The sequence below is a fragment of the Phycodurus eques genome, chromosome 5 (assembly GCF_024500275.1).
Source record: "Phycodurus eques isolate BA_2022a chromosome 5, UOR_Pequ_1.1, whole genome shotgun sequence".
Lineage (NCBI taxonomy): Eukaryota > Metazoa > Chordata > Actinopteri > Syngnathiformes > Syngnathidae > Phycodurus > Phycodurus eques.
The window spans coordinates 2,062,451-2,117,622 of record NC_084529.1 but is presented as its reverse complement, the minus strand read 5'-3'; the positions used below and the strand labels follow the sequence as shown (position 1 = coordinate 2,117,622).

At 43.3% G+C, this 55,172-nt stretch overlaps 1 protein-coding gene across 2 annotated transcripts; it reads right to left on the bottom strand.

Annotated features, from left to right (window-relative positions):
- Positions 1-10,714: 10,714 nt before the first annotated feature.
- Positions 10,715-34,174, bottom strand: tshz3a (teashirt zinc finger homeobox 3a). Of its 2 annotated transcripts, none has more exons than XM_061677442.1 (2): positions 33,755-34,174; positions 10,715-14,882 (listed from the first exon to the last, which is right to left on the bottom strand). In XM_061677442.1, the coding sequence occupies exons 1-2, from the start codon at positions 33,792-33,794 to the stop codon at positions 11,578-11,580; spliced, it is 3,345 nt and encodes a 1,114-aa protein (XP_061533426.1). In that variant the 5' UTR covers positions 33,795-34,174; the 3' UTR covers positions 10,715-11,577. The 2 variants fall into 2 exon arrangements, with proteins under 2 accessions (XP_061533426.1, XP_061533427.1); XM_061677443.1 differs by lacking the exon at positions 33,755-34,174 and adding an exon at positions 16,221-16,378.
- Positions 34,175-55,172: the final 20,998 nt, after the last annotated feature.

Genomic DNA, 55,172 nt, shown 5'->3' with positions numbered 1-55,172 from the left:
GGAAACCGGACTGCCCGGAGAAAACCCACGCAGGCACGGGGAGAACCTCTCACAAACCATCCATGATTATAACCTGGGGGACAGAGATGTTACTGAGCAACAGGTGTTGAAAAAGCATCCAAAAGTGGTAAGGTGGTAACATCGATTGACCAGTAAATCGAAAACCTGTAGCTGCAGTCACCAGGAAATCAGTAATTCTTCTGTTAATCTCACGATCTAGCCTGCATTCAATTTGATTCAAAATTAATTTCATGATTAAAAATGTAGATTCATCAAATGAATGTATTTGTGGAGAATAATGATTTATTTATTTCAAATTTCTGGGCTTTACTTTGTATCTCAATAAGAGGGGCGGCCCATATGGTGCCTATGTACTGAACATATTTGTTTATATCGGATAGAAACTGTTAGTCTTCACTTTCCAAAATAGAATTTTGAATCTACAAAAACCAATTTTAATGAAGTTGGGATGTTGTGTAAAATCTAAATAAAAACCGAATACAATGATTTGCAACCTATATTCATTTGAATACACTACAAAGATGAGATATTTAATGTTCAAACTAATAAACTTTATTGTTTTGTGCAAATATTCACTCATTTTCAATTTGATGCCTGCAACACATTCCAAAAAAGCTGGGAAAGGAGCATGTTTACCACTGTGTAACATCACTTTTCCTTTTAACTACACTCAATTGGGAACTGAAGACACTAATTGTTGCAGCTTTGTTGGTGGAATTCTTTCTTATTCTTTCTTGATGTACAAATTCAGTTGCTCAACAGTCCGGGGTTTCCGTTGTCATAATTTGCACTTCATAATGCACCACACGTTGTCAATGTAAGACAGGTCTGGACTGCTGGGTGGCCAGTCTACTACTTGCACTCTTTTACTACGAAGCTACGCTGTTGTAACAAGTGCAAAATGTGGCATTGTCTTGCTGAAATAAGCAGGGACATCCCTAAAAAAAGAAGTTGCTTGGATGGCAGCACATGTAGCTCCAAAACCTTGTATGTACCTTACAGCATTAATGGTGCCTTCACAGATGTGGAAATTACCCACGCCATGGGCACAAACACACCCCCATACCATCACAGACGCTGGCTTTGGAACTTTGCGCTGATAACAGTGCTAATTGTCCTTTTCCTATTTGGCTCGGAGGACACGATCACCACGATTTCCAAAAACAATTTGAAATGTGGACCCGTCAGTCCACAGCACACGTTTCCATTTTGTGTCAGTCCATCTCAGATGAGCTCGGGCCCAGAGAAGCCGGCGGCGTCTCTGGGTGTTGTTGATATACAGTATGGCTTTTGCTTTGCATGGTCGAGTTTTAACTTGCATTTGTTGATGTAGTGACAAATTGTGTTAACTGACCATTGTTTTCTGAAGTGCTTCTGAGTCCAAGTCGCAATATCCTTCACGAAATGTTGCCGGTTTTTAATGCAGTGCTGCCTGAAGGGTCGAAGGTCATGGGCATTCAATGTTGGTTTTCAGCCTTGCATGCCGAGATTATGGATGTAAGTGAGGAAATCCGTCACTGATGGTGTAGTGGTACACTCGCCTGACTTTGGTGCAGGCAGCGTGGGTTCAGTTCCCACTCAGTGACGGTGTGAATGTGAGTGCGAATGGTTGTCCATGTCTATATGTGCCCTGCGACTGACTGGCGACCAGTTCAGGGTGTAGTCCGCCTTTTGCCCGAAGTCAGCTGGGATAGGCTCCAGCGTCCCGCGACCCTAACCAGGATAAGCGGTGTTGAAAATGGATGGATGGAAGGTGAGGAAATCCCTAAATTCCTTGCAATTGTACATTGAGAAACGTTGTTCTTAAACTGTTGGATTATTTGCTCAAGCAGTTATTTACAAAGTGGTAAAACTCGCCCCATGCTGTTAATGCATGCTTTTATACCCAAACATGACAGTCACCTGTTTCCAATTAACTTGTTCACCTGTGAAACCTTCCAAACAAGTGCTTTTTTTAAGCGTCCCTCAACTTTCCCAGTCTTTTGCTGTCCCTGCTGAGCTTTTTTGGAACGTGTTGCAGGCATCAAATTCAAAATGAGACAATAACAAAACAAAACCAAACAAAAACGTTCATTAGTTTGAATGTTAAATATCGTGTCTTTGTAGTGTATTCAATTGAATATAGGTTGAAAAGGATTTGCAAATCATTGTATTCTGTTTTTATTTACATTTTACACGTCCAAACGTAATTTGAATTAGGGTTTGGACATGCAATGAGTGTTATAAAATACCGCCACACAGTTGCCACAATTGCTTTTGAAGCAAAAATAATTTTGCGTTATCGTGACCGGTTTTATATCTTTCAGGCATATTGATGACCAGACCATAGCCACAGCTTGTTGGGTGAGGTAACGAAAATATTTGAAATGGCTACATTGTAAAGATGTGCCTAAAATTATGTTATTGTTGCTATATTAGTGTGGGCAGTCATTTGTTGCGTGGCTCTTTGCGATGATGTGGGTTGTCTTGATGGTCATGACGTTGTGCATCTATCATCCACGCGAATACAAAAAAAGTATCATAATAATAGTCAAGGGCTTGAATTTTGTATATTAAGTTCAATCCAACAGGTGCAATTTGTTTTAACAAAACTGAATGCCTCACATTACTTTCTGTCCTTTCTTGTCATCCTTCTATTAACATCTGACAAGCTAACTGATGACATCTTGAGTCATTTGGCTTCATCTTTCAGCAGATAGAGAACAGGCCAACAGCTGTCCATCCAGTTAATGTCGATATATGACATCAGTCCTGTCCTTGGTCTGGCGTGGTCCAGTCTCAGCCCAGCCAAGCCTTACTCACAATCGCTTTTTCCCTGTGAAGCCATCAGTCATCGCTCTCACTCTGAACTCTCGATGACCTTCCTCTATGCTCCACAATACTGCACGTTCTGTCAACAACATTTTAACCTTAAAGAGATAGGGACTGTATTTTCCTGAGTGCACCACACAATGGGGGAGCATCTTTTGGAACTAAAGAGTTGACCTGAAGCGAGTGAGTGTGAGATGGGACGGATGCGGCCTGCTTGGCGAGAGGAGGACGTGCTTGTGTCTGGTGAAGGGCCCTTTAATTTCCTCCCTTGACAGAACGCAATGGCAGCCCGGAGGAGGGTCAGGACACCAGTTGGCATGAATAGACACATTTTTGTGTCGTCTCCAACTTTCTCCGCTGTGCGCCTTCACAGGCTGTAACATCTCATTCCCCCCCCCCCAAGCTGTAAATCTGTACAGCTATTCTCTTGTTGTTGGAAGGCGGGTAGGCAGCTCCCTGTCTCTTCACTCACAGATGAATAGAAAACATTGTGCCAAAATGTGCTTTAGGAACACCAAGCAGTTTTCGATTGCATATAAAAGTCTGACTGTGTGAACATGACAGCCCGGATGGCTGCGGTCATTTGTGTGGGATTCATTTTTCCTCTGTTTCATCCGTAGGTGCATTCATCCATTCAAGATAGAGTGAAGCAGTAGCCTTTAATAAAGTCACCAGGCTTGAAAATAAATGAATAAAATGACATCCACTGCCTTGGATGGATCAAATTGACTTATCCTGTAATAGCCCAAGGATAATGTGTGCATGTGTGCAAGCAAAGACTGTGTTTCAGAGTGGAGGACAACAGAAAAAAATAATAAAATGAATATAGTGGAAAGACAAAGGTAGGAAAGAGAAGAAAATAAGAGAAATAAAACAAACTCTGCCCGAGGGGACAGAGCTCAATGAAAAGCTGGAGCTGGACTTTGAATCTCATTTGTATTGGTGAAAGCATTGATAGGGTTGCTGCAAGGGAGGAAAACAAAGCCAATAAACAGAAAAGATTACACAAAGAACGGTGACAAACCTGATCCTAACTAAGTTATAGAGCTACTTGATGTGAAATATCAAAATTACGAGTCCAATTGCGCCAATAGTACAGCAATTTGATCACTCTGAGCCGCAGAGGACAACCCAATCCAATCACGCGTCTGCAAAGCCATAAAGAGTTGAATAAAGGTAATAATAATATTTGGGATGCTTTCATATTTCTATCAATTAGAGGAAAACAAATAAAAGCACAATTTGATATTGTGTCTAATCAAAGTGCCCTTCTCTCAATTTTCCTTCCTTATTTGGCAATTGGGGCACTGAAGCACGATGACGGCGTAGTGGTGAACCACAATAATGACACTCACGCTGGATGGCTGTACAAGGAGACACATGTCTGTTCTCTGCTCTTCAAATGTCCAGCCTAAACTCCTGCTATGTGTGAATAAAGAGGACAGGAAGTGGCAGTTTGGCAGCTCCAACCAGGAGTGTCACTCTCAATTGCGTCCCCTGCCAGCTCCAGACACATTGCACGGCCGAAGAGGTCACGGGTTTGACTTTTTTTTTGTTTTGTTCCTCCCCTCTCGTTCCCCATTTCGCTCTCTTTTCATTTGTTTTTCACGAGATTCCATCTCGGTGCCACCTACGCCATGCATAGCAGTCAAGGAGAAGACAGAATGATGTACTGAAGACACGAGCCAGAGTGACTGCGGCACATTTTGCGAGCGCTGCCATAAGACTCAAGCTTGTCTCGTCACGTTACCCTGACACCCTGCGTCAAAATCCCTGCCATGTCTCGCTGAATCAGAAGAAAACACATCCTGTGTTTGCCTTCCTTCTTGGGACGGAGCATTCAAGATGTCCTCGTTAAGGACAACGATGACAGTGGAGAGGGAAATAATGAGTTGATTGAGATCTACAAGGTTTCTGACTCAGAAATGAAGTTCTTGTTAGACATACAGAGCTTTCTTGCGTACATTTTTGGGTGGAATCAACATCAACCATCTCCTGAGCCGCTTCTCCTCACTAGGGCCGCGGGCGTGCTGGAGCCTATCCCAGCTACCATCGGGCAGGAGGCGGGGTAGACCCTGAACCGGTTGCCAGCCAATCGCAGGGAACATATAAACAAACAACCATTCGTACTCACATTCACACCTACGGGTAATTCAGAGTTGTCCATTAAGCTACCACGCATGTTTTTAGGATGTGGGAGGAAACCGGAGTGCCCGGAGCAAACCCACGCAGGCATGGGGATAACATGCAAACTCCACACAGGCGTGGCCGGGGATTGAACCCGGGTCCTCAGAACTGTGAGGCTGACGCTCTAATATATATATATATATATATATATATATATATATATATATATATATATATATTAATATATATACACAAACTACGATCTGAAAACACTTGGAGGGAGGGAGGCTCCTAACATTTCAAAAGGTTGCAAATGTAACTTAGACAGTATTTTGCCATGAAAAATAAATGGACTGGGTGGGATCGAAAAATATTGCAAATAGGTGAATTTGCAAATGCTGAACCTCGAAAATGTGGGCTCTTGTACTACTTGTCACGTTTACTGCTGTTGATTTGGGAGTGTCTTCAAAATAAATTCCACTTCACAAGTACCATTGAGGCCATTGATAGTGTAGTGATTCACCCAGATCACTTCCGTACGTGGATTTCCCCCTCAATGCCCCACTCTGTCCGTTTACTGATGAGTGGTACATTTTGTTTGCTCCCTCTTTCCCCCAGTCAGCTGGGATAGACTGCAGCTTCCTTTTGAACCCGAACAGGATAAGGCTGACAGAATATGGATGGATGGACTGTGAGTGGAGCCCTGGAGCAAACCTCCCAATTATTCCCTATTTCTACTTTAAATGCTGGACGCACTCACAAATGTCATCTCCATGGCAAGATATGCTTTCCAAGCATTTGAGAAGTCAAATAGATTTTGATCTCTCTTAAAATCATTCACTAGCGTTGCTCTAATGTGACCCGATCAGAGCACTTTCCAACTTCAGCTCTGTGAAATGACAATTGAAATTCATTTTGTCAGCCTTGTAATCGCACCTTATTGATGTGATGGAAGAGCAGCTTCAGGCACGGACCAAGTGTGTTTCATATACTTGTTCCTGGATGAGCCTGAGATAACCTCCCGATAGTACACCTTCCTCCCATTGGACATGCACATACGTACCCTCCTCGTCCATGCGTTTTGATGCTGATTTATTGAAGGTTAATTTCATCACTCTTGTAATACCAGACCAGAGGGGGGTGAAAAGCCCGAGTCGTGGAGAAAACTGACAACAAATCAAAAAGTGATTTCAAGAAGGCGGCACCAGAGATCCATCAGAAAGCCGGCGGAGTGTGGACGTGTTGCCCCCGCGTGGTGCCAGGCGAGGTGCCAGGCAGTCCGGGCTCCATCCTCGATGCCAGCTCCCCGAGGCTGTATGTCCTCGTCACAAGGACAGAAAGGTCGTTAGGACCAAGTGCACTAAATCAAACACCTCCTCCTGTCCACCGTCATGGCCGACAAAGCAGGTTGATGTAGAGTTACGAAATGGCTCCGGGTCAGATATACACTGGTTTCCTCCTCATAATCACATCCTCTTATTGGAAATGATTGCAAGATATATGACGGTGTTGTGACACTTACCCTGTTTGGGAGAGCAGCCCAATGTCAGCAAGGCTTTACGCAGTGTGACGGATTCCTTCTAAATGCGTTGCAGGGTTTTGCACAAATACATTTTCAGAGCGAAGTAAACAATGCAGCCCATTATGTAGATGTATTGTTTATGCATTTTATGCTCTGTGGCTGGGATGAGCGAGTGAGTGTGAGAGCAGTACATGCAAAGACAAAAACAAAGAGAGACAGACAGCTCCACTTCTCCCAAAGACATCAGCGCCACTAATGGCACAGGCATGTTTTCCCATTCTGTCAGCATTTTTTTTAACGCACCAAACTGATAGCAAAAGGTACCACTTTATGTGACACGGGGCAGGATCTAATGGATTGATACACAGGTTTTGACATGCTATTTGAGCAAGGAGCTCCCTATAATTGGTCATGTCATTGTGCATTAAACTAACGATATATACAGAGGTGCCCTGAGAAGAGTGTCTGGAGCAAATCTGTCAGATATCACAGCAAAATGACTTTGGCAGCTATCTCGGGCCCACTGGTGAAGGCACTTTTGGAAATGGGCCCAACTCCGACGCTTTACCTCTTTTTCTCTGTCTTCATTCTTTCTTGTTTGCGCCTACTGCGCTTTTTAATAGTGAACACTCACATGAGCGTAGTCATATTGTTACTGCTTTTTTCCTCTCCCCTGATTAAAATAATTAATCTGCTCTTTTGAGGTGCAGAAGAATACTACGTATGCATTTCATTTCTATTTTTAGATTACGGTATCTTATTAATTAGTGTAAGAACCCTCACACATGCACTGATGATGAAGGATCACATGCTTAAATTGCAACATAAACATGAATTATTACAGTCTATTTCATCTTGCTGTTCTTGTGCCCTGTTTTACACCAGTTCAATTCAAAATAAGAGCTATTATCATTGATACTATGTTGACATTTCAGTTTCAAAAATCAAAGATGTCCATTTATTTTCATCTCAAATTTGCATGGAACATTTTCTTAATTTGTGTACTGTAATTACAAGTGAACCCGTATATTGTTAGATTTACTTTCAATTTTCACATAAATTTTTTTTTTTTTTTAAACTAATTTACCCCAACCTCCTATTTCCAACTTCTTCTGAATTAGAGCAAAATATTTTGCCGAATGTATTGTGTCATGCCGCGTACAAGTCAAATGCAGCCTACGAAGCCAACTCGACTCTCTGGCACAGACACAGGGCTGAGCTGCACAGGAACGCTAATGCTTGTCTAATATCCATTTAAGGGAAGGATAAAGTGGTGTAATTTTTGTGTGACGTGACACAAAATGTTGTTGGAACCTCGTGAAAAAAATTGCCCTGCTAATGTGGATTATTGATTATAATTCGACTCAAATATCTACTTTGTTCCTTCATGTGGCAATTTCAGTTCTATTCGAAAAAAGAGGGAAACCTTTTAATGTTTGTGTATTGAGTTCGTATTAAATTTGTGTTATTGTGCTTTTGTAATTACAGTGGAACTGCTAAGGTCGAACACAATCTTTGCCAGTCAACATCCCGTTTTTTTTTCCCTGATTTAGAAACTATTTTCCTGTAGAAAATCATAGAAATGGAAAAAGAAAAATCTGCTCCTATAGGTCTAAATGTCACCATCATAAAATCTTTATTGAGATGGCCTTGGATAATATGATGCGGTCTGACATGACAGAATGCATGACAAAGGATCAAACGCTGACATTTTGCGCATCTTCCGAGGTTCGTGTTTTCCCAAAATGTTGGTTCAATTCCGCTGCGAGCTGAGGGTTATTGGATTCTCGAGGTTCTGCTTTACATTTCTTTGAAACATTGTCTAATGTTGGCGATATTTCCTTTTTGGCTATAACGCGACGACGGAGCGCTGATCTTTATTTTGGCTGTCCTCCCATCCATTAGCAAGACAGGGGTGAAAGGTCCAAGGTGAAGCTTGTGAAGGCTCTGCTAGGACTCCTTTGAGGCTGCCACAAGGCATCATGTCACTTTTGCCACGGAGGCTGCATGACTGAGCAACATTTCTTACATTGTCTTACAAGGTTTTTTTTTGTCAAAGCACTTATTTGATTGATACCATGCAGTTTATTTAATACTTGACCCATTTATCCCCTTAACCTGTTGATATTTTAAGACTCGGATTAATTCAAAGCTTTAAAAGAAGACGAGTGGCTTCGATAAATCCTGGTGAAATATAACATTTCTTAGAGCATCCTCGTGTCTGATGAAGCAGCCCGTATCAAAAGCATAATAAGAAAGGAGCAATAAATTTCTCTGTGCCCTGCAGACATCCACGATTACGTCGGTAGCCATTTTGTTGTTCCTCAATACATAGCCTCTCTGTCTGTGGGTGCTGTCATCCACTGGGCTGTGATTGGTCTGATGGGCTTGATGCTCATCACTCTGTCAGGCTAGGCTCGCCTTTCATTAGGCCGGGCCCCTCCATCCACCACACTCGCACAAATCACATTGACATCCAAACTCCTCACAACCACGGAGCAATTTAACTGATATTCATTAGAGGGATGACAAGAGCTGATGGGAGATCCGTGGAGTGGGGGGACTCTCACTTCTCCTCCTATCCTATCCTATCCTCGTCCTGTCCGCCTCCTTTCTTCCCCCTCTGCCGCTGACTTTGTTTTAAGCGCATTGAGGCGCATCAGCGTCTGTAACAAGCCAGCCCTCATGGATAGCGACGACAAAAGAACAATGGATAACGTATCTAATCTTCTCTTTATTATCAAGAGAAAGATACAGCAGAGACGTTTTCCACGCAAAATAAGCCACAATGTCAAATCCACAGTTACAACACTGTCCTCTTGCAGCCACTATAATGCTCAGCCAAGCAGAAGTCCAGTCATTTAGTCGTCTCCCTCCAGCCCCTCATTAACCCCCAAAGTGTCAACTATCTCATTAACGCCCCCAACCATCTTCACCTCGTGCCCACACTTACCCCAAAGCCTTCATCAACACATACAGTGCTGCAGAAAAGTCTATTATGTCAAACATAATTGAACGCCTGCATGGACTCCGTAATCGCAGATAACGCAGAAGATATTCAATAAGGCAACTCGGGCTTTTACATTTGCATTATCAACGGCTACTGGTCTGAGTGCCATCTTTCAATTATCATTCTTTGTTAAGGGTTTTATTCTGCTTGTCAGACGTGAGTCATCGTCGGGTTCTCCCACAATGTTAGACCGATGTATCCTAAACGTTGGAGGGCCGGGAGCGAGTCTGAGGCAGTAATGAGTTTGTGTGAGAAGACGGGGTCAGGACACAGTGTGTGTGTGTGTTAATTAATCTGTTCCCGGGTGGGAGGAACTGAAGCGAGATGATGAGATTTAAGAGAGTAAATGGGTGTGCTGCACTCGAGCTGTCCTCTGTTGAGCGAGCCAGCGGGGTTAGAGGCTGGGCAAATGGCTGTCACCATAGTAACCAGATAACTTCCCAGGCCAGGCTCTGTCATGTCAGTCAGTCATGACAAGAAAAAGAACGCCATGTCCCCAGCCACCTTCAAAGTAGTGAAACATGCAAACTTTTGTTTATGGCACTGAGCCTGGATTTGGACTATTCTGATAGCGTCAGCACCTGCCAGTAATATTGTTAGATCCAAAAATGTGTTTTGAGGGAATAGCACCTGTCAGTGCATTCTGCACCACTGTCAGCCTGTCTCAATGCGCATATACACCATCCCCTTTATTTTTTCCAAGGGACAGTCTTGGAGTACAGGTGTGTGCCAGATCTGCTGTCTGTGCCCGGGGCTCCTGATGGCATCCAAGCCCCTGTGGTAATCAGCCCACTCCGCCTGCTGCTGCAGCCTGCCTGCCTCCTCCTCCTCCAGTGGCTTGTTTCAGAAACATCTGGTGGTTTACATGCAGCACACAACACCTGCCAGACGCCTTGCAGGCAGTGGCATCGCTCATACCTCCCGAGCCAGGCGCGACGTGGTGACAAAGGAATCACCCGGAATTTTAAAGACGAATGCAATGGAAAATGTGCGCAAAACTCGGCAAAGAGATGAAGAGATTTGACAATTTCAACAAATTTGGTTTGCATGTGACCTCGCCTCTCCCCCAAAGTCAGCCCGGATGGCTTCAGCTTACGTTAATGACGACAAACGGTACAGAAAATGGATGGCTAGAATTGCATCATTTCAAAACATTGGTAATAATGCAAAGGCAGCTGGTCAATATTAAAAGAAATGAAACAAAACACACCTATGTAGCATTATTTCAGTTTAATAATAGAAGCACAAGGCATTAACATAGTTGGTTTTTTTTCTTTATCAAATAAGATTTATAAAACTAGTGTGCAAAACATTGTCCTTTTATTCTTCTTCAAGGCTCTGCACCAGTGGATAGTCATAGTCCTTTTAAATTAAGAAATGCATAATTTAAACAGCAAGATGTAAGCATATACACTATATATACATTTTTACATGAACAGACTTGCATTTTGTCTCTCACTCAATTATAAAGTACAGTGAATCTTTTACAATCGGCAAGAAATTCCAAAGATAGACATAGAAATACATTTAAAAATAAAATTTAGCTGTTTGGCAGATTTATTTAAAAGAGCTTCTCAGGGCATTTGGTTGTTTTAAACTGTTATAAGAAGACCAATTATGTTATAAGAAGACCAATTAGAAGTGTCATTTTAAAACTTGGAGCAGAACAGGACAGGACTGTACAAATGTAAGATCTGAACATGCAGTTTACCAGCAAATCAAAACAAAAGTATAAAAATAAATATTGTTGATAAAGTTATTTTTTGACTTATATAGTTCTTACTTTTTGTCTTTTCCCACCAAAAGGTGCACATAAATTGAGACAGAGGGCACAATTACCAACAAATTTGGCTGAATATTTTGCACATTCAAAGTTGATCTGAAAATGTTTTGTCGTCTTTTTTCTAAATACAGAGAAACATGAAAATCTTATAGACCGAATAGACTCGAAATTCTTTGTGCTGACACTTTTTTTTTTTACCAGTAGTAGTTCTCGGCATCTTAGTGCATTATACCACAATTTGTATTTGTTGTTTTCAACAAATTCTATAGAACTTCATCCAGTTTTTCGACTGATGAGCGCACACTAGTGTTTTTCAAGTTCGCACACATACAGCAAGTGGTCTTCTGGAGACTTCCCGTGACTCTTGCTGAGGTGAAGTTTGATGGCATGCTTAGTGGCAAATTTACGGACACAGAGCTGGCAGCGGTACACAGAGCCATTTCCGCTGCAGTCTTCTTGTGGCGACACATATGACTCCAGGGGTGCTAGCTTCTCGGTGTGGGAGTCCCTGACAGTCTGTTTTGGCGAGAGCTTAGCCAAGTCCCTGATTCTAAAGCCGAGGTGAGCTTCTAGGTGACCAACATATGCTGCCGGGCTCCGGATCTGTGAGGCACAGTCGCTACAGAAGAATACAGGCTGACCGGAGTCCAGGTTCTTCAGGAACTTGGTTCTGCCTGTTCTTCTTAGCTGGTACTTGACATTAGCCAGCCAGTGGCTGATGGTGGTCATTGAGAGACCTGTGAAACGAGATATGTGCATTCTCTCCTGTGGGCTGAGATCATTGATGATGTATTTCCCCTCGGAGGTCTGTCTCAAGGTGGAGGCGAACTGTGCCTGCAAGAGGAGGAGATGCTGGGGGTTCCAGCTGGAGTGTCGACCTTTGCGTTTGTGACCATGCAGGGCTGCATCATCATCATCGCATATTGAAACTAGGCCCTCAACTTTATCAGTAACCCGTGACCGAGACGCTGGTTTCGGGGCGGGCTGGGATTGTGTCAGGTTTCTCAGCATGTCTGAGATATCAGACAAGGCGTTCTCATGCAAAGGGCTGTTGGATGTATAGGGAGAAACCACTGTTAGCTGTGCAGGGGTGACAAGGGAGGAAGGTGAGACAGAGGAGGCAGTGGATGAGGGCGTTAAGGGAGCTGACGCTGCAGATACCCTTTTCTCACCTTTCCCTTTTGTGAGGTCCATAGGCTGGTCATCACTGGACTGACAAAAACTATTATCAGCTACGGTTTCAGGCTTCTTGGTCTGTGAGGGAGGGGCGGCCACAGCGGCCCTCTCGGCCATGCTCTGGCTGAACCTAGAGAGCAGGCTCAGGGGATCTTGGTTTGGCAAGGAGGGCTTGGCTGCTTTCCCCAAATGAATGCTCATTACTGACTGAAGAGCACTTAGAGGATTGACAAAGGGCTGTTCAGGAGGAGTGTGGCCAGTGATGATGGCGGTGCTGCATGTTAAATCGGAGGCATGTGGGGATTTGACTGCTGTTTCTCTCTTGGTTTCTGTTGCCGGGGATATTCGGTCGCTTTGGATTCCCCTGTCACTATTGGCTGGGGTGACTGCGCTCAATTCCCTAGGTGAGTCAGCCTCTCTACCCTTATGCAATTCAGAAGCCTCACTTTTGCAGGGGGAGAGATGGTTTTCCCTTTTGGGAGACAACCGCTTCACCCTTTGCTCTACTTTTGCTACTTTCTCAGTCACTTTTTTCACTAAATCCTCCATTGCCTGGAAGTTGTTGCTGGGAAAGGGGGAAGACTGGGTAAGAGGTGGGCTAATTAGAGGCTGGTTGCAGGCGAGGGAGGACAACACTCCATCACCGCCGTTAAACAAGAACTTCATTGGGGAGCGCTTTTCAACGCTACCCTGTTGCAGCTTGATGGCACTGGAGAACTGATAAGCTGCGTGAATGCTAGGATAGCCCCCCCAGCTTGGATTCCCACTCTGGGCCTTATTGATAGCTGATGTCACAGTGTTTTCCAGTGATTTTAGAATATCCAAGCCTACTTTAGGACCCTCCTTCAGGTCGTCTTCAGTAAGGTAGTTATACTTTGAGATATCATATTTCTCCTCATTCTCTGGATCTTCCTCCTTCCTGACTGAAATTACAATTTGTTTTTCATTTCCAAGGTCCTCTCGCTTTGTACACTCCTCCTCAACCTCCTCCCTTTTGATCTGTTTGAGAGGAGGGGATCTGGCAGGGGGAGTTGAAGAGGTTTGAAGAGGCGGAGGAGAGAAAGTGGAGGGTGCCAGTGGGACGGACTGAACTCGTGGCTCTGTAGGTGTGGTTACTCTCCCAGGGTTAGGGGAGGTGGCCTCAGGAAGCGTTTTGGCTCTTTTTCCTACAGAGTTCGTCACGCTCAGAAAGTGCCCAGTCACCATCATGTGGGTCCTCAGCTCTTGCAATGTATTGTGTGAACTCCCACACTCCATACATTTGAGGATCTGCAATTTGTTGGATTCAAACTGGCAGGCGTAGCTACCACCATTCTGGTGAGCATATCGGTTACTAGAAGCTGTGTAGGGGCTGGAAGAACGTTTTTGTGAGGGTTCACTCAAGTCTGAATGCAAGTGCTTAGCTTTTGGGGTTCCTTCTCTCGAACGTGGCGAAGCGGTGAGGTCTTGCCCCAAAAGTCCCCTTTTTTTAGAAGACAACATTTTTGTGGCCACGGGGGGCATGGGCTCCTTCAGAGGCACTTTCTGGTAGTGTTTGGTCTTGATCATGTGGACACTAAGGTCCTGCAGAGATTCAAAGGAGTGGCCACAGTACATGCACTTCAAAACCTTCTGGGCATCCTCTTTGCCCTCCATTTCCAAAAGAGACCGTTTGCGAGGCTTGGACCAGCGCTTGGCACCATTTCCTGTCTTATCCTGGTTGTCATCACGGTAGTGGCCCGTATCGTTCATATGTACTGTGAGCTCTACCAGTGTGTCGTAAGCAGCACTGCAGCCTTTGCAGCGGAACTTGCTGGCGCCGGTAAAAATGGAGCCAAACAGCTTTGGATTTTGCCTGTGGAGCTGGACTGTGCTAAAGAGGCTAGGCTCAGAATGGGCAGTATGACGACTCTGGTGGGGATTTTGTTGAAGCGTCTTTGCCACCGCTGACTGATGCCAGTCATAGCTGCTGCTGCTACAGCTACTGTTACTACTGGTGCTGTTGCTGCGAGTTGGCTTCTCTGTCGAACCAGATGGTGGCACCTGTGTTGGTTTTGTATTAAAGTTCAGCGGTGCCCACAGAGGACTAGTCAGGAAGCTGGAGTAGATGGCCTTCATATGCTCCAAAGTGTCCATACCAGTGGGGGGTGTCTTTGTGCCACCATTTAGAGGCGCTGTGCCCAAGTTTGCTTCCGTTTTTCTAGAAGGGCTGTCAAAGTCTGAGAGGCAATCACTGATCTCGCTCACATGTGACTCGCTGTCCATCTCTTGCCCTGACAGCTCTGCAGCCTCTACTGATTCCATGTCACATGCTTGGTCCTTGGCAGGCCTGACTCTTTTCTCCACAATCTCATCTTTCATGAGAAGGTCACCCTGAGGGGCTGAGGGCAGGTCGCGTGCTTCCGCCTCCTCATCCTCTGCAGGGCGCTTTGTCAGCTCCTCCGGAGAATAGGCTACAGGGCAAATGGAGACAAAGAGAGAAAGAACAAGATGAGTAAAATTGCAAGCAGTCAACACGCTGTGTTAGAATAACTGAAAAAAGTTTCTCTGCAATGTGTGCCCGAGGACTCCCCGGGATAAATGAGCCATCTGTGTGGGAGCCTTTAAAGCTGAGCTGAGAAATTACAGTCATCCCATTTCACCTCATCAACCGTTGAGGTGTTATTTTCCTCTAGGCGAGCCTGTATTTATATACTACCCCAGCCACATGGAACTTATGCCTCCCCTCGTTTCACTCCCTGTATTGGAAGAAAACAAAAAAAAAATGAAATATCTTGGCAAAAACATAATGCACCATTTTATTTATCTCAGGGCGCAACAGCTTGAAATGAAAACTAAATCTGAAATTAATGAAGCCCAATCTTACTGTGGCATTCTCCTCTGGGGTAATAAATGAGTTTGATCAACCTCCATCTGTCAGTTAATATGTCTGACGCCTCTTCATCTGCCCTTTTCTCTGATCACACACACTTACAGATGCTCGTAACAGCAAACGATGACGAGTTCCAAAGGAGGAATGCTTGACTTTTGTTGATGCAAGTTGCACAAGTCAGATATGCATCCTACAGTGGGCTGAAGAGTTCAATAGCTCTGTAAAATCTGCAGTTGGTTTCATGCTACAAGTCTTTGTTTTGACTGCCATGGAATTGCAACACAGTATTTTACATGCGTAAAAGAAATCAAGGCATCAAGGAAGTTGAAGGCATTGAAATAGAAGAAGGACATCATAACAGCAGTCAAAATAAAGTGCAGTATGCAAGCAACTTGTGTTTGACTTTGATTGTGTATACTGGATTATAAACTGGGAAACTACGCTCCACTAAATGCAAGCTCATTCGTGACTAACTCAGTCTGCACATTTTTGTGTACCTAATTAAACTATTTAGGCCAAACATTTAAAGTTGAAAAGTTGTAAATGTCGACCAAGTCTTACGAAACTCATAGCCTAAAAAGAAGCTGGGACTTCAAGTTGGAATAACTTTGTTCAATCAGGAAGTCTCAATTCTGCATTTGAACACACAAACACCGTGACTAAATACTGCCCACGCACACACGCACACGCACAAACACATATCCACTCTAAACAAAAATGTCATAGCAGAAATAACTCTCATTTCCAGTGCTAACAGCCAATCTCCAGACATCCATGCGGCTGGCGCTGGTCTGATTTAGGCCCTGGGGGCAGAGTCAGTAGGCAGCTCCACAGTGCTGGCCAGCCTAATGGAGACCTGGCAGGTGCGGCCCACTCTCTGTCCTCCCAGAGATTTGGTTTGTCACCGGGTATCCATTACCTGCCATTCTAGGCTGATAGGCCTCGACAGCCCTGATCAAAAGATGTCATCGGGCCCCATTCCTTTGGCAGTCGGTGGCATGTCGTTTGTAAAAAGGGCCAAGCAGGGTGTAAATAAAATGACATGATCACTTCCCTGGCCCCTCATGTTCTGGACACAATTATGATAATGTGGAAGTGGAAGGGAGGGAGGGCTCTGGGAGGATGGAGAAAGGGGCGAGGAGTTAAATTGCTCACGCTCGGGCAAACACGCTAGGGAACATTGCTACCAGGCAAGCGACTGCCCACACCCTTTCTTTTTACTTTAGGTTCTCATCCGCTTCTCCTCTGGAAGGGATTGCTGTCAGATTCTCATTTGAAAGAGGAAATCCAGTCAGGATGAGGTAGTCACTGTAATGTGTTTGTATCCTCGCTAACTAGTCACAGATGTCAGCTTGTATCAGGCGAGGCTGCTACGCCACTTGACCAAGTTGTCAGGTCACTTGTCTCTTCCTCAATAAAAAATTATGCTACATATCTCTGTGCATTGTCTGACAGGTTCATGCATCTAATGCTATAACCTATTTAATGTACTGGTGCCACATTTGCAAGTGTTCCCAAGGGTCTCTATGTGCTCAAAGTTTGTAGAATAAATTCAATACTTCTAGGACTGCCGCCCTTTTAATGTTCATTTGTCATTAGGCCTAAATTGCAGAGTGGGGGAGTGAAGTCCAAAAGGACGAGCTATAAAAACCTACAGCGTGTAGCTGTGCTCCTAGGCAATTTAAAATGCAAAACAAAAACCATTATGCCTGAGCGCTATCTGTTAATTTAATCCCCAATGACTGATAATCCATCACGTAGGGCGACAACCACATCCAATTATTCTCCCTGACTTGACTGACAACAGAGGTGATTTATCAAGCTAATAAAAGGTGATGGGAGTATAGAGGCTCCCTTAGTATACAAAAAAAACAAGCAACAAAGATTATTAAAATAGCTCCTTGATATGTAAGCATATGGTCTAGAACCGATATGTGAGTTCCTAATATCGGGCTGCACAGGGGTCCCCAACCACCAAGCCGTGGACCGGTACCTGTCTGTGGGAGATTTGGTATCGGGCCACACAGCGTTACTGAACAAAAAATCATTTATTGATCATCAGAGTCTGAAAGAAGTTTTAGTTTATAAATCAGGTGCATTCGCCCGTACCTCATGTTAAACTGTTGGTTTTGGTCACGTGATACGGTACACAGTACACGGTAGTAAAAAAAAAAAAAAAAAAAAAAAAAGTAAGTCCACAAGAAAGCAAACGAGTAAAAAAAAAGAAAACATCTTTGGAGAGCTTCTTCGGAAAGTGGCAAAGGCCAAATGATGAGACAAAGGAAGAAGAGGCTATAACTTCCTAAAAAAAGAAGCTGCATTTCAGAGACAATATCAGCGGTTCCACTGAAATTTTTTTTTTTCCACTACACTTGATTCTCACGCATCAAGCTTGTGGCAATGGGCTTGCAAATAAGGAAAATGAAGCTGCAAGACTGCAAAAAAAAAAAAAAAAACACTGAACGCTTTACTTCTATTTGCAACATCCGATCCGTTTGAAGCCAAATTTTCTGCAACTGTGCCGACCAACACAAAATTACAGAGTAGACTGGAAATAAAGTACTCCTATTACCCCAAAATGTGACTGGCTCTTTGTAGACAAACAAGCGCAGTGCTCCCAACTAATTAGAAGCACAATGTTGAGTTGTATTCTTAGTCATTTGTTTATATTTGTTTCTATGCCGGTGGTCAACATATTGCGTAACTTGAAACTGGTCTGTGGCCCTAAAACATTTGAGGATCACTGGTGCAGCAGACATAGACAACAGGCACTGTCTGTTGTTGTTGTTAATGAATAACATCCATCCATCCATCCATTTTCCGTACCGCTCATCCTCACTAGAGTCGCAGGCGTGCTGGAGCCTATCCCAGCTATCTTCGGGTGAGAGGCAGGCTACACCCTGGACTGGTCGCCGCCCAGATATAAAAAACAAAAAGCATTCACACTCAAATTCAAATTCAAATTCACACCTACAGGCAATTTAGAGTCTTCAATCAACCTACCACGCATGTTTTGGGCATGTGGGAGCAAACCAGAGTACCCATACAGGCACCGCGAGAACATGCAAACTCGACACAGGCGAGGCCAGGATTTGAACCCGGGTCCTCAGAACTGTGAGGCAGATGTGCTAACCAGTCGGCCTACGTGCCTCCATGAATAGCATGTAACTTTTAAAAATCCATCTATCCATTTTCTACCGCTTATTCGAGGTTGTGTCGCGGGGGCAGGAGGTTTAGCAGGGACGCCCAGACTTCCCTCTCCCCAGCCACTTCATCCAGCTCACCAGGGAGGCCGAGCTTCTCACCTTATCTCTAAAAATAATCCACAGATATGACTTAAACTCATTTCGGCCGCTTGTATCCGGGATCTCGTTCTTTCGGTCACGACCCACAGCTCGTGACGCCTTCCACAAAACACATGTAGACTGGTTGGACGAACTCCCACGCACCCTCGTGGACCCTGCCGAGAGTGGTCCACTGTTCCACAGCCAGGACGAAAACCACACTGCTCCTCCTGAATCTGAGATTAGACTTCCCGACGGACCCTCTTCTCCAGCACCCCTGAACAGACCTTACCAGGGAGGCTGAGGAGTGTGATCCGCCTGTAGTTGGAACACACCCTCCGGTCCACCATCTTAAAAAGGGGGACCACCACCCCAGTCCGCCAATCCAGAGGCACTGTCCCCGATGTCCACGCGATGTTGCAGTGGCGTGTCAACCAGGACAGCCCCACAACATCCGGAGCCTTTAGGAACTCTGGGCGAATCTCATCAAAAAAGAAAAGTTTGTTTTTAAAGAAATGTTTTTCATCGACACAGCCAAGGGCATACAATCATATGAAATACTATTGACCTTCCTTTATTTTAATATAAGATTAAACCTACAGTCTCGTATCTACCTTGAAACAATACATACCAAAGGGCCACGACACTGGGTACACATCTTATGTGAGACACAAGAGCTGAGTTTAATTTTGTGTGTTAAAGCAGAGATGTAAAAATGCACAAATAATACTGAAAGCTTGTGTTCCTGTCAGGTAGCTAAGGTAACTAAAATACTAGAAACAGTATGAGTGCAGTTCTCCATCAAAGCAAACTATCACTACCATATTAACGTTTGTTAAAAAGAAACTCTCTCTGAAATAATCAATAAAAACAGGATGAATATTTGCAAGGGCGGAGTTTTTCATTCACTAGCTACATTTAGGAATGCAGCTCTACCTCATTGCTGTGTTGTGGCATCTAAGATGCACACAGAAAAGTAAATTTCACCTTCTCATACATGGCCTCAATTCCACCCCGTGTCTGTCAAAATAAAGTTAGTCAGTCAGTTAGGACAGCACCCTTCCTGCCCAAACACAATTGCACACGCACATGAATGCAAGCGATGAGGAAAGACAGTCTCATCTTGGCACGCAGGAAGCATTCCTGTGGAGTATCATTTACGTAAACATGAGGGCCGCTGACCAGGAGGGAGAGATGATCTGCTAGAAACACTGCAGTGTTGCTCTGACAATCAGGAACAACAGACATTGCAGGGATGGGGTGCTTCAGCAGGGAGGTGCTGATGCTCTCGATGTCTCTGATTCCATCCTATGGGTTAGTGGGTCCATCAAGCATTGCTGATAAGACAGCAGTCTTTTTAGTGAAATATTTTTCGTGTTGAGAGTTACAATGAAAATGCAAAATAAGGAATATATGTGCGTGTTATGATTGATTATACAGAGAACTCCCAAATAAGGATCGTCTTCTCTTAGAACTCATTACATTGCCGTCGTTAAATCCTCGTGCTTTTCTAAAATCAGTCCCTAGATGATCCAAGTGCTTGTTACTGCTGGGGCCTTCACAGCTGGGAAAACCATCTGGGGGCCAGATACCACCCAAGAGCAACGTAGTAAACAGGATGCATCATTAAAAATCCTACCTGGGTCTGGCTCAAAGTGCACAGTCTCTTGAAATCAAAACGGTAAGACCACATTGCAACATTAAATATAAATATAAATATTTAAGCAGCGGCTCTTGTACAGCAACATTTGATGCATGCAAGTTTGCTGATGTTATCTATTGTTTTATTAATTGCTTCAAATCATCCATCCATCCAGCCATCTTCTTTTCTTTTCTTTTCCGCTTCTCCCCACTAGGGTTGCAGGCTGCTGGAGCCCCTCGCAGCTATCTTCGGGCGGGAGGCGGGGTACACCCTAAACCGGTCGCCAGCCAATCGCGGGGCACATAGAAACGAACAACCATTCGCACTCACATTCACACCTAGGGGAAATTTAGAGTCCTCAATCAACCTACCGTGCATGTTTTGGGGATGTGGGAGGAAACCGGAGTGCCCGGAGAAAACCCACCCAGGCACGGGGAGAACATGCAAACTCCACACAGGCGGGGCCGGGATTTGGTCCCCGTTCCCCAGAACTGTGAGGCAGATCTGCTAACCAGTCGGCCACCCGCCTTTAAATCATTTGAAATAAAATTTACAAATGTTTAGTCTTGTTTCTGAGTTTAATTACAACAATCACACAGGGAACTGCACTTTGTAGAAATAGCAGCTGGCAGAGGGGAGAGGAAGCTATCTACATGGGTGGTCCCTACATACGGTAAAGATGACTGAAACTGCTTGAAAATGGTACAGAGTTTAAAGAATTGAACACCACAGGGGGTTGGGGGGGGGTAAAGCATTATTAGCGACTGTTCTGTTAGATTTAAGCACATTTTCATCTTTGGCAGTTTTTTTCTACAGTGATAAATGCATCATGAATAACGTTTGGAACTTCAAGTTTAAGTGGAAAGGAAGTTCCAGACCGTTGCCAAGATGATGTTTGATGATTTGAAGGCAGGGCTCTGACCGCAGAAAAGTTCAACTCTCGCACAACATGAAGTGTTTCCTAACATTAGTACAGTATTCTAATCCTGCACCCTGAAACCAACATCAACGAGGAGCTCAGAAAACAGCCCCTAAATGCAACAGAACAGGAAGTAACCTCCGTTACAATCAAACAAACCGCAAGCCACAAACTTCAACCTCTTATATCAAATTTCCCTGCAGCCTAAAACTTTTTTAAAGTGTTTTAATAATTACGATCCCGTCAAAATAGCACCAGCTCAATGACATAACTTGACTAGATTCGTATTGTACACACATTTCAAAATAATCCACAGATATGACTAAAAGAACCGTTCCAGGGAGAAAATGCTTTATATATTGATCAAATAATAACATATCCACTAAAGCAGATGAATTCATGCTTTAAAAAATAAAAATAAAAATCACAAAAGTGTAGTGAGTGGATTTCAAACAAATCCACACTTTAGCAGCAGACATGTCTCAGTAGTTCAAATACCCGGTTTTGAAGGTTGATTGAAGACTTTAAATTGCCCATAGGTGTGAATGTGACTGCGAATGGCTGTTTGTTAATATGTGCCCTGCGATTGGCTGGGGACCAGGGTGTACCCCTGAACTGATGGGCTCCAGCACGCCCGCGACCCTATTGAGGGTAAAGCGGTACAGAAAATGGATGGACGACAAAACAAAAACAGCTATCACAAACAAGAATAAAAAAAGAAAAAATCCTCTTAACTACAGCAGGAGCATGATCATAACTTGACTGTATACTATGTGGTACTTTCAAGTTGTTGGAATTCAACATTTATCGACCATTTTTGAAAGTTGATTTTGTAATTTGTCTTCCAAAACTGAAATATAGGTCAGAACCTTTAGCCTTACTGAGGTCACACATTTTTATGCTCCACATTGGAACTGACTTTCAAGACTTCACTCTTGCAAACACAAACGATCATGCAGTCTTTTGTCATTTGTTATTTGTGTGCATGTGTGTTCTCTACCCCCTGATGGCATTGTGAATGCATTGTGTCCGCTGATTGTAGTGCAGGATGTGTGACACGGGAGATGGGAAAAACAGAGAGATTATTCTGGCCTCAAGCAAAGTTTAGGGCTGAACCTTGTCAATGTACCACACATGGGGGTGGGGGGGAGATAGGTGGACTCTGTGTGTGTGCGTGAGAGAGAGAGATTGGATTGGGGTAAACTTCGGATGAGAATTTGGTTCTGGCTGGACCTAAGACGTCGAAGACAAAAAACGAAATGTTTCTCTGACAGGCTATGCCGCAAAACATATCTTGCTTCTGCTAACAAGGCATTTGAAATAACTGCTGAAAATGAACCGTCACGGCTGTTTGATTTGTCACTGATGGTGTCGTGGTATATCATGCCTGACTTTGGTAAAGGCAGCGCGGGTTCAGCTCCCACTCTGCGACGGTGGGAAAAGAGTGAATGGTTGTCTCTGTATCTGTCCTTTGACTCACTGGCCACCAGTCCAGGATGTATTCTGCCTTTTGCCCAAAGTCAGCTGGGATAGGCAGGAACAGGATAATATGTATACAAAATGGATGGCTGAATGTTTATACGTTATATAAATGTATTTACTGCCGTGAACAAACCTGAAACGGAAATGCAACGAAAGCGCTTTACAACCAAATGCAAAGTGCAACTGTAACAATTAGCCATCAGATTATTGTTGCATAATATGAACACGTCAGTCCCGCAGGTGACAAGAACTACTCCAAAAATGTACTAAAATTGTCAGGATACAGGCGCACTCCATTTACTGTCCACCACACGGACGAGCGCACCCACACATGCGTGCACACACATTGTTTAGTTTATAATACGCTTAACATAATGAGTGGAGAAATAGGATTACCTTATGCAAATATAATTAATATTCAAACATTTCAAATTCAAGCCCAACAAGAAAAAAGATGGGCACGTACTGTAAGAGTGCTTTCCCACCAGATAAGTCCTTTGGTCTGCTTGTTGGGTCCCTTTATTTTATTCCGTTTGGTGCGGTTCGTATTCACATTGTACATTTTGCAAGTGAATTCTCATTTGTTAACAAAGCTGCAAGTGAATTCTAATTTGTAACCAAAGGCATGCATGTAACGATCGTTGCTCCCATCGGGCAGAAATTACGACAAAACGCAAGACCCGGAAATGTGTGCTGCCTTTCTGTTCTACAAATTTGCGCTTTCATTAAAGTTGTAAAAATAAAAGACGGACGAACATGACATGCAGCATCTGTCGTTCCTCTGTCAAGACTCCAGTTAATATAATAGAGGCAGCCTAACTGATATAACAAAGAGCAGCTCATTCAGCGAAGATTTTGCGACTTTCTGCTACAACAGTTATGATTAATTAACAGTTAATATACTTTTAACATGGCTCAGAAGCAAACAACATAACCTTTTGGAGCCAGCCAGTGCTAGCACTACCGTTTGTACATAAACATGCAGGCGTGTTGTTTTTTTTTTTGTTATTTATTTTTTTTACTACTCATACTCTGAAGCTTCAGTAAACATTGGTTTGTGCGCGTGTATAAATGTCGACAACGGCGAGCAAGGGAAGCGAAGTGCTGCGCCGTTGCAAGATTCAATCCTATTGGCCGATGTCAAGGTGCGCTGCTGGAGGGTTGTCTTTCATATTGAAGATGGTGGATCAGGCGTGACGTACAACATTCACTATTATTATAAGCTATTGACTCGTTGGGTCGGCTCGAGGCCGGTTCGTATTCACACCACAATTACAAGACAAAACGTCCGTCTTGAAGCAGCAGGATTCGCTTGTGTGTATTCACACCTGTACGAAAGGTCCGGATCAAGGGGGAAAAGAACTCCAGTTTGTTTGAAGCGGACTAAGTGTGGCAAACTGTACCGTTACTAGCGATTAATCGAATGCAAACCGACATCGCGATGTAATAGAAAGCTATTTTCAAATTGCAACGGTTGCAATTGAAAACAAAAACAACAACAAAAACAAACAGCTGTAACCGTGCCAAAAGAACAAGTTTCTCGTGTCTCTCATCTCTCTTTCGTCTCTCTCTCCCACACACACACACACACACACACACACAAACACACACACTTGCCCCTGTCCGCTCATCCAATCACATCCCCCCCAACCACTCATCCAATCACAAAGCGCTTTCATATCGTCACACACTCTTCACGCCTCTGGGAAAAAAAAACACAAAAAAAAAACAGTACTCCAACAAAACAAAGGCAACAAAATTAAAGTTCACGCGACAATATGTTCACAGAGAGGACACAGAGGCGACTTTTTGATCAAAGAGGAGTAGTACGTTGGTTGTTTGGGCCTATTTTGGACTTAGGAAAGACGATGCGGCACAGAGCAAGTAACGTCTTACTACCAAAGCTACAAACACATAAGGGCCACACCACAAACTATAAAAGTATCACAATGCCATAGATGACAACCGCATGGCTGAAACAAAATGACCACCAGTGGGTCAAGTGGGCCAAATAACCACTCAAGAGGTATCACTGAGCGACATGTTTGAGTTAAAGCTCCATATGACTTAAGTGTGTGTGTGATATTACTGACTGTAGATTAGTAGGTTTTATGTATGTACGTATGTGTTTATTGTACTGTCTGGATAAGTTTAATGCTTAAGAAGTGCAGTCCACTAGGTATCATGAACAGTTGGAGTGATACAGCCAAAGATTTGTTTGCATTGTTGAAAATAAATAAATCAATCAATCAATAAATAATCGCCTTTTAAATTGCAATCGCAATATTGATGGCAAAACGTTCCGTCCTAAGAAGACGCAGTGCACGCAAAAAGTTGAGAGGAGAAATTTAAGAGTACAAGGATAGACACACATGCTCGTAAGTAAGCCTGTCACGATAACGATTTTTTTAAAGACGATATATTTTCCCCAAAACGATCATGATAAACGATACCCTTGTTTTTTTAATGCCTCTGAAATCATAAAAAATAAGGCCTGCTCTTATCATTTTTTATTATTTATTTTATTTGAGTGTTTGCTTTTAAATCAGTATTGTTGTTGTTGTTATTATTATTATTGTTATCATTACAATTTATTTTCTTGTTTCTCTATTAAATTGTTTTTCTTTACTCTGTGATATGGATCCCCCTGGGTCTGAAATAAAGAATAAAGAGCTGCAAGACTAGCCTGCTTTATATGGATGCGTTATCTTCTGATTATAATTGGTTCAGAGGCCCACACCGAATGAAAACTCGGTTCTAAACACATCAATCAAAATAGGCCAATTAAGCATTGAATTTCATTTGGTTTCACAGGGGTGCAATATTCCTTTTCTGATCAGAAGTACATTTTCGCCATAAGGAATAGAGCGGGGAAAAGCTCGGTCTGCGCACGCTTTGTCCCGACTTAAATGCGTGGTGATGTCATCGTTTACGCATGCAGTAAATATGGCAGCACCCGACGGAGCTCATATGCGACTTAATTCTCTAGCTCGCAGGCTAGCTCGTTAGTTCATTAGATCGTGGGCTAGCAAACACAACAAACAGTTAACTTTCTTTTAAGTCACTCTGTAGTGTGAATCTATGTGCCGCACATGGCGCAAGGCTGTGGAGTATTAGACAGAGGCAACACCGGCAAGAGTGTACCGGTCCGCCGGCCTTCCATGAGCCCACTCGCTGCTCATGACACGGCCGTCCAACTCTGTCAGCTCAATGTGTGATCAGCACGCCGGCTCACCACAACAACGACAATTTTTTAGAGTCTGGAAATAAAACAAGTATCTTGTCCATTTTATTTATCGGCAGTGGAGACTGCAATAAATATACATCTATATATATTATATATATATATATATATATACACACTTTGTTTAAATGGGCGGCACGGTGGCCGACTGGTTAGAGCGTCTACCTCACAGTTCTGAGGACCCGGGTTCAATCCCCTGCCCCGCCTGTGTGGAGTTTGCATGTTCTCCCCGTGCCTGCATGGCTTTTCTCCGGGCACTCCGGTTTCCTCCCACATCCCAAAAACATGCATTAATTGGAGACTCTAAATTGCCCGTAGGCATGACTGTGAGTGCGAATGGTTGTTTGTTTCTATGTGCCCTGTGATTGGGTGGCAACCAGTTGAGGGTGTACCCCGCCTCCTACCCGATGACAGCTGGGAGAGGCTCCGGCACGCCCGCGACCCTAGTGAGGAGAAGCGGCTCAGAAAATGGATGGATGGAACTTTGTTTAATTCCATAATTCCATTCAAAATGTTAAATTTTCTTAGATTATAGATTCAGGTCCCACAATCTAAACAATTTCAAGTATTTATTTGTTTATTTTGACATCATTTGGGCTTCCAGCTCATAAAAGCCACAAAAGAATGGATTCAAAAAAATTGCAATACTGTCAAGAAATCAGTCCAAAGTTTGGAGGCCATAAATGTTTTAAACTGAGTGTCAAAGACTAATCATCTACTAAACTCAAAGCAGCTGCGCGGGTGTCATTAAATTGCTTCGGTTTGGTTCAATATGGGGAAGAATGCAGACTTGACAACTGGCCAGAAGAACATCATTGATACCCTCCATAGGATGGGGAAGCCACAAAAGTTCATAGCTAACTAAGCAGGCTGGCTGTTCACAGAGTGCTGTGTCCAAGCATATCAATGGAAGGACAAAATGTGGCAGGAGAAGATGCACCAGCAAAAGAGACGACCGTGAACATCAGCGGATTATCAGAGAAGATTAAAAAATCTAGCAAAGAAAGAGTGGAATGAGGCGGGAGTCACAGCTTGAAAAACCACCACATTCAGACGCATCCGGGAGATGGGCCACAACTGTCGGGTTCCTCGGGTCGAGCCGCTTCTGAGCCTGAGCTTCTGAGCCAATGTAGGAAGCGTCTCAACTGGGCCAAGGAGAAGAAGGACTGGGCTGTCGCCCAGCGGTCCGAGGTCCTCTTTTCCGATGAAAGTAAAGTGTGCCTTTCATTCGGGACTCAAGGTCCGAGGGTTTGGAGGAAGACGGGTGGAGAACAGAACCCAAGCTACTTGAGGGCCAGTTTGAAATATTCAGTCATTATCCATGAATGAAAAAATGGGTCTAAAGATGAATGTCTGGAAAAGGAAGGGGTGTAGAGACAGGGACAACATAACCCTTTTCCCATCACACAGCTGCTGCCATGATTGCCTAGCAACGAGGAGGTGATGGATGCAGACTGAAGATGGATGGCCACCATAAATCTTGTGGCATAGGAGAAGGTGAAAGACACAAAACAGGCTTTTGTGCCAAACATGGATTTTTCCATTCACAAAACATTGTATTCTTTGCAGTCAACCTATAGTGGTTTGTGCCTTTGGTGGTGTGGTGGTTGGACGGTTGAAACGGGTTTCACTTTCATAAGATTTTTTTTTTCTTCGACTTTCAAGGTACTCTTTTACAATGCCACTTCATTCGCACAATGATTAATGATGGGGATGTTGCCATGGAAGGAAAGTTAACAGCTCAGTCACACACTGATGACAGAGAAGGATTTTGATCAACTGGGAATTCAGTACGTTGCGAAAGAATACCTCAACAGGGCCGTAGGGGAGTTGAGGCTCGAAGCAGAGCCTTCAACATGAGAGATGACCGCTCTGTCTCCCAATTTGGGAAAGATTTGAATCGGTCATTCGCAGCATTCAATTCATACCTACTGAAGACTGTACAGATAAATGTAAATGCTTATTTCTATCGCTATTCCATGGTCAAAAAGGTACAGGTATTGCCTCTAACTGTATCAACAGTACTGTAGCGATAGAATGGTGTATTTTACTTCCAGGCAACCTAAATTAAAACACATGGACCTTGATGAACAAAAACATGCCCAGATGTGACTGGTCACAAACTCTCACCCATTTCCGAAAAATTCCTCCAGGGCCTGATTTCTGTTTTCTGAGATTACACCTTTCATAAAGCAACTGTCCAATCCTGGAAGTGTAGTTTCGTTATAAACATCCCTGGGCTATCTGATTATGGTCTACTGCTGCGGCACTGGTGTCTAGTAACACTCAGAGCGAGAGCTCAGCCATCCATCACACAGTGAGTGTCTGTCTAAGGCTTTCCACCCTGCTTCTTCTCGTCCTGGCTCTCCAGTTACAGCCATACACGACCGGCCTAAATAATATTCTTCATGATAAATGGCACATATAAGCCTGGTATCCATCATTAATCTGATTTTTAAAGAAGCATCCATCTTTCAGAGAGCCTGTTAGGGCCACGGGAGAGCAGAGCAGCTCGGGTTCATTTAAAGGCCACGCTGCTGAGTGAGTGATACCTGTCAGCCCTGCTCATCAGGGAACAGCAAGCACACACACATACCACATTAAACACTGGCGCCATATGGTCGCAGACACACACACACACGTACACACCCACCCACACACACGCACACACAAAGCCTACAATGCTTGTCTCACGAAGTTCAGCTTGTATATACTGTATATATATTATACAAGTATACATCCATCCATCCATTTTCTGAGCCGCTCCTCCTCACAAGGGTGTCGGCGGCGTGCTGGAGCCTATCCCAGCTATCATCGGGCAAAAAAAATAAAAATCACACACTTGTTGGAACTGTATGCAAGTATATTATTTGTCCCCTACATAAAGATGTCTTGAGTCATTGAGGAACATTCTGTCACTCATCAAAACATTAACTTAGGGTAACTCAATCGTCTCCTCCTCCTTAGTCCCACTTCTTGAAGCTTTCAGAAACGCTTCCCAGAAAAATCACTCACACGGGAACTTAAAAAAAGTATCCTTTCCTCGCACGTCGCTTCTCTCATGACTGTTCACCTCTTTCCCTATTTTTCCATCTTCCTTTTGTCTCTCTCTGTTTTTCACTCTCTTGGCCTACCCATACCCCCCCCACACACACACACACATCTACCTCCCTCTCATGTGTGTCTGCTAAAGCCAGTTTGATAAATGACAAACGTCATCATGTCAGAAGCGAAGGGTGGGTCAGTGATAAATGACTTTGTTGAAAAGGAAATCGGCTCTCTGCCATGGCGGGGCTATTCTCCTCCCGGATTGGGTTTCAGGCCCCCCCAAAGAACAGCGCAGCTCAGTTTCCCCAAAACGAGCACACATCCCGCCAGGCTCTCTACCTCTGCGAGGACTGAGAGTGGATGGGGTGGCGGAGCTTGGAGTGCTACAGCGCGTCCCAATTGTCACTGCAGTGCAGCTGCATCTATCACAAGAGCAGCGGGACTATTTTTACAAAGCCTGCGACTCAGTGCCCAGACAGCAGTCCCTTGCTGAAAACCTCGTCTGAAAGCACCGAAAGAGCGGCTGGCTAACAGTTTTCTATTTGTGACCCTGCACTTCTTTCTTATCCCAGAGCCCAACCCAATGGCCTGACATCTGTCAAATATGTGTTAAAAAGCAGAGGACGGCCACTTTACCACCCCTCTTTTCTTCTCCTTCTCATCAACCCCTGCACCAACAGCTCCTCCTTGTCCTCCCCCACTTTGCCTCGTCTCATCTTTTGCACTCACTTCCTGGCAGGGGTGGCAATGTTATCATTACCCGGGCAGGATTTATGGATTCAAAGCCCATGGCAAAAACAAAAAGGCATCTGTCAATACCAGTGGGAAACACTCTGTCAGCCTTCCTCCTTCCAATGGTGCTCACAGCCTCATTAGGTATGCACTTATCAGACACATAGATCACAGACGTGACTCAACTTCAACGGAATCCAGCCAAAAGACTTTCATTAGCAACGATGCCTGCAAGGCCCAAACATTTACTTCCACCTGTGAATAAAAGGAGGTGGGTTGTTGTTGAAAAGTCAGTCGGGTGACCCCTGCTGCTTCTGTAAGACCACGCTTCTCACAGATAAAACACCAGGTGGTCGGAGAGAAATGCAAACTTTACCTCATTTCACTTTACAACGTGGACACAACATGTGTGCGCAATGTGTGATCCAAGTGCTTGTATTTGTGTTCCTAACTTGGCAAATGGCGAGAAGACACAAAGTAATCCAAGCAAGTGGGCCGCGGTTACAAATACCTCAGCGCTCGTCTACCCGTAGCACACACAGCATGATCCGAGCCAACAAATCAGAAAGTGGATGCCCACTGATTTGCACATATGCACGCGCTCATGAGTGATGGCTGCCAGTCTGGCACTTAGAAATCTGACCCTGCAGAAACAGGAGACTGTTACCATGGCGCATGTTCCAAACTGGACTAGCTCCCCAGGCCCTCTCTTTCTGTCCCACAAAAACAATCACACGGGTTCATAGAAAAAAACATTTTTCTTAATGGTGGCTTCCGAGCGCAAAATATTGAGGATACTGTTAAGACTGAGTGGCATTCTGCAGACCTACTGTAATGCACATGTTAACCATCTCATTGGGGTATGCGTGCACTTTCTCTAAATGTTGTACAGCCATTGCTGACTTTTTGTTAAGTTGGCAAACAATTGCAACTGTTGCGGCCCACAGGCATCGTCGGCAACAGAGAATGAGGGGTCCTACTCGTACATTCACGTTTGCTCAGCTAGGTTACAAAGCCACCTGCCCCCGGTTGTTAAGAACACTCAGACGTGATGCAGGTACGCTGGCCCATTTGTCACCTGCAGCGCAAAATTGAGTTACAGCACAACCAACGGCGAGCGGCTCTGTGTAATATCAAGTTGATTACATCAAAGTGGTGGCAAACCTCATTCGGCCGGGCACCCCGAGCTTGTCATCTCCAATCACAAGGCCTGTCAGGACTCCATCAGCCTCTCGGCTAATTGGACGGATGCTAATGAAGCGGGCAAAACAAGTTTTCTACTGTGGAGAGACTCACTCAGAAGGAGGCAAGAGGGGGAGAGAGAGTGTGTGCTTGCGTGTGTGCTTGAGAGACAATGAGGGAGCAGAGCAGGGTGTGCGCTTGTGCGTGCGTGCGTGTGTGGCGTGGTGTGTGTGTGTGTGTGTGTATGGGGGAGGTAGATTTTTCATGCAAGTCTCAAGGTTGCAGTGGGCCGACTCTCCCCCTAAGTCCCTAATCAAGGCCCATCATCTGTCATCCTTTTCTTTGCTCTCTCTATCACCACGCTCTGTGCTGCAATCAATTCATCATCACCCTTTGTGTGCCACTGAACAGTTGACAACTTTATAACTTGCAGCTGCACAGGCTGACTGACAGGGGTGCAAGGGGAGTGTGAAAAAAATGAAGTAAATGGATGGATGAATGAATGCACAAAGAAGCGTGGTTTCGGCAAGAAAAAAGTTGTTTTCTACAAACACCAAACGATCCGTATTACAGCCCTTTTATTCCCTTTCATCGACAGACAAACAGCTGTGGAGCGGGCAGGAGCAGAGCGAGAGGAGGAGGAGGAACAAAACATCCTTCTCACTGATCTGAAATCAGAAAGCTTTCAGTCATTCTTTATGTGCTCCCCGCGGCCACTCTGAGCCGGTGAGCATGTACATTAGGCTGGGGCATTTTGATGAAATAAAAGCCTGGGCCAGCTTATGGCTAAACAGAATGGGAACACTCACTCAGCCTGTCTCTGATTGACCATTAAAACCATTGATGAATGTGCCTGTCAGGGTGGAGACAATTAAATCAAACATGAAACAAAGCCGTTGTGGCGGCCCGGTCTGACAGAGCAAACCCATTCCTCCCCTCCATTACATAGCACACAGCTCCTTTTTTACGACCCCCTTACCCACTCCTCCCACCTCCCCTGCCCACTGTGTGAGCGTGTGTGTGTTCAAAGTGAACCGGAGTGTGGTGTTTTCAATGTGTGTGCGTGTCTGTGACGTTTCGGGCCAGGTTCATGCACACGTGTACTTTTAAAAAAGCACATGTTTTGGCCAATTGGGTACATGCTAATGAGTTTTAGGACCACTTTGTTCAGGCTGAAGACTTTTCAAAGTACAGTGGACCCCCGGTATGGCCAGGGGAGAGGGAACGGGCCCAGCCGCAAATAGCGAGAATCGGCGGATAAGTGACGCCCATTAGAATTGCATTCCAATTATTATTTTTTTCAACCCCACAAATTTGTTGAATAAGCCAGGGGATATAGCGTTTTGGGGTTGTCGTCCCCCCGTCCCCTAAAAAAAAGAGACAAAAAGGGACAAAGAAAAAAAAAAGACAAATTGAAAAAAAATATGCAAATAGGTGACGGGGGCCGAACCACGACTACGTGACGGATACAATGTCACTGTGGGCACCACTGTCTCCGTGTTGGGGATGGGCAAAATAATCTGCGGAACAAAAATGCTATTGATTGTCCGTTAAACACGTCTTGGATTGAATTGCGCCAAAGAAGTGGAGAGTACAACTTGGCTGCAACCAGCAAAGGTGCCACTGATTCAATCTGGACGAGTTTGTGCTCCAAAGGAGAACAACATAAGATCAATCAGCTATGGGAAGGCGAGCTCCATCCAGGCACACCTACACTGCCGCACAACTCTTGTGGCCAGCGTGATTATGCTCAGCGCTCAGATTTCGTCCATCTCAAACAAATACAAAAGTAACGGCTATCCATCCACTTTTATACTAATCCTCCCAGTTGATTTATGGAGAGAGGTGGGACAAACAACCATTCCCACCCACGCCTAAGGACAATTTCAGTGAACCAAGTATGCGTTTTTGGAATGTGGAAGGAATCCGTAGTACACCGAGAACAAGTAAACTCAAAACAGGAGGGCCAGATCCCGAATTCAAACCCTCAACCTCAGAACTGTCAGACGAAATTGCTCACCGCTAACCCACTTTGCTGTCCACAAAGAATGCAGATTGTTAAAAATAACTCCTAAAAATTTCAAATCAAGGTTTTCCTCATACTTGATCACAGTACTTTAATCAAATACCAATCAAATGTTGTGGTGACTTTCTTTAGGTTTTTGATTGGTTAGAATGGGAGTCAGGGGCTATAGCGCCACCTGTTGTTTTAGCATGCACTTGACAGCTTGTAAATGCCTTACTGATGTGTAAGTAGTACATTGTGGGTTGTAGTGAGTAAATAAGGCCCTAAATAAAAGGAAAATCAAGAACATGTGGACCTTGCCTCGGTGTGAAACCACTCTCGCCTCACTTTTTATTTATTCATTTATTTATTTTTTGTGAGTCACTTTACCATCAGTGAGTGTACTAGTGGGGAGGCTAAAAATAAATAAATAAATAAATAAAGTACGCAGATCCTTTGAAAGTGGTTTAAACGTGACGTCAGGGGCCTGCAGCACATGGTGGGAAGTGATTTTCTGATCCAAATCGGGAGGGAGCACATCAAAGCCGCGTGACAGCCAATCAATCAACCGTCAAATCGGACATGGCAACTGTCGATTATGGCTCCTTCCAGCCCACGAAAGCCCCATTGTCTGCTCCAAAATTGTTTATCTTACCCAGAGAGAGAGAGAGAGAGAGAGAGAGAGAAGGAGGGAGGGAGGGAGAGAGAGAGAGAAAGAAGGGCACAGATACGACTTTGTTTTTTTTAGCTTGTGTAAAGAAGTTATGTCTAGAACGCTATTATTACACACACGCATGGTAAAGACGCTCAATAAGTCTTTGTTAGCGGACTGTAAAATGTCATGAAAAAAAAAAAAAAAAAAAAAAGCCAACGTGAGGCGCGTCCAAGCTATTTTGACACATGCGTGATACGTACCTGGCGCGCGCTTGGGCGCCTCTTGTTTCCTCCGTGGCATTTGTGACTGTATTTGCGGGGATTTCCGCCAAACTCCTCCTTTTTTCCCCTCCACACGCGACAAAGCCACTCGCCGTGTTCGGAAAGATCCACCTTCCGCTCAGAGGGAAAGCTTCGCGCCTCGGCACAACATCGAGGAGTCCGCCGGAGAGCGCAAAGTCATCAGTGGCGTGTTTTCGGCTGTGCACACGCTCGGACACGCGACACGCTCAGCCTTGCGTCCAAGCAGCTCGGCCGCCTGCACTGCTAAAAAAGCCAACTTGGGGGGAAGAAGAGAGACGATCGCGTCACTCAAAGTGGGAGAATGGGCAAACCCACCGCCCCGTTAACTCTTTACTTGTCAGACTGAGCGGCGAGAGGACGCCTCCCCGCTCTCTCTCTTTCTTTCCCCTCTCAAGTATCCTCCTACCGCTGCTGGACGCGTAAGTTACATCTCCATTTACCCCCCCCCCCCCCACGCCCCCCCTCAAAAAAAAAAAAATGCATATTTGAATGTTTTACATAATTATCCATCATCGTGATGAAACAAGCTCACGATGCAATCCAAATGTGGAACGATTCAAATGGAAAATAATAATTATGACTCGTGCTGTGACACATTTAAGCGTTCGACGAAAACCGAGCATACGAGTGTTCCAGAAGAATAGCTCTCTAAAATTGGACTGGTGAAAAAATCCCCAGCGCCGAGTACCACCTAAAAAAATACTCAACTCTCCAAGTACCACTGTCATGACCAACATTAAAATACAGTACCATAGTAGGCCTACGTGTTCACAAGAAACAGAGACAGATTTTGTAAAAAGTATATTTCAGATTATTATAAGCACAGTTTGAACATCAACATTGTGCTTAACGCTATCATGTACAACAGCAAAAAAAGTCATTTTCACCTGAGCCAATGCTAGAGGAGATGACACAATGCTGATTGAGACATTCAGCTCCTCCGACATCTCGCTGTAATTCAGTATCTTATTTTTCATACTGAGTGAATGGCCTTATTCATTTCCCACGCCGGCACGGTCGGGGGCGCACGGCAAACGACAGCAAGGGCAATGTGGCATGTCGAAATGTCGTCGACTCGCATCAGGGGCATAACATGCATTGCCTGCGTCATATTGAAGCGACAGCGCTGTTCTTTTTGCTGTAACGCTTAGGGGGGAGAGTAAAAGTTACGTACGACAGCTTTAAATTGCGGAAAAAAAAAAAAAAAAACTACTAAAATAACAATCTGATTCAAATGTATTGCACGTAAGTTACCTCAAAGATTTTGCCCTCAATAAAAGCTGAAAACAGACTCATTTGTAAAGATGAAACGCAAAAGGTATCGTACTCAAAAAGTGAAATATAACTGAATTGTCTTGGAAGTGATTATTTGGAGTACCACCAGAGGGAGCCTGCCTACCACTAGAGGTGCTGGTGGCACACTGAAAATCACTGGCGTAGAGGTTGCATCTTCCCCAAGTACTCCACCTTCTTCCCTTATTTCAAAACATGCACGTTTGATTCATTGGATACTCGTCTAAATTGCACGGGGAGAACATGCAAACTCCACACAGGCGAGACCGGATTAGAATTCCTCTGAACTGTGAGGCGGTCGGGCTAACCATTTGTCACCGTGCCGTCAGAAAATAATACAATATATGATCATAATAACGACGATAATACTTTCTTTACCCGTATGGCAGCGGCAGCAGCAGCTCATCTCTAAGGACTTGGGCTTTGGAGCTGGTGGGGGATGGGTTCAAGCCCTAGCGTCCATGAAAATGTTCACCTGGCAAGTAAGCAACTAGTTGTTGGAGAGATGCGAGTCTGCTTGCTGCTTACTGTCAAGGTTCCCTTGAGCAAGGCGTCATCCCCACGACCCGCTCTCAAGTGGTGCAGTGCTGTTTGCGTGCCTTCTTCTACCTTGTTCCAGTTTCCTGGGCAATCATCGGTGGGGTTGTCCTCCTGCGTTGCACCCGTTGTCTTTGACAATTGCCGGGGTATTTTGGCGCAGCAGAAGTGGAACGACAGTGCCTTATTATTGAATTTCATCGCTTGCTTCCATGGCCTTGTGCTTCCTGTCGCCGGCTTTATTTAGTTCTTGTTTAAAAATGTATTTTTAGTTGTATTTGTTGTTCTAACCGTGTGTTTCGTTTGGATGCAATTCGTAAGTACGTCTTTGTTTTCTGTTAGTTCATCTGATCTTGTGTAGGTTCAATTCTTTTGTTTGTTGTGGCTCGATGCATTTTGTATTCGTTCTTACTCTCACGTCCACCTTTTGCCGTCGTCTCCTTCCGTCGTATTCTGGCCGTGGTAATTCACGCGTTTCACGCTCTTTTGGTTCACTAACTGCTGTTTTGCTTTCTGCTTTGGAGTCCAAATGTGTGGTATCTGGTCATATTCTACTCAACACTTTCACTCTGAATCCCTCCTTGCGTGCGTGTGTGTGACGTGGTTCTCTGTGTGGTGTGGAACACAAAATTTACAGCAAAGTGTAAGTTCAATATTCCCTTGAGGGATTATAATGAGGATCATAAATAAATGACCATGTGACTTTCAAAAGACATCGAGCCATGACAAATGTCTTCAATGAGTTCCTTTTTTTTGTAACATGGTGAGCCTAACAAAAGATGATCTTTTTTTTTTTTTTTTGGTATTTACATTAAAATCAGGCCAACAAAAAGCTCCCATTAGTGTTGGAAAGATTATGTCAAAACGCCCTCTGAAGACACCCCTGCTGAAAAGCAAACATGCATGATATCCTTTACCCCCCTTGCTTAATGTGAGCTGTTAAACGTTGGGCTTTCATCACAGTAAAAGCATCAGTTCTCCCATATATCCATGTTAGGGAGAGATCAAAGTCAGTTCAAGGAAGCGGCGTCAAGTCTTAGTGCTGAGGTAATGAGAGTTTGTCATCCATTCTCTCTTTTTCTTCTTCCTTGGGCCAGCAGTATCTCAGTAACGGTACGAATCGCTCTGAGCCTTTGGCTGTGTGGGGGGTTTCTTTCCCTGACCCTAGGTAGAAAAACAAATACACATTCATGCCAAAATGCTCAATGCGGCATGCACATTACATGTTAATAAACACATTAGACACAGACTAGGGAATTACCTTAGCTCACTTGCGTACACAAAATGAGTGGGACAAGAATTAGGGTTGTTTCTGACCAGGATTTGGCCGTACCCCGGCCCCTCTAAGAGCGCGGCGACTGGGTCGCTGTCACTTTAACAACATGAAGTTACTACCCAAATGGGATGTCAGGGGTTAGCAGGGTTTCTAAAGAGAACTATGTGAATATATTTCCTCCTATGGGCTTGCCCCCATCATGACCTCCCCCGGGAACAAGAAGTAACCATAGTGATTGGCATTTTTACAGTCAAATTAAAACATCTTGGAACCGGCTGAAAGCAGGAGGAGAAAGCAGCCTCTCCAAAATTAGTGAGCCATCATCATGACAGAAAGTAGCAGGGACATGGTGTCATCCAGGGACTGTATCGATTAACCCATAAATAGTACACGGCCTCTGCACAGCATCTCTCCCGGCGTACACTATAAATGGAAGTTATCACAATGGCATCAGTCTTGCTTTCCCGTCTGCATGAAATATAACATCACATAAGACATAAAGATGAAAAGATTGAGTTAGTGAATGCTGCACACACTGAAGCATTCGTACTTAAGTTACTCCACAACAAAAATGCTTCACGCTGAGCATTTTAGCGGTGCAAAATAACGTAATCATTTCTCAGTTGAAACTCAGCCGTCATAACACTTAGTACGCGTCCAATTAGATTATTCTGATGTAATTCCCGCGCTGTTTGCGTGATACACGGGGCGTTATCATGATATATTGTGTATTAAACAGCCAATTTCTCTGCATTCAGACCCTTTTTGAGGCATTCTAATGATATCTGTCCAAATAGAAGAACATGTGATGGTGAATTAAAGAAAATGGAATGGCACAACTGACAAAACAATATTGACAATCCCTACATTAAATGACATTTTCATATTTGTTATAGTGTATGTATAGCATTTCCTTAATATTTGACAATGAATTCAGCATAATTCATAGCTGAGTGGTGAATTTACCTTCATACCTCAGACTCTGTTCAGTCAAAGCGATAGCTTTGATTGCCAAGTCTCCCGCTCAAAACATTCCATTCATTATCCCAGGTGATGGGCCATTCTTTATTTAAAAAATGAAAACAATAGGCACCATTCTTGATGGTGGGGTGACTCTTGATAGACAAAATCAAGTGACAGTCAAGTATTCATTGCATTCTATGTTTCGTTTTCAAGCTCTCTGCAGGAAGCAGGACTCATGGCATCTCTCTGTACGTTCCGCTATTCTCAGTGCTCTTCAGCTTTCGGTCTGATTTCCCTTATGGCTGGACTAATACTGCCGGTCAAAAAATGGAATGCCTGTATCTGAGTTTTCTTAATCGATTTGCATGTGGCAGAACACATGAAACATCCCATTTGCGCACACGCGCAAATTGGAAGTAAGTAACTCCACAAACACAATCATCTGGCAGTACCAACACTGGCGTGAACCCTAATACATGAATAATACAAATATTAAACATTGCTTATGGTATATTTGACCTGTCATGACATGTCCCCGTATTGATTTGAATCCGGATAGCATCCACATTGTTCCACCGGCCGCCGTTGGCAATCATTTTGCTTGTTTAATGGTTGACACGCCATTAATGTGTACTGTAATTTGGCTCCTTCTGCCTGGAACCTGTTGGTGTAATTGTAACCACCAATGTGTAAGGTGCGCAGTTCTTATATAATTGGGTGGAGCGACACATGCCGAATGCCCAAATGCATCACTGAGCACCGTTTTAGCCACCCAAAAAAAAAATCTGGTAAATTGAAATGATGAAAAACAGTTTAACACTCCACAACTGAGTACTACAAAGTTCTCAGTCTTTGCACATTTTCAGCAATTATCAGTAAACCTGAATAATGTATTAGGAAATAAATCTTTTGCAGGGTCTTTAAAGACAGAAACACAGACAGATCTATCGCCGACAGGGCACGTCCAAGTAGGAAACAAAAGAAGTGTCCTGAGATTATAGCCAATGCGTGCATGACGCAATATGAAGTGATGACATGTTCCCGAGCCCTACTGCCTGTTTGCTTTTGGGGTATTTTAGATTTACAGCGGGCGTTTTAATGTGTTTTTTCCCCTCTTCATTCTCTTGTGAAACAGTCAAATTGTGACATTTGAGAGCTAAAAAGCGTAATACCGCTTCAATCCAGCCTTAAAGGACCTCTTTAGGGGAAGGCAACCCAGCATTCAGGTATCTAAACACAGAATTGACCATAGTGACATGTTGGGAATGTACAGTATCTTGAACATTTAACTCAAGTATGCATTAAAAAAAAGCTGCAAATTTGATGTCGTTTTCATCTCACTTATTTCTGGACACATTTGTTTATCTGCATTTTAGCCTTGTTGGCGTGTTAGGTTGTTATCCGTGTATTCATGGGGGTATGTTGATGTGTGTGTGTGTGGGTATGTAATGCAAGGCCCGTTGAGAAGAGTGATTGCTTCTCTCCTGCCTAGTAGGTGCAATGGGGACTGGGGCTGTGTCTTTGGGCAGCTGTATGGATGGCTTGAGGAGGTCTCCATCATTCATAAAGCGCACTCCTACATGTAGAATTGATCTTGTAAAGAAGCAGGGTGGCAGTAGCACTTCATCAGTCTTTCCCAACCACAAATCACTCTGAGGTGTGTGTGTGTGTGTGTGTGTGTGTCCTCACCCCCCTCAAGGGGAAGAGTTGACACCATTGTCAGCGCAGCGGTCCCCTCAGACAACACAAGGGGCAGGGCAGGAACTCTCACTCATCTCAAGGGCCAAAATGTCCGGTGAAAGACGGAGAGCAATTCGCTCTTGCAAACATTATTGTTGTCGTTTTTGTGATGTTAATCCAAATAAAAGACTGACACACACGGTATGACTTCAGCTGACATTAAAGCTAAATCAGGCCGAGTGATGAACTACATACAGTGAACCATCTTACGCGGGATGTTCCGAAATCATACAGATAAGAATTGGGGTACATTGTTATTATTAGTATTTTTTTTTTTTAACAAAACGCACGCACTGCACACATTTCGGGTAACCCCACTTGAGACTTATTCTATTTGAATACCATTATTTCCTCCTGGGAAAAAACCCCAAAAAATTCCCAATCTGAACAAGCTGGAGGTCAAAGAGCGGTCTGAAATGAATTGTGTGTCAGAGGTTGCATTGCAGTAGGCTTTTGTCATTGTTGAAGCAAATGCATGCCTTACTTTACTTTTACCTGACTAATGTGAATAATGCACCCAAACGCCAGACAGTTACGTCAAACAGGTTTAATAAAGTATGCATAATTAAAGCTACCTTTACTCATAGTGCTTCATAAATGCTTCTCTGCCTATTAATACACCAGGTAATTCATTTGTAAAAATCTGCTATGAATGGCACAGACTAATTTCCACTCTGTAAAGTGAATCGGTGAGATGAAGAGCTTGCCTTTGGCCTCCGCTTTTTGTCGTTCCACTCATCTTACATTAAGAAGCAAGCGTCTCCTGCTGCTGCACCGTTTGGACTTTTGTCATTGATCTTCATTCTAAAATAATCTCTTATCATTTCTCATTGTGAGCCTGCAGAGAAACCTTTTCCATATGCCAATTCATTAGCTTCACTCTGGAAATAGAACGGCTCAGGGAAAGGTGGACATGAGATGGAGGTTCGCAGCGAGCACCTTTAAAATATGTCCTCCAATCCACCTTAAACACTCATGATATTCTTAAAGCTTTTGACCAGCTGCATATTTCATGGACTACTCCACAAGGCATTACTTTGCTACTGTAATGTCTTGGCTCTCCTGCTGGTTTTCACCCATCCCCCTTGTTATGAAGCTCTACAGTTCACTTCTGTGCGCATGTCTCCATTATAGAACTTTAACATTCACAAACTGAAGGGGTCAGACAGTGAAAAGGTCTCTTTAACATTTCTCAATGCTTCTCTGCAGACAGTCAGCACGCAACTCTTTCTCTGTCCAGTCCGCAGGCGAAGAGACACAAGACAAATGATGTTTTTTATTCATCTGTAGGAAATTATTTGCAAAAATCTGATAAGGTTCCTCCTTTAGGGCGGGCAGATGACGCTACACCATTTCAATTAGCACACCTCTGATTGTAGGGGTTGAAGTAAGATAATTGATTACGTCTCTCTCCTCTTTTCTTGCCCAAAAGAACCTCTTGAAATATTCAGGTGGATTATGAATGGTTACACCCCTATCTATTTATAGCCACGTTATTGACAGTATTACATTTGTATGGCATCAAGGTGAGGGGTTTAATTTAAGACTACTGCAGACCTGCTCAGAATATTTAGCAAAAGACTGATTAAGGAACATTGATTTATACGATTACACTGTTCACAGGAAACTAGCAAACGCGGAATCTACACTGTAGATTTGCGATCGTGGACAATTCTTAACATCTGAGCGTCTAATAATCGTGGACGACCTTGTGAGTGAAATTCCAGGCTACGTCTGGCACATTGCTCCTGTGATATTCCGTCAGTCTGTCTGACTGTCAACATGTCTTTGATAGGCTGATCTCTCTCTTTGCCCTTCCCGCTCAGACGGCTAACATAAAAGGAAGGATGTTTATGATGGACGGGCGGCGTTTTGAAAGCGAGGCGTCACATGGCGCTTGATGGGAGGGATCCGAATCGAGATGGCGGTGATGTGACGAGACAGACAGGAACATCCTTCTCGTCATGTCAAGATGTCAAGCAGCGGGAGTCTTAGCAGAAAAGACAGTATCATCAGTCTCCCAAGTGAAGCAAGGATTGCAAAGAGGGCGTCATTTCTGCATTACCTGGGCTGACTTCTTTTTTTTTTCTCCCCCTCTCAAGGTGATCACTAACTGGCAGTCAGGAAAATCAGAAGGAAATTTGCAACTTGTCAACAACAGCTCAGATCGGACAGAAGACCTTGCTTAGCTTGAGTGTCTTGGATCCTTCATACAAAGGTTGTTGTCACCTTGAAAGAGCCACCAGTCCAGAAAGTTCTTATTTCAACTCTAGTAACATACATGATGTCACTGTTTTAACACTAAAAATAGAATTTTTTTTGGGGGGGGGCATTTGTAATCATGATAACAGCATTAGAAGACCGGTTACGAAGTGGAAGTTTTCAACGTTTCCACGGAAAACAGAGATCTGAGAAAATGGATAGCACGCGCATGCGTGTTTGAAGTGTTTTGTCACAGTCCGACCAACTACCGTGGGCCTTTAAAGCACTGTTGTTGTGTTTGTGCTAAAAGTGTAAGTGTAGGCAAAGTGTAAACTTACAACTCCGCTACGACGCATAATCAGCAGGGTTGCGGAACATGGGCCTACTTGTAATGCATAGCCACTTACTGTGGCAAAGCACCGTAAATGCTATGATTTGTAAAGCTATGCACTGCATCCTATTATTGCTTATACAGATGATGCATTATTATTCATATTCTTAATTATTCCACCATTTTTACCAAGCTTATTGGACTCACAGTTTTGAGAAAAAAACAACAAACATAATTTACCTAGCGCTGCATTTCCAGTACACTAGCAGTCATTTTGAGTGTTTTGTACAAGCATGGTGAGTGGCCAGTTGACAAAAAATTTAAGAAAAAAATCACCATTAAAAGATGAATGGGATTTAGGCTCTTCTCGGCAATAATGAGCCTTACTTCATGCAACGGCTTTTATGAAGCCATCAAATTACCAAATTACCCTTTACCAAATAAGGGTGGTTGACTTGAAAGTCCAGATATTATTCCTGTCATACAGTATAATTCACTGTATTCTGTTGCTTGGATGAGAGCTACTGCTTTGTATCGGCTTCTACTGTAAGCTATCTAAAAACCTTTTATGTAATTAGTTGGATTTAGAGACATTTCTTTTTGTCCAGCGAATGCACCTATATCAATGGGGTACAGTTTCTCTCCCTATAAACGAAATAAAAATCTGAAAAAATTTAACACACTTGCTTTGCTGCTTGTCTATGAATAAACAAGTGAGGTGTCCTTTTCAATTGGAATCCTGGAAAAAAAATCTGTATAAATTGACACCAATTAAAAATGCGACTCTGCCTTCTCTCGAGCCTCCCTGCCTCTTCTCCTGGTTGTAATTAGCCTTTGACCATCCAGTGCTCACACAGACATGGACACTGAAGGACAGACGTAGTTTAAGCAGTGGATTTGTCATAGAAATTTCTCATTAGACTGAAAATCTTGAGGGCAGTGCTCTTCATTTAGGACATTATGGAGTACATTAAGCAATATTATCACTTAAGAAGGGTTATGGAAGTGTCAATGCAGAGTCTGGCTTTGGCTGTGGTGCCAACTCCATTTGCCAGGGTTTTACAGCATGCCCCGGTGACACTGCCATGTGTGGAGAACCACTAGAAGCTGGTGATGATGGGTGGTAAGTCCCTTGCCTATTGGGAGTGATCAGAATTCATATTAGCACGTTTGCACGCTGATGCAGCCCGTCACTCCAGGTGCCAAATGGTCCCTCTGGAGTCAGTCACTCACAGGGAGGAAGCATTTTTATCCATCTGGACACAAACACAATTGCTGTAATATTCAACATGGAATGGGAGTTAGAAATATAAATGAAAATGATGATTTAATAAAAAAAAAAAAAAAAAAAAAAAAAAGCAAAACTGTATTTCTAGATGTCTAAGCTTGTGGGTTATACCTGCTTATTATTCTAAGATTCAGAGAAGTACAGCAGGAATTCAGCCTTGGAGAAAAGACTGCTGAATGTTGATTGACACAGACAGAGATGTATTCAGTTCTAATGTTTTGGTTATCTCAGGGGTGGCCATTTTTTTTTACTTCAAGAAAGACATACAGAAAAAAAATGCACATGATGCATAATAAAATGAATCCGGGTCTAGATATGCTAAGCAGTTAAATATTGCTGTCGCGTGCGGGGAATAGCTGGACCCAAGAGCAGGCGGAGGCAGATGTAAAATGATGAACAGTTTATTGAAGAAAGGTTACGGAGGTGGTCCTGAATGTGTTGGCAGGCAGCGGACAGAACAGGCGGCTGGCTCGGTGGCAGGAATGACGTGGGTCAGGAGCACACGGTACAGCTTACTTGACATAAGGTGGGCCGTGGTACCGCTAGGAGAGGCTGCAATACTTAGGCGAGGGTTTCCGGGAACAGGTGGGCTTATATACACCGGTGGCGATGAGGCTGATTGAAGACAGGTGCCGTAAACAGAGAGGGGACGGGGGAGAGAGAGGACACAAAGCGCCCTCCCGGCTCCAATAATGTTAACTGCAGGGCATTATATGACAATTGCTATACATACTTACTGTATGGAACTAAGGAAATGGTTCGTACTATCAGTGTGATATCTTGGAACCTTAAACATTTCAACCTTTCATTTTCTAGTTAGCCAGTTAGCAGTAGCTGGCTAGCTCTCGTCATTCGTCTGCCACGATGTGTTGAATGCATCTTGCATAACTTCCTCCAATTCGCAGTCACAGTCTGTCCGCTCCTCACGGCGACACGATGCCTTGTTCCGCTAAGATTTCCGTCTCGTGGGAGAGTGGTTCTCCTCAATGTGAGACTACTGATCGACGTGAACGGTGGCTACAACTGTGCGTATGCGCAAGTCAAAATGGATTGCAGCTCTTGTCAGAATAACAGACATACTTTGATTCGTTTTCATTCAAATGCGAAAATTATGATTCGGGATTCGTTTTTTTTTTTTTTCAAGCAGACGCGCGAGCGAATCTGAATTGGCACTCATTCGTTTGTAGCACTAATGTATGACATTTTAGTGGAATACTACTGCAAATTACAACCTGAACAACGATACATACTGTACATTATTGAAATAATAAAGCGTTATTAGCACTACAAGACAGAATTTTTGATACGGTTCTTGTATTGGATGTTATTAGAATTTGCATCTCATTAGATTAGAATGTGGGAGACTATCTGGCTGGCACGTGTGTGTATTACCAGTGTGGACTTGCTCATGATTGGATATTTGCAGCAAATCCATACAGCAAAAGTGGTCTTTCTCTCACACCAGCTGGCCATAGTGTTGTATTATTTTGTTGTTGTTGTAATTTCAAGAGATTAATGACACTGTCACACACTGGTGAAGCATCCTTAACTAAGATTCAGCAGCATAATGTCCACTCCATCTTTGTTTCACTTCCCTCACTCAAAATGCACTCCAATCAGCATTAGGCCATCTTGAATACCTCCTCATTCTGGCTACCGCACAGCTATGGTGTGAATGTTTTTTGCCAAACAGATGGAAAAGCGTCACTGTATTGCACACAGACACACTTACTTCCCCTTGTGATTATTTTGCAGCCCGCATTGACATCCAGTCATTCATTACAAACAGAATTTATGTGCAAGCGTTGTGGATCCCCTTTAAAAACAGATGTCTGCCGTACATCTAATTAACCAACGAACCAAATTTTCCACTCGCTCACCAAATCCTCTCCACTTATAGTATTTATTGTCTGCACTGCATCAGGAGTGTACACACAAGCAGCATTTTGTTGTAGGTGTTGCGCTGGTGACCTTGGTGCCCGATAACCTAAATCATATTTTAATGTATTCACACAATAATGACATTGGAGCGCTCAATTATGAACATTATTGCTGAGCAATGGCTCGACTGAGGTGAAGGATAAGTCTTATCTTTGGCTGTCAGTGGGAGTATTAGTCATGGTAACGGGTCCTTCAGACCTGTGTTCAGCTTTTCATTGAGCTTTGCAAAGCAGATTTATCACAGATCGCCAGCGGATGTCGACATTCTCGCAGCCGCATGTGATGACTGTCTAACTGCTTCAGGATTGTAATTTAAGATCCGGTTGGTAGGCAGGTCGTCTCGTGCCCTCAGCGTACCTCACTAGACGTGATTTCAGCCGGCATAAAAAAACAACTCCATGAAGAAGAACAACAATAATAACAACAATCAAACCACCAGCATTTCTGTGAACAAACGGACGAACCAACAATTTGGATCTTTTGGGACTAGTGTCCACTTCAGCTGTTTGACATGGAGTGCTAATGTGAGCTGCTTTTGCTGGCCACATATTGTGAATATGCGTGCATCCATCCATATTTCTTTCTTATCCCACCTGTCCTCATTTGGCTGGCAGGGGACTATCCCTGCTCACTTTGGATGAGAGGCCGCAGAGACGCAGGAATCGTTGCCTGTCAATAGCAGGTCACAAATAAACAAACCATTATACACAACTACAGACAATTTAGAGTCATCAATGAACCTAACATGCATGAATGTGGGAGGAAGCCGAAGTGTCCGGGAAAACCCGCACAAGTCTGGGAAGAACATACAAACTCCACACATGAAGGCCAGAGCTGAGATTCAAAACCCAAACCTCAGAAATGTGAAGCAGATGTGTTAACCACTAGGTCATGCAAAAAGTGGGAATTTATGACAATTCAAAAAAAAAAAAAACATTCTGGGACGGACGGTCATTCTAGCTGATAAGCTGTCTCTTGTTCGACAGGGTGATTTATTGATGTTTTAATCATCGAACTTGCATTATTGGTTGAATAAAAATGAAATGTGTTTGATTAACCCTGCTCACTTGTTATTAAAGTGTTGTAAAGTGGTCAAAGAGTTTGTTTTAACCTACTAATTTTGCAGTGACTAATTTCTGTAACTACTTGTATGCATGTCAATTAATGTTAAAATTCTCCTTAATTGCCTGTACAGTTAATACATTTTTATAAGGATGGAAAGGAATCAGTTATTTCAAATATCACGTGGTATAAGTGGCAACACTTGGACATTCAGAAAGACCTTTACTGCCGCGCAAGAACAAATGAAACTTCACAGACCAGAAAAAAAAACAAAAAACCAAACTTTCCATTCAAGCCAAACAAGGCAGAGGAACTAAACGTGTTTTCACTGCCATTGCTCTTTTTTCCCTGCTGCCAAGAAGCCAAACTCAATTTATGTCAAACAAGGTTTAAAGGACCTTGGGATTAAAGCCATAAACTGGCTGCTGTCAGACCTGAAGCTCTGCTAACAATTTAGTGCCAAAGCGACGTTGTTCAATATCATTTCATATTATATCATGTCACCACACGGTGACAGCTACACATCAGCCCAGTCACAGCTGGTTTGCCCTGAAGAACTCCTCCGATGTCGGCTCCAATCGAAGCTCACTCTGCTATGCTCCAATCTAAAATGGGAAATCTATCTGAAGTACTCTGCAGGGACTCCATCCAGCTTTTTGGTAACCAATGTGAACAGATTGATTCAGTAATGACTGGAGATATTTGGATGACGCTAGGTGTGGTGTTGAAGTCTTGTGGAGGAATAGGCCTGCCAAAAACTTTCCTGTGTCCGTTGGAACTGCTGCAGACCGGTGAAATTACATGATCACCTATGCAGACATTGACGAATGAATATGTTGCCCTGTCTGCGGTTTACCAAGTAGGCTTACATTTTTTAATGTCCAAACATGTCTATGTTGACTTTTTAAGGAATCATTTCATTGTTAACTTTCTATATATCAAAGACATACAGAAGACTAAAAATGTCATCTCTCTCGCTCTAGTAAGAGGTACATTTGTAAAGCTATACAAAAATCCACAATAAAAAAAAGAATACAGAAAATTAGACAGACAAAATTTGGTTGTGTACACATTGCAGTAGTTCTGAATTGTATAGCTATGTAGCTATACAGTGGAGTGCAATACGTGCAGCAGATCTGCAATTGAACACAGACAGATGTGAAAAATGTATGTACATTTCGATAGCAGCTCAAGTAGAGTGTTGTGTGTATTATATTCCAGATAGTGGACAGACTTCAGTATCGTGACTGCCTGATGGATAAAGCTGTTTGACAGCCTGGAGGACTGGACCCGGAGGCTGCGGTACCTCATCCCTGAAGGCAAGAGGCTGAAGAGGGCGTCTGAAGAGGGAGTGTGAGGGGTGTGCGGTGTCACCAGTCAGCCACCAGTTATTGAGGGCAAAGAGGAACCGATGATCTTGCTTGCTGGATTCACTATGCATTGCAGAATCTTCCGGCAGGAGGAAGTGCAGCTTCTGGACCACATATCAATGCCTCGGTAGAAGGAGCACGATGGGGGCCGGGTGAGACTCGTGCATTCTTCAGTTTGATGAGGAAGTAGAAGTGAGTCCGAGCCTTTTTGGCCAGCGATGTGGTGTTGTCATTCCAGGAGAGGGCCTCCCAGGTGTGCAACCCCAGGAACCGCTCACCCTCTCCACAACAGCGCCATGGATGCTTTGCGGGTGTTACTGCGAACGACTTCTCCTGAAGTTTACAACCATCTTTTTAGTGTCCTCCACGTTGAGGACAATGTTGTTTTTACAAAACACGACCAGTTGGCTCACCTCCTTCCTGTAGTTGGCCTGTTAATCATTGGTAATGAGGCCCACAACAGTCGTGTCGCCTGCAAACTTTATCATGTGATTGGTGCTGTAGGTTGGAACACAGTTGTGGGTGAACGGCATCAAATGCAGCAGCTTGAGTATACACCCTTGTGGGGTCCCTGTACTCAGCATAATGGACCTTTTGATCCTCGTATTAAAAAGCCAACACATCAGAGGCATCAAAAGATTTATTTTTCTTTTTTACCCTTGTGAGAACAGTTGCATAACCAACACGAATAAGAAAATGTTCCACTTATCACAAGGCAAATGTCTTTAACCACATCACAGTCTTATAATATTTGGATTCACACCACTGTGTAAACACGCTGTGGTTTATAAGAGCACAGAATAAAACAATCATTTATGATTTGTCCCTTCAGGAGAACTTTCTTGTATCTAGTACTCAGGCTATCGAAAGCTACTACTGCACTTTGACTAACCATTATTTTCATTTGCAACAACTTCTGGGATTCATTTACTAAAATGAGTCCATTAAATGTTAGGAATGTGATGTGCTATAATTCATCGTGACAATGCCACATAAGTGACATATTCAAATGTCACGTCTGGAGAAAGAAAGTCAAGCCATTATATAAAGACAACATTGAACAATAATGCTCAAAGGACAACAGATAACCTATTTTTAGGTGGCCAAAGGTACATGTTAGATATTTTATGGTTAATTTTTATTTAATTTGACACTTTAAAAAAAATACTGCCATAATGGCCATCTTTAAAATACAGAAGAGGAGTCGGCCTAACTGCTCACCCAAAATGAGTTCTTCCTAAATATATATATATCAAATGTTGTAAACCACTGTAACACTGTGCATTTTTAATATTAGTACTGTGCTCAAATATAGTGAAATAAAAATAAAAACTCCAACTAAAATTATTTCTAAGTTAAGATGAAAAAATGTCATATAAACAATGTACTTAAAGAAATGTTTAAAAAAAAATTTTTTTAAGGTTTTGATGGCGCCACCCGACCTCCACCTTCATCATCTTCCGCTTCACCATCATTGCTAATGACAGTGTGGGCTGGCACAACCACGGTCCTCCCCCTTTTTACACAAATTACAAAAACATAACCTGAAAATATGAAATATACAGTATATAAAATTAAAAAATGGATGGATGGATGAATGTCTATTGCTGCAGGTATGTTTGTTCAGGCTGTCTACCAGCTTTGATCTGGCTCAGACTCATACTTATAAAAACATTACGCACATGCAATAAGACCTAAAAATAAATCAAAACAGTTATAAGGTCATATACAAACACAAAAACAAGTTTTATTCCTTTATTTGTGCAGAAAATAAGTAACGAATAGGATGTATGGTCTACAAACGGACAGAAGTTCATTCAGTGAGGTCGGTGGGTCATGAAAGAAAATGAGCATCAAGCAGTATAAATATAGGTATACAGTACCCGTTGATAAAATATATATAAAATATATAGATATAAAATAAATAATCTGTAATAATAATTATAATAATAATAAAATATCATCAGGGCTGCAACTAAGGTTGTTGTAATCTGTTGATTTTTTTATCCCCAAAAAAATTCCATCCCTTTTTTCAAAACAGGACATTATTTCAAACTGAGAGTGTAGAAAATGCACATGCATAATAAACTGATTATAATTCAGTAACTGGTTTGGTCCGTAACATGTTTGAAGATAGACAAAAATGTTGACAATTGTTTTCCAAAGTAAAAGATGACGTTTGCAAATGTCTCATTTTGAAATCCCAAAACAATCCATCCATCCAGCCATCCATTACTGTTGAGAGGGAGGCTGCAATTTAGAGGATTTGGTGGTCTTTGGTGGTTTGGAAGGTCTCTTAACGATCATCAAAATCTTTATTGATTAATTTGATAATCGATTCATCATTGCAGCGCTCAATATCATATTTTCTGAACTATAAAGTACAATATGTACACTTGGAAGACATACATTGCACAAGCTGTACATTTTATGTTGGAGACCTCTCGTTTCATACGTCCAGTACAGGCCTCTCAGTCATTCTGATGGTCAATAAAAGGTGGAAACCAAAGAAACCGTTCTGGGTCTTGCACTTCATGACACTGTTAGTCAGTGTTTGTGTATATTGTCGCTACGTATGAGTCACTGAAAGTAAAACGTCTTCCGCAGGGTGAATGAAAAAAAGGTGGGAGGAGGAAAAGGCAGCGTGAATAGAAGGACAATAGGACGACTTGAACGGTGGCAGAGGAGGAGGGTGAAAACCTCCCTGGGTTTGATGGCTTTTGAAGACATCGCTTACACAAATGGCCAGGAAGTGGATGACAACATCTTTTGCATGACGAGTGTATTTGTGAAGCCTGTCCTCACACAACGAGGTGCCACTTTGAATCATCCTCAAATCCAAGATGTGCGCGCTCAACGGCACACGTATTTGAACACACATGCGTGCACAAAGGGGATTTCACTTCACATTTTCCAGCCTGACATCCAAATAATGTCGCCACGGAAGATGGAGGGAGGAGACTCGGGGTCACTTTGTTGAATGCATCTATGCCATCAGTGTAAATAGAAGAACAATAGGAGCAGACACACACCAAACATTCTCATCATCCCATCACAGTTCGAATTGTGTGTTGACAAAGGTATAGGGACACCTGGCCTTTCCAACTACAGGTAGTTAAATCGAAAGAAAATACTGAGTTGATATACTCTTTGCGGCTATTACGTATCTCTTGTAGTCTGGAAAGACTTTGTGCAAGATTTTGGAGTGTATGGAGTGTGTATCATCCCTCTCGAGCCATCGTGTTACCGTGGTGGAGTGCTTTACTTGTCCTAATAATCCTAAAAACTACATTTGCGTGGGGCTTTAGCCCCCTTGTAAAACAGGTCGCAAGATAGGGACCAGACAAAGTATGGCTCAAACAAGCTGCTACTACTTAGATTATCCTCAAAGGGCACAGGTCACCTGGGTCTCCTCTGGTGCTCAGGGCTTGATGGCGGGCACAACCTGAAGAGGAATCTTACCTTGGGTTCAAGCCAGCCAATCGCAGGGCACACAGAAACAAACAACCATTTGCACTCACAGTCACGCCTACGGGCAATTTAGAGTCTCCAATTCATGCATGTTTTTGGGATGTGGGAGGAAAGCGGAGTGCCCGGAGAAAACCCACGCAGGCACGGGGAGAACATGCAAACTCCACACAGGCGGGGCCGGGGATTGAACCCGGGTCCTCAGAACTGTGAGGCTGACGCTCTAACCAGTCGGCCACCGTGCCGCCGTGAAGAGGACATATCTGTCGCTTCGGGTGGGGGGGACAGGTCCTGACTGTCCCTTGTGCCGATGCACCAAAATCTCCACTTAAGAGTGCCCGCCATTTTTGAAGTCCTTGGTGGGTCCTACAGACCGATTCTGCTGGAGATTGGATTGAAATCTGAATAGTGAAAATTCAGGAGGTATCTGATAGATAAATTCATGAATAACATACTTTAATACATGGAATCTTTTCCTGCTCAGTGTTATTGACTTTGCCAACTCACAATGGGCGATCCACAGTACCATTCTCCAATCAGCCTCCTATTGTAAGGTAATGTGATTATACAGAGTGGACGTGAACACCCTCACACATGCAGGGCTCGGAGATCATTGGAGACACAACAGCGAAGCTTCTTCTCAAGTGCTTAGCCCCAATACAGGTGCAAGGTCATTCAACTTCAAACTTGTCAACAGCAAAATTGTTACAATAGGTGTTTTTCCTTCATGGTGTGCATTTTTGGTTCTCTTCGGTTTGACATCGGAACAGATCACTTCTATTTCCTTTTGTTTTCGGTGTTGTGTTGATCGGGATTTTGAATGATCTGTTACCCGTGTCTCTTAATGCCTTGCCTGTGTGCAACTTATGTCGTTGTCTCCACATGTTCCCATCAGCCTTGCCCCCCCCCCCCTGTGTCAAACAATCAGCTCTCTCCAGCCACTTGTGTCAGTCTGTTTGTATTCAGTTTCCTGTTTGCGGGGTCGGGAGGGTAACTTCAAAAATGTATTCCGATACAGTTACGAGTTGCCTGTAATTAGTGACGCAACCCAAGTACCATAATATTAATGTCATGTAACTTTTCATTACTTTTGGATTGCTCCAATACCAAATATGCTAGAAGAAAAAAAGAACAAAAGAAATTGAATGCCAATACAATATATATTGATCTGGTCTTTTCAGTCGTGTGAATGTTTAATATGCATGGTTTTAGAATGCTGGAGGAAGCACCTGGAATCACTGGGCTGCACATGGGTGGCTGGATGGATGCAAAAGCCTTTCAACACCAAAACCTCTTGCAAACGACAGGATTTAAAATCGCTAACAGTGTGACGTAGTTTTGGTAATAATATTCATATGTTCATGTATAATACCTGACCACTTTGTGGCTGTTACCCGCCCACTCAACTCAGGTGCAACACAGCATTTCCGTTTTTGAATGCAACCGAGTCTCAGCCGCTGCAGAGCCATAAAAATGCACTCTATAAAATATACATACTGTATGTTGTGTTTTACAACAATATTTAACTATATTTGTAAATTTTTTTATGTAACTGTGGTGGTGTCACTAATTATTTTCTTAACTGTCAAAATAATTTTGAGTGGGCGTCTTTTGCTCCCATTCATGTCAATGGAAGTGACCGGACGACCATCGCTGGCGACAATGAATGCAAGCTTCGCTATTTCATCCACCAGTTACATAAAAAATTACAAATATATCAATAACTCCCACAATCAAACTCATGCGGCACTTCTATGACCGGTATCAGTGGGCTGAACGGACTTTCGAAGCAGAACATGTAAGACACGAATAAAGACAGATTTCTGTTTTTTATTTATTAGAATAAAATTACAGCTGACAATGAAAAAGGGATACAAAAAGATGAGGTTATTTTGTCAGACTCTCATTCACCTCATCATATTTCTCTTTGAAAGCATGTTACATTTATTTTCACCACGCAGCAAACTTAGCACTAGCTCATGTAACATTCAAAGATGGCTGCGGCATGAAAAAAGAGGTACGTGCATGAGCAGAGAGGTCTGGAGTGTGACTCCACACTGCACGCGTGCAGTCTTGTTCGAGTCTAAACGAGGCATCGAACGACGTGGCATCTCTAACAGACGCCGTCATGAGGACCAATAAGACCCAAACTGTTTTCCATCTTCAAAATAGGAAAGCTGAGCAATCCAATTGGAGCAAAGCTCATTTACATGTCGCATAATAATATGAAATCCGACCGTTTCAAATGCCAGGCGGAGAAGACAACTAGAATAACTTCAAAAGGGATATGTTTGGCATTTCCAACCACAATAATTATGCAAACCAGATAAAAGATGATCAAAATTAAATAGAAAAATAGTGATGGAAGGTGACCTTTAATATTCAGCATCAGCATGTATCATACCAAAACAAAATAACAGATGTCATCCAGATATTTGTCAAATTCAATGTACTGAACTGTATTGTACTATACGTAAGATGATGCAGTAAGTATGAATACACAAAGAGGGTTAGTGTTACCTTCTTGAAAATCTTCTTGACCTGACGTTATCTTATTTACTGTTGCAGTTTGGCACCTGACAAATCTCATTCTTCGATAATAAACCCATCTATTTGCTGTACAACTTATCCTTACTCGGCTCAAAGGTGAGCTGAAGCCTATCCCGACTGACTTTGGACGAGGGGCGACGGTGTCTTCACGACGACGACCACGGCTAGTCAAGCTGTTGTGACTTTCCACTGTCCGACCTGTTACGACGAAATGAAAGGTAATGGATCTTGTCGAGTCAGAATTTAGATCGATGGATACACCTTTAGGGTTGTCAGAGAGGACCTTTTCCCCAGTGGAGTTGGAGGACATCTGCAGGTTGCACAAGGAGAAACTGAAACTCTTCTGTTTGGACCATCAGGAGTCTGTGTGCCACGTTCGCAAAGATGCGAAAATCCACCCTGGCCCCAAGTTCCGTCCCCTCGATGAAGCAGCGCAAGATCACAGAGAGAAACTCCAGAAAGACCCGCAGGACGTGAAACAAAAACTGATAGATTATATTAAGATTACAGAGAACTGCCATGAACAAGCAGAGTACATCAAGGTCCAGGGAGACCAGATTGAAAGCAAGATTAAGAAGTATTTCAAGGAGAACTGGGGGTACTGGGGGAGTCTTTTACGGGCTGTACAACTTTGAAATGGGGCATAGGATTTCGTGGTGACGAATACAAAATGTTTTCACCACAATATGGATCTTGGAATGAGTCAGTCAAAGTGAAACTGAAGAGGATCCGTGGTCCTCTGGACTGGAACAGAAGAAGACTTTCATTCTCGGAATCTCTTGCAAACACCCACATACGCACAAAGCTCACACATTGCATTACAACTCAAAGTGATGACGCTGGAGATAATTTGCCCCAAGAATTGTTTTACGTGGAGCGATACGGTAAATGAAAGTTGCGAGATTGTAAATAAAATCGAAACTTTCTATGTACGTACATATTTTATGGGGGATAATTTATCACGATTCACAATCTTTTGTGAATTTAATTTCAAATAACAGGCTGGCTGCTTTCCTGACAGTTTCATGCAAACAAAGGCTTGCTTTTATTTTATTTTGTGGTGTTCAATGGTCACGACTGAGTCAGAACGGTTCCATCCAAAATAATTGTAGTTTGTGCTTGTAGGTGTATTGAAAATTAACAGTGTAATCAAATACAGAGAACATGTGAAATACAGTACATTTGAGAGAAAAAAATGAGAAGTTTGTCTCAGTGTTCTGCGGCTACATTTACCATTTAGTGTTTCCTCCCTCACCATATGCAAACGAAGCAACATAATCACATTTCACCTTGTGCAATGAAATAATCCATTTTGGAATTGATAATATTCTTACTTTGTACTTTTGACATTGACT

What these genes read in the sequence shown, in the direction of transcription:
- tshz3a (XM_061677442.1), bottom strand. Translation starts at nt 33,794, where the DNA reads ATGCCACGGAGGAAACAAGAGGCGCCCAAGCGCGCGCCAG. An exon ending in GGCGCCCAAGCGCGCGCCAG is followed by an intron (nt 14,883 to 33,754) that starts GTACGTATCACG and finishes TTTGCCCTGTAG; the next exon opens with CCTATTCTCCGGAGGAGCTG.